This window comes from Lytechinus pictus, chromosome 4 (assembly GCF_037042905.1).
Source record: "Lytechinus pictus isolate F3 Inbred chromosome 4, Lp3.0, whole genome shotgun sequence".
In the NCBI taxonomy this organism is placed as follows: Eukaryota; Metazoa; Echinodermata; class Echinoidea; order Temnopleuroida; family Toxopneustidae; genus Lytechinus; species Lytechinus pictus.
The window spans coordinates 25,749,703-25,810,650 of NC_087248.1; the positions used below are offsets into that span (position 1 = coordinate 25,749,703).

Sequence of the window (60,948 nt, forward strand, 5' to 3'; positions counted from 1 at the left end):
TTCGGGGAATGGCGGAGATATCTTTGAAACTACCAAATGAGAAAGTCAAAAAGGGGCCTAAGCTTTCGATCCTAGCAGAATCTTCGTCGGAGGCAAAATGACAAACATATAAAGTGGAACAACCATAATATAGACCACAAACAAGCTACAGCAACACTAGAAACAAGGAGACAAAAGGGGCATTAGTGAGTAGAGAAGACCAATCAGGTTAGTGAAGGGGATGAAAGAAAAGGAGTAGGCAGACACAAAGGGAAGTTAGTGTAAGTAAGGCCCCCATCTCACTAGGAAGGCGATCGTGGCGACCATGGCGATCTGTGTAAATCCCGCAAATCGTAGCAGAATCTTCCTCGAATTCTATTTTTAGCCTGCGAGACGATTGCACTGCAACTTCTATGCGACCGACCTGCGCTGAAGGCGATGGTAATACGCTGAAAGTACGACGATGCCACTTTCTTGCGACGATTCGAGGCAGATGTGATGCGCTTCTTCTGCGATCAAAGCGATCGTACAACGAGGCTCATACGCTAATTAGGACCTCGGTACGGTGGTGCTACGAATGAAGCGATTATGTTACGTTCATGATGGGCTCTTGAAACGATTATAATCAATCGGCATACTAATCGCGGCACATGACAAATTTTTCAGTCGATTGCCAACCTCCGACCAACATGGATGTCCAGAATTTGGTTGGACTTATACATCTTGGCATTCTAAAAGAACATCAGTTAAAAGTTGAATGCGAGGACAGGAGAAGGAGGAGGCCAAAAAGGGTTCGATCCTGGCTGTCACCTAAGTCATAATATACAATATTTTTAAAATTTCATTCAAAAGATGTCGATGAGCCTAATAGTTAATATGAGGGATGCATCCAGAATTTCATAAAAGAGCATAAAAATCTTTGATATTCTGTTTATTTTCTTCCACAAAGTTTGTCACTCAAAAATATTTGGTAAATTCCTTTCAAATTTGCTGACAAGAAGTAGTCTACTGATGTGAGAGCACTCATAAAAAGGGAGGCACAATGCCAGAATCTCCCTAAAGATTGCCTTTCCCAATCAATACATTAGTGATCGAATCATTAACAAAATTTTATGTTGTCTACTGTCACTGTGGTTAGAATTCAATTTAATTTCAAAACATAATCAATTTATTTATTTCTGCAGAGGTAACCCATTTCGTCATCAAGACAAGTGAGCGTCTTTTTTCTCTTTCCAGCTGGCTCATCAGTAAGATTTTCATCCTCCTCCTGTACCCCCTCCTCTTCCTCCTCTACCTCCTCCTCCTCTACCACCACCATAACCCCTTGATCTTCCTCTTCGACCGCCGGCCTAAGAGGGGTAGCTTGGGCAGCTTTCCCTTTTCTGGTCCTTTTTCTGGGAGGTATGTTTGAAAACGCTGTGGTATCGCCTCGTAATCTGTTGCAAATATGATAATCCGCCACCATCGGCACGGCGTTTTATAGCAGCGCGGACGGTTGTTGCGCAATCGCCGCCCAGTCATCAGCGGCGCAGCAAAAGCACAACGCGAACGCCTGTAGCGGGCTGAGAACGTGTGCCACATGCCACCCAAAGAAGGAAGCGTCGTGGTGGAAGCTGTGTGAAGCGTGTCGAGCGCAAGGCAGTCGCCTTGTAAACGGAAGCAGCGTAGCAGAATTGTCTTGGGAACGGGCCTGAAAACCACGGGCGATCGGTGCCGCTTTTAATGCGCTTATACTACGCTTTATGCGTTGGGGCTCCGTTACAGCTACGAATATGTCGTTTGCAATACGCTCATGACTCGATTGTGATGCGCTTTAGCACCTCCGCGATCTCGCTACGTAAGTTTTGAACATGTTCAAAATTCTGTGGCGACCATAAAGATGGTGGCGATCCTTGCCGCTTCAGAAAAGATCAAGGTACGACGGAGAAGATTGACAAGATCAAGGCACGATCAAGCTACGTTATACCACGCTTTGTCGATTTTTGACGATCGCAGTGGAATCGCCATCTAGTGAGATGGGGGTATAAGGCCAGTAAAAGACCTCAAGCCAAGAGGGATTAAAATAATGAGGCAGGCAACATCAAACAGGATCTGGAACAAAACAGTGATAATGGGATGAAAAACAAGAGAATGAGTGAGAGGTGGGTCAAACAGGTTACAAAGAAAAGCTTAATAAACTGGTGCATAAGAGTGGGGGAAAAAGAAAAAGAATGGGGAACAACTGATAATGTGCAAAAGACATATAAGTATATATGATAAAGCATTAAACAAACTAAGAGAAGAAGGTAAGTGTAAATATGTATCTATAAGTGATATGTATATAAATATATCCAAAAAAGAAATGTATATGTAAAAATATATAAATACACATATGGTGCAAAAAAAAAAAAAAAAAAAAAAAAAAAAAAAAAAAAAACCTGTATATGTGAAAAAGAGGAAGCAAATTGCCTAAAAAGGTAAAAGCAAATATAGAAGAGAGGGGGTGTATTATGAAGAAACCATAGTATACATGTAAATAAGCAAATGTGGTAAATCTAAAAGAGGTGAGTGGAGAAAAAACAAATATATATATATAATAATTATTATATCGCCTGAATACGGAAGGAAAAATTGGAGCTGAGCTTGTATGAGATATGGGAGGAAAGTAGAGTAAGAAACTATAATGTAACTATTCAAAAGAGCTGAGGGGAAAAATTATATGTATAAATAAATTGAAAGTGGATAGGAAAGAAAAATCAGTCGTTCCCCTCTTGGATGTTCAGGCCATGAGGTTGGGTGGTGCGGAGTCGTCTCATCCAGAGCTTCTCCCTGCTAGTACGGACTGAGTCAGGACGGGTACCTAAAGATTCGATGCCCTGTAGCATCATGTCAGTGATGGAGTGGTTGGGGAGGTTAAAATGGCGGCCAACTGGAGTGTCCAGCTTTGCTGTGTTGACGGTGGATCTGTGCCCGTAGAATCGTTTCTTGAGTGTGGTCTTGGTTTCCCCTATGTATTGTACCCTACAAACTCTGCAAGTGATGAGATATACAACATTAGTGGTAGTGCATGTGATGTTGCCCTTGATTTGGTGAGACAGGCTGGTAGAGTTGCTGGTGAAAGTATCGCCCTCGTGAAGGTGTATTTCACATATGATGCACCTGTTGCTGGTGCATTTGAAGGTGCCATGCTGTATGGGAGAAGAATGGTTAGTGAGGGAGGGCACTTCAGCACGAACAATGAGGTCCCTGAGATTCGGTGGGCGTCGGTATGCTAGAAGGGGAGTATCGGGAACGGCCTGTTGGAGACGATCAGAAGTGTGTAAAATGTGGTGGTTATCAAACAGGATTTTGCGGAGAGGGGGTAGATTGGGATGGAAGGTGGTCACAAGCGGTATTCTGTCGGTGGTCTCCTTGTCACTTTTTGGTTTGAGAACTTCAGATCTGGGGAGAGAACGAACTTTGTTAATTGCCAGTTGGACTGCCCTGGCCCCGTGGCCCCTGGCACAGAGATGTTTCTGCAAATTCCTGGCATGGAAGGAAAAATCAGGGTCCTCGGAGCAGATACGGCGAAGTCTGAGGGCTTGACTGTAAGCGATGCCGGTTTTGCAGTGACGGGGGTGGCAGCTGGATGAGTGGAGGTACTGGTGGGTATCTGTGGGTTTAGAGTATAGGGTAGTGGTGATACCATTAGACTTTTTCTGGACTGTAACATCAAGGAAGTGGGTTTCCTGTTGGGAGAAATCAGAAGTGAATTTGATGGTCCTGTGGAAGGAATTGATGTGGTCAATGAATGTATGGAGGCTGTCTTCATCCCTGGTCCAGATGAAGAAAATGTCGTCTATGTAACGCCACCAAATCCATGGGCGACAGGGGGCTGAATCTAACATGTGTTGTTCCAGCTTCGTCATGAAGAGACAGGCGAATGAAGGAGCCATCCGGGTGCCCATTGCTGTATCGAATATCTGTAGGTAGTGCTTGCCCATGAATGTGAAGTTGTTTTTTGTTAGTACATGAGACATCAGAGATTTGATATCTCAAATGGCGTAATTTTGTATGGTACTGTCACCCAGAGGGTCCGATCAACTCGATTCCTAGGGCTAGTCATAGATGAGTAACTATTTTGGAAACCGCACGAATGACAATGTCTGCAAAATCATTGCTCGCAATACTGGCATCCTTGGTAAATTAAAACATTTGCTACCACTTTTATGCTATTCTTCTATTCTAAATTAATTCTTCTTTACTTTAATTACGGACTTATAGCTTGGGGGTAATGTAGCAAGTTTTCTAATTAATATACTATTTGTATTGTCCACCCCGCCCCCCCCCCCCCAAAAAAAAAAAAAAAAAACATTCGTATAACAAGTAATGCAGATTTCCGGGCACATACACGTACTCTGTTCTTAAAAATAAAATTCTGAAAATTAGAGAATTGTATACTCTTTCAACTTGGACGGTTTATGTTCAAGCTTAAGACTTAACAATTGCCTTTGCCTCTAACTGACATGTTTTTTAACGTAGTCACTTCACTCGCCAAGCAAGCTCTTTTCATTTACCACTGAATAGGACACCATTTGCTCAAAAGATATTTGTATGTATGGATCCTAAACTATGAATTTTTTTACAAATCATATTAAACAAAGCATTTCAATTTACATTTAAAAAAATAAAATAATTTCTCCGGAATGATTACTCGATTATTTGATTAGCTAATTATACATTACTGCGCTAATTAGGAATCCTTTACTTAATTGCGTACAATATGATTTTTATTGGTTGTTTCACATCAACGATTTGTATTAAAATGTACCATTGCTTAACTGTATGTATTTTTTTTTTAATAAAAACAACCATTCAACAATGCAAGCTTTGCATTTCAGTTGGTCCTAATATTTTGGTGTATATTTCAAATGTGATTATATGTTTGTAGCCCCTCTTATGGTGCTACATAATTGGAGAAATAGGTTAAAAGAGATTAGTCTCTATTAATTTTGTATTGTAGTATTTGTATCCATATTTATAAACATATAGATAGAGAACATGCAGAGAGTGAGTGAGGAGAGAGTGAGATGATTTGGATAACCTTTTGTACATACTGGGAGGGAGAGAGCGAAAGAGAGAGCCAATGGTCAGTTCTGGCTAGCGTGAGTAAGGGTCAGGTGGTCCTTATTCTCAGAAAATAATGACGTGAATGACATGAATGACGTAGTAGTATTTCGGGAAAACTTGATGGACTCTTCCATCTTTGCTACCCTAAAGGGGTAAGCAGTTCTTGTTTACTAGTTTTTGTTTGTTAAAAGAGATGACCAAGGATCAAAAAGTATTACTAGCTATAAATATACACAACCCTTCCCAAAAATAATAGTATTGTCAAAAATACCTATATATAGAGCTTCTGGAGGCATCCTCTTCACAACTTTTGAGATGGAGAGAGAGCACCTTCCTCCAGACATCACTTTTCAATAATTTCCGTATTTTCCTGATTCTCAGGTAAGGTCCGAAGTCATCCTTCCATATTTCAGTTTATAAGATTATTTAATAACTGATCTTATAGATTTATTTTTGAATATTAAGTTACTTTTCCAAAACTGTCTTTTACACATTTGGCTTATTTATCAATATTCGATTGAATAGTATTTTAAAGTTTAGTTTTATATATCTGATGATAGATACTATTCTATAATCTACATCTTATTGAATGTTTGATTTTTCTTATAATTGTTATTAACCATCTATGATTATTGTTCATGGTGAAGCACTTGTTATTCATGATTGTCTAGCAGCGCGAGCATGGTGCGAGTTTTATAGTTGAGCCTTTTGAACTTTGCGAAATACAAATTTTAAGCAAGTCGCGAATCCAAAACAACTGAACGGTATTATTCTGGTCAAGCAGATAGGCTGAGTTCCCTATCTTGCCGCGTTAATACCGTGCGGACTCCACTGTATCTGATTAAAGACTCTCTTGAATAACATTGTGCTAAACCATTCTATTTCATTAATGATTTGATGTATTATTGTTAAATGATTTACTAATCCTAGTTGATATAAGAATATTTGAGATGAAGTTTCATAATTGATATTTAATATAAGAAATAATTAATCATGCTTTGATTAAACTGTATACACAACTTTTGAGATGGAGAGAGAGCATCTTCCTCCAGACATCACTTTTCAATAATTTCCGTATTTTCCTGATTCTCAGGTCACTGGTCGTCTGACCATGAACGGCATCACTATTTTATTTCTTTCTGCACTGAGACCCTCAATGCCATTATGTTAGTCTTAAAGGAGAATGAAACTCTTGGAGCAAGTTAGCTTTTGTGAAAGCAGCAAAATCAAAGAATAAGATCAACAAAACTTTGAGTAAAATAGGACTAGCAATAAAAGAGTTATGAGCATTTGAATGTCGAGATCACTAATGCTATGGAGATCCTCCCATTGGCAATGCGACCAAGATCTGTGATGTCACACACGTACAACTCTCCCATTTGGACACTGAAAATATACCCCAAAACATCTCTTTTTGCTCATTCTAATCATATGACAAACGATTCATCAATGATATAATGTTGTGAAACCTCTGTACTTGTCATCTCATAAAGAAAACACCTCACCTTGTGATAGACTCTATAAAAGTGAGAATATAAGTGAAATAAGTACTAAAGTAATGAGGGAGTTGTACGTGTGTGATATCACAGATCTTGGTCGCATTGCCGTTGGGAGGATCTACATGGCACTAGTGATCTCAATATTCGAATGCTCATAACTTTCTTATTATTCATTCAATCTTCCTCAAACTTTCAACAATATGTTTCTTTGATTTTTCTCTTTGATATGGATTCAGCTGGTTTCAAGGGTTTCATTCTCCTTTAATGTATCAGTAGTTGTTTGACAACTGTTTTAAAGTTATGTCCAGTGAAGTAAATTCTAAGTATCATTTGAACTATATGTTCATACCTGTTCTGATAATTATGTAACTAGGAGTTACACCATTTTTTTTATAACTGTAAATATCATGTATATAATGATTATTTGTTAGATTAGAATTAAAGGAACATATATCCTTTATATAATGAGTATGTTAGTTTATTTTATCAAGTATTTACATTAGTTAATAGCATAGTGTGAATGTTGTTGATTGATGGTGTCTGATTCTGTGATGTGTGATTATTACATAGTAAAATAATTACAACCTAATAGTGTTTTATCTAAGTTCTATCTCTATAGACGGACAGGGTGGGGATTCTATGTATAAAAATCCTTCCGCTGCGCTGTTGTTTATTGTAAAGTAAAAGATCCTCCCCCATCCAAAACGGTCCCGTGCTACATGTTCATATGTCAATTATGAATATGAAAAATTGAAAGTGGAAAATGAAAACAATTGACATAAATTTAATGGATAATGGTCAATCCCACGTAATGGCATTTAGCCACTCTGGTATGCATAAACAGATAGCCTGACCCTGTAAAGATAGGGTGAGACACCACAGCCATATTTTTAATCCAAATGAAGAAGAATGGACGAAAATTTTGATGTACATATGATATGTGGTGTTTTATGTGCAATTGATGTTGCATTGGGTAACATCATGTACATCAGCTTAAAGGCAATCATGACAGATAATCTAATGCTAAACCTTAAGAGCTCACTTCTAACTTCTAATGACACTAGTTTATATACATATAACATACATTTTTTTTAAACAAGTTCACAACTAGTTACCATTAATGCATATAGCATTTCCATTTATTTGAAAGCAAGATAAAAGAGCATTGAAGTAGATGAAATGCCTTGCTCAAGGGCATAGCTGCCGCGGATCGAACCCCGGACTTTTTCATGTATAGCCAGGCGCCTTAGACCACTCGGCCACGGCACCTCCACTACATACACACACACACACACACACACACACACACATATATATATATATATATATATATATATATATATAGTAAAGAAATGAATGAAGAGAACAATGGTAGGCGTAGCTTAAATCAAGGTTCCCCAGAGCTATCTACCCTTTGGAAAAATTGGTGATGCCGAAAAAATGTCTCTGCCGGGAATCGAACCCGGGCCCCCAGCTTTGAACGCCGGTGCCTTAACCACTAGACCACAGAGACGGGTTAGTGGCTCGGGCGACCCCGATCCGATTTACCGTCAGATAGACAGATTTTCGACACTATACCAATTATAATTTCCTTTGTCGGGTGAAGGTGGGTTTTGAACAATGACAAGCCGCCATGCCTCAGCTGGATCAAAGCTATTGCTTTGATACAGTACACGTATGGGAAAGTATACAAATATGTGAAGTTATACATGTACAACAGCTTTGGCAACTCTTTTATTTTAAATATTGTAAAGAAATGAATGAAGAGAACAATGGTAGGCGTAGCTTAAATCAAGGTTCCCCAGAGCTATCTACCCTTTGGAAAAATTGGTGATGCCGAAAAAATGTCTCTGCCGGGAATCGAACCCGGGCCCCCAGCTTTGAGCGCCGGTGCCTTAACCACTAGACCACAGAGACGGGTTAGTGGCTCGGGCGACCCCGATCCGATTGACCGTCAGATAGACAGATTTTCGACACTATACCAATTATAATTTCCTTTGTCGGGTGAAGGTGGGTTTTGAACAATGACAAGCCGCCATGCCTCAGCTGGATCAAAGCTATTGCTTTGATACAGTACACGTATGGGAAAGTATACAAATATGTGAAGTTATACATGTACAACAGCTTTGGCAACTCTTTTATTTTAAATATTGTAAAGAAATGAATGAAGAGAACAATGGTAGGCGTAGCTTAAATCAAGGTTCCCCAGAGCTATCTACCCTTTGGAAAAATTGGTGATGCCGAAAAAATGTCTCTGCCGGGAATCGAACCCGGGCCCCCAGCTTTGAACGCCGGTGCCTTAACCACTAGACCACAGAGACGGGTTCGATTCACGGCAGAGACATTTTTTCGGCATCACCAATTTTTCCAAAGGGTAGATAGCTCTGGGGAACCTTGATTTAAGCTACGCCTACCATTGTTCTCTTCATTCATTTCTTTACAATATTTAAAATAAAAGAGTTGCCAAAGCTGTTGTACATGTATAACTTCACATATTTATATATATATATATATATATATATACATGTATATATATATCCAGTGAACCATACTTCGATTCAGACCTACTTTTTTAGTTAAAAAAAGGTTAAGAAACGTGAATTTTGTTTCTTTTAACTATACAAAATATGGTTTAAAAGTAATAATTTTGGAAAAGCAATTTGCCTTACCCCCAATCACATAAATAGACAGCAAAAGCAGAGAAAAGGGCAATCAAATAAAGCGGTTGTGGCCAAAAATGTTATTGTTTATTTTTCTTGGGGGTTGCGGCTATTTTTAATTTAGGCCCGGCACACTTTTTTCTCGAACGCGAGATAATTTTTTTTTATAATATTGTCATTTTATGTTAAAATGCATTCAAAGGAATTTAAAAAAGGGTTGGCGTATCGAAATGAAAAAAATAGGATGTTTGACCTAGGTCTAGCCTTCTCTTAATATTTTTTCACTATTTCATCTGCATTTTTAAAACAATTTTTTCGTTAGAGTGAATTTCCCCTTTAAGATTTGGATGTTGCTGTTCTTGTATGAATTGCTTTAGAAAATTTACTTACCACTTTGCGATGATTCATGATGAAGATATGTCCCGCTTCTGTGTGCGCCGGCATCTCTTCCCCGATCACAAGTGTCTTGCTGGATGAAGTCAATAGATGATCTGCCACAGCTTTAGCCACTGTTTGGTCTTGACTCTCATATGCTACATCAACAATGAAGTCATCATCAACATCTCCATATTCCATTGATAGTATTGACGCTATGAGACGAGTTATGATATCCAATCCGACCTCCTTCTGTTGGGCTGAGGTGAAGTACAGAAGCTCACGGAATTCACTTGCTCTTCCGATTATATCCATCATCAACCTGTCGTACTCGCTTCTGCCTGAATTGTGAAGAGATGACAGATACATTCCTGCTAGATACTCCTGAAACAGCTTATGAGGGAACTGGACAGATGAGACTGCAGAATGAGAATGGTGTCTTCTCTCTCTCGGAGAAGGACTTTGCGTTTGCTTAGTGAGTACCCCAACTTGGCAACCTGTATCCACAGAACCCGGTAAGCTATGGAACTCCTGTTCAGTGAACACTAGCTTTCTGTCATGAAGCCCCTGCAAGGCAATACAACCGATATCGGATAGATGACGTAGAATGTCCTTCCGTTTCCTATCCATTTTCCCACCAACATCAATTGCAGACGTATCGAGCTTGGAAAGATAATGGTCTACTAAAAAGTGGATCATCTCATCAAACAGTTGGGAAAACGTTTGCAACTTGGACATTGCACTTCGCCGTTCGCCGTCGAAGTCTTTCCACATGATGCACAGCATTACTGTGTATATTGGGAATGGGGCCATGTTCTCTCTGATCACATCGTTGTTTGATATGAATCGATTCAAATCTTCAGCCGGAGTTGTGTCTGGATGGAAGAACTTAGTGATGTAGGCAGACAGATTATTAGCAGAAAAACCTTCGACCGCAATGAAAGCATAGAGCTTTCTAAGCTCACTAATCTTCCGTATCTCATCTGATTTCCATCCTCTTGATGTAATTAGCACTCTCCCTGACTTGAACAGCCGATTTAAGATGATCAAGGCGATCTGGTGAGGGTTGTTTAGATCACCAGCTAACTCGTCTAGGCCGTCCAGAACAAGAAAGACGTCTTTCTGGTGGGAGAAGATATGCTTGTTTAGCTGCATGGCTGTAATCTCAATGTCGTCTGGGAGGTAAGACTTTATTATCTCTCCAATAGTCTTATCACTTACGTCACGAAGAAGGATGAGAAGTACCAGTTTGAACTTTTGGTAACCTGCTCCATGAATCCAGTCCCAAGCAATCTTTGCACAAAGAGTTGTCTTCCCCACACCTCCTTCACCTTCAACCAGCAAACGTTTAGGAAGGACTCCGTTGACTTTAGTCTTGAGCAGGTCAGCGTAGAGTAGCGATGCCTTACTTGTTGTCCTCTTATTTTCTTCCATCAACATTAAGTTGGTGAAGATCTCATCAAATTTAAATAAAACGCCGCTGTTCAGTGGATCTGCTTGAATCTGACAGTGGTGAAGTGCAGAATATTCTTTGACCGCTTTGATGACCTGCTGGAATTCCTCTTCTGTCATTGATGGTACATGATCATCAACCTTACCTGTGATTAGATAAAAAAAAATAATATGTGTCTATTGCAGAAGAATATAGTTCGACTGAATATGAATGCCCTTTCTGTGATGTTTTTCATTCAATGGACTTTTTGTTTTATTTTTATATTTTTTGTATAGTTGAAAAATACTTTATGCAAATGTTTCAAGGTATTTGATATTTCGCAGCACACCTTGACTAAGAAGAAATTACTTCAGTCTTGTGTGATCATTATTATGGTCATTATGCCTTAATTATCTTAAATGTTATCAAATCATAATTAGCATTTTTAGTATTATTTATTCTATACGGGTATTCAATTGTTTAATTACGAAGTAACATCCGTCAATAGGATCAGTTCTCTTTATTTATGAGATCAGTTAATTCCATCAACTGTTGCCTCATATTCGGATATGAACATCTGAAATGTTCTCATATTGTCTCACCTTTACCTGCTTTTTTTTAATGTCACGGACTTGCTGAAAAGCAGTCTGTCATGACTGAATATGAAAAGTTTAACCGTGATTAAATAAATACAATATGATACAATCATTTTGATAATGACTTCATCGCTATATTTTATTGTATATTATTATTATTAGTAGTAGTAGTAGTAGTATTGGTGTTATGATTTTCATTGTCATACTATAACCAATTGATCAAATATTGTCATTGTTATTATATTATAATCTTTATTATATTATCATTATTGCTATTTCTCTAAATATTAGAAGTATGAGGGTAATGTAAAACTGGCAGTGGCAATCACCTTTTTGTACAATCTCAGCCAGCTGTACCAGATTAATGTTGTGTAACTTGTTCGATAGTTCCTCCCTCGCTTCTTGATGTCCCACTGACTTTAGCCATTCGCAGAGCATCTTATAGGTAGCTCCCATTAGGATACCAGTATTATCTCTCTCAAACCAACTTAGTTTAGCCTCAGTGAATCCTAGAGCTAGTCCGACCTTCCTGAAGTCTGATGGATCAATAAAGTCAGCAAGGAGATGTAATTCACGCTCACTTAGATCCCCAGGCCTGAATTGTATACAAAGACATCAGATAAACACAATACGAATAATAAAGATGTTCAAACGTTGCTCTTCTATTTGTTCACTATGTTTTGGGGAAAGATCCTTAACATGAATAATCAAATAGAGTATTCCATGTAAATAAATTAAGTTTTACTCTTCTATTATAAAAACAATCAATGCAAAAAATCTATGCTCAAACTCGACTAAAACAAGCCTTTACAAGTGTTTACGTATATAGTTAAGCGCCCCCTTTGAATTCCGTCGAATATCATAGGACTATACACGAATGTGATCGTCCATGATTGAAATTAGTCAATTTTTAGTCACTGTCATAGTAATGACCTAAATTCAACCTGCTTACTTGGTAATTGGACCCGGGTTTGGCTCCAAGTCGCCCGACCTCGGTAGGAGCACGTTAGCCATATCGGAAGAGCAGTTCCTTTTCATGTCATATTCATCACGATGGGATAAAGTTATATGTCCTGTCCACTGTGTTCAGAGATCTGTATTCCACGATACTCTGCAACCTTTTGAATATAAAGAGAGGAAGAGATAGATGGAACAAAAAGAGAACGGTAATACACAATTTCCTCAGCAAAATGTATTATGTACTTGTATAAATTACACATGAAGAGCTCACTTGCAAAAGGAGTTAGGTCAATTTTTCATCAAATTTGATTTGTATGTCTTAATGTATAGATTTTTAGATTTTTAGTAGCTCTATAAGATGGTACCAAAGAAAAGTTAAAATTCCTATTAAAAAGTGAACTAAAATGGCAAAGAAAAATCACTTTTTTCAAAAGGGGTTAGGTCCAGTTTAGTTGCAAAAGGAGTTAGTTCCACTCAAATTTTTTTTTGGAAAAGAATATCTTAAGAAATGTGAAGACAGGTATAGTTTTCTTATACCCGATTTTATGTTCTCATGGTAGGGTATCATGAAAATTCAGTTTCGCATAAGGATATTGCAATATGGAAGAATTGAAAAAACAATTTTCTTGGAGTGGACCAAACCCCTTTTGCAACTAAACTCTTCTAAAGAAGTCATTTGTCAAAAGGGGTTAGATCAATTTTTCATAAATTCGATTGTTTTCTGTCTCTAAACCTCTAAATTTTTAGTCACTCTGATGATACCAAAGACAATTTGAAATTCAAATGAAAACGTGAATGAAAGTGGCAAAGAAAAATCACTTTTTTAATCAAAAGAGATTGGTTTCATTTTAGTTTACTTGTAAAAGAGGTTAGGTTCACAGTGATAATTCTTTTTTTAAATACACATATAGGAAAAAAATGAAGACAGGTAGATTTCTTTTATACCAAATTTTATTTTCACCTGATAGGGTAGTATATCATGACAATTTAGCTTATCATACGAATATTGCAAGTGAGAATAAAAAAACGTGTTTTTTTTCTCGGAAGGGTCCAAAGTGAACCTAACCCCTTTTGCAACTAAACTCTTCACATTTTCCCACTATTTTTTTTTGTTTCAGGAGATTAAACCTGATTACAGGACTTTACAAAGTACAATTTATATGAACCTGTGGGGTTTTTTAGTGGCTGTACCCAAATTACCAACTATATCTTAAATCATATTTAATATTAACTTTGATACAATGTCCAAAATATTGAATTGGTATAACCATTTTGTATTGTTCACCAATACTACCAGAAGTTATTATTATTGATGATAATAACCTATAACATTTATTAGGCGCTTACAACAGGCACTTCTTAGTGCACTGTATTCTGCTTTTATAATGGACTTTTATGGGGGGTGTAGGGGGGATGACACAAATGTTATGCTAATAGTCAATACTGGTGTATCTCTCCAATTGACCGCCCCACAACATTCAGCTTTAAAAATCATCAGACAATCCTTTTTTTATAGTTGCTTGAAAAACCTGTCATTTTATGCATGTTTTTTTTTTATATTTATCATATATTTTCTTATATACCAATGGCTTTGAATACAGTGATCTATCCGTAAAAGTATTCAATCTTAATATTTTGTTACATTATATTTCTACCCAAAATAGAACCGAAACCAAAATCTCGCAGTACAGTGCGCCCCACAAAAAGGACATTGAGATTTTCACTTATTCTTATTTTCGACAAATAGACCATGTGGTGAGTGGACGGAATGGCAGTCGACGAATTGGCGATTTACCCCTTAAAAGTAATATTTTGTCTTTGCCGATCTTTGTTCAGGCGAGATAAAAAAAATTCTAAAACCAAAAACTCTGTTTTTTAAGACTCTGTGTGAATGCAATCATTGATGTTAACATAGATACGAGATAAGAGCATGGATGATGGATGGAGTGTCCTGATTGCGTTGAGAGGTGATGTTGTCTATTATTACAGTACGTAGATATTATAAAAAATTATAATATTTATAATGGGTTAATGATGTGAATTTATAATAAAGTGTTTTTTACATCAAAATGTTATGACTTATTTTTTTAGATTAGATCGCAAAATGCATTCACTAAAAACAATTTTTTTAAGATACATTATTATCAATACATAAACATGTGTTCAACTTATTAGGACAGTTGCAAGCTAATTTAAGGGTTTTACCAATCCTTAGAAAATGCTTTAAAATCAGGTGCGTACGCCTATATGCCTAATCCTTAATTCTGTCGTGAAGAAGTGACATTTCATGTCATTTAAGTGAAAAAAACATCTCTTGATTTTTATGTGCATTCAATCTTTAATCATGTATTTTGTCAGTTACTTTATTTTTGTGAGATGCTGGTTTTGGACAGAAATCAATTTAGAACGCTAAGGATTATACTTTTTTCCCGAATATAAAGGCGTTTTTACAGATAATTTGCTAAGAATAAAGATGCGTCGGTTCAAAAGGTGTGTGGTTAAAAAATGATGAGGAAGAACGAAACGAACGGTAATATCGGTTCTAAAAAGCAAGTTAAGGCAAATTTTGAAACGTTAATGTGTATCATATTTTTTCCTTCCTGTAGCTAGCTATAGATCAAATAGTAACGATAGCTTGCCAGGTTGCCATGTTAGTTCATCTTATAGAATTGCAAACACACAGATTAACGAATAAAGTTTTATTGACAACAATTATCATTATAAATTATGAGCGGTAATATACAGTATAATCATTTTGTATAGTATATTTCTTTCTTGACACATGAAAAGCGCATCGCTAACTCCTTCCCCAAATTATCGAAACCCTTTAGATTACACAAATGTCTTTTTGTAAGTAGCCATTTATTTGGTCAATTGTTTCACCTTTTAGCTCATAGACCATGTAATAAAACTTGATATTCCATTAAATCGTAATATTCCAGTGATTATTAACCCGGTTGGCAAAGATAGTCAAACAATACACATCATTCTTTTCGATTTGCTTTTATCTAAGTAAACAATGGTAAACACGAACTTTGAATTGAGTGTAAATCAATAATCTGAAATATCTATCAGGCCTGGGGAAAAGTAAGTTTTTAATAAATATAACCAATCGGTATTCAAGGTGAAACTAAGAATATAACATCAAAAAGAGGTTTTAAAATCTGAATTAAAGATAACTATGAAATAGCACCCAAATGTTAGTATGTATAAATAAATTAAATATGTGCTAAATGGTTCTGGAAGAAAACGCGAATAGCTGAGAAATTAACAAAATAAGCACGGAATTCCATTAATGTCGGGTATTTTCCCAAGCAATACTAATACACTGTTTCACATTATGCTTTCTGCGTTAGGAATCATTATAATTATCGGTTGTGAGCTAAGCTTTCATGATTTCACAAAGATAAGTTTACAATAATAAATTGGTTACAATTAACTGATTTAAAAGACTTCCTCGTGAAATAACTGTTGCTTCAACCACTTTCTTTTGGGTTTACAGGGAAATTAAATTCATTTTTTTCTGAACGCCCAGTCGCCTGTCATCTACTGCTTGCCGGTTCGAATCCCACTGGTTCCATTTTTTTTAACTTATGATTTTCATTACAGATCGAGCATGCGATCTTAAACACATAGGAGTAATGCTGAAAATGTGTTCACAAATTATTATTACCTCCTATTAAAGCCTCTTTATTTACTATCTATTTTCCATGACGGACGGCATTTGCATATTAATGAGTCAGAAAGAAGAGGATCAAGGGTCTTTGTTATTCCAGTTCATCGTGACATAGCCGTGAACCAGAATAGCCTGGTGGTTGAGTCGCTGCCCGGCAAGCAGTAGATGGCAGGTTCGAATCCCACTGGTTCCAGTTTTTTCTGACTTATGATTTTCATTACAGATCGAGCAGGCGATCCTAACCACGTAGGAGCAATGACGAAAACTTGTTCACAAATTGATTTAATCGAATGATCAAAATTCGCAATCGAATCAATTGAATAGCGATCCAATATATTCTATTTTCACACTGATGTAATATGAAATACTCCTAAATTTTTAAAGTAAAGGCATTTACACGATGTCGAGTTTTAAAAATGTAGAGATAAAATTGCAGGGACATGAATGGCAGATCAAAAAATGGCAAAAAATTCAAAATACAGAGGTGGTAGGGCGAAACTTGCAGGTCTTAGATTCAGAATGCATAGTAAAACCTTTTCCATATTTTGGGGCATTCCTGGGTAAATAGTTGAAAATAAAAGGGGATTTTTCAAATGATTATATCTGACAGTCTGAAGGGGTTTAAGATGATATTGTCTGTACCGTTTTGGATATGGATTAATACTGTATGTTCTGAATTGATAAGTTTCGCAACACGACATAATTCCACTGGCACATGTTTTGTATGACATTTTCCCGCCGTAACAAGCTGCGCAACAGTCTGAAAAATGCCATTCTTAAATAGGCTGGTATGTATGATCACGGAAAACAAACAGAAACTAGACTTTTCCAAACTTTTAACAGTAAGTGTATTTTAATCTCACCCAATAAACGATCAAATAACTAATTTGACAATTTGATAAATCGCATACGGTCTCATGTAAATGACGGAAACAGCAATTGATCGGCTTGCTGTGAAAAAAATATTGAGCAGCTAGTATAGGTGGATGCCAATTGATTGCATAGCGGCAAAGCTACGTTTTTCTACCAACGTAATTTCTACCTCTCCCATAATCGTTTACATTTACCATTGTCATTTTTGTCTCTGTCATTTTGACCTCTGCTATTTTAACATCTTTTGTGCAAAATCTGACACCACAAATTGTCACCCTTGCAAAATTTGTCGCCTAATTAAGGCGGCAATTTGTAGAGGAGGGGACATGAAAAATTGTCGCCCCGTTTCACATAACACTTTACTTACTTACTTACTCAATGAACACAAACACACACAAACAAAAATGGCCAAATAGAGTTCGTAAGAAAATGTTTATGTTTCTCTGGGTGTGTGTGTGTGTGTATGTGTGTTGATGTGTGAACACTTTGAGTGAGACTGATGGTGGTATCTCAGTTTTGAGACGGATTTTGGACTACTCATATCAGTTTTGAGACGATTTTAAAACTTGTCGCAGAGACGTCTTCTGGGGCCCCACGACGTTTCATTGGTCTCGATAATCTCAAAACCGTCTCAAAATAGTCTCAAATCTGTCTCAGAGACGTCTCCAATCCCTTTTTTCCCCAACAGGGATACGATACTTTTCGTTTCCGTCCCAGAGACGTTTCCAACATATTTTTTTTCGTCGCAAAAACGTCTTGGAGACGGATTAGGGACTACTTTTAGACGGTTTTGAGACGATTTTGGAACATGTCGCGGATATGTCTCCCAAATCCACACGACGTATTACAAAGTCGTCTCAAAATTGTCTTTAATCCGTCTCAGAGACGTCTCCAATTTTTTGTTTCGTCTTTTTTTTATCGGGGATACATTTTTTTCCGTCGCAGAGACTTATTTTGGATTCAGGAAACGTCTCGGGGGGTACATAAATGCGTAATGTTTACAAAGGCTCTGCCACCATATTTAGTTTCTTTGTCTTAAAGAATGGCGAACATATTCTGGAATATGTAGAACCTGGAGATGGAAATGGTTGTAGTGCAATATAAAACAACAACTAGAAATTTGACTTCTCAAAAGGACACAGATGCCCCCCGCTTAACGCGATCATAAATTAATTCAATATGACTGAACTTAATATCGTGCAGAAAACAATATGCATATTATATAATGAACAAATTCAGGCTCTCAAACCAACTCGCATATAAAATGAGCTGTGACATTTTACCAAATAATAATACACAAAAATACACACACACGCATACCCACACACACACACACACCCACATACCAGCACCCAAATACACTACACACCAGACTGGTGCTTGAAGACAGTTTGTGTAATGGGCGACAATTTGTGGTTCTAGGTTTCTTTTTGCCGACACAGAATGGCACAATATGCTTAAAGATTGAGTCCGGCGCGTGCAGCAAAAATTGTCGTGATGAGGCGACAATTTGTGCAGGGGTGAAAATTCGTGGTGTCAGTTTTTGCACAAATTGTCGCGGTATGACAATATGTCGTGCAACATATTTCCAGCTTAACACCGAATCGTTTACCCGATGGTCAGATTATTCACTTTTTAAGGTCGAGTAAAAGTAATTTTGCTATTGGCATGCAATATGTTGCAAGTTTATTAGGCCATAGTGGAAATTTCACGTTCACACGTACAATGCTATACTACTCCGTTTAATTATTAACATGTAACTGTCTTATCACTCATTTTTATGATATTGAAAGGTTTTAAAGATAATATTTTTTATATAAATATGAACTTTGGTATTTGTACGAACTGCTGCTAATCACAATAACCCCTGATATGGTATCTCACAACCATGGTTAATAAAGCCAAGAATTGTCTTTCGCCCTCTAAGGCCCCATGATAAGGGTAATGCTAAAACAAAAATAATTAGACCTACATTCAAAGATTGTTTGATTTAAATGCAAAACAAAATATGAATTTAACTAATCAATAATTAAAGGGGTGTGTATGAGTGAAATTTAAAAGCATTACAACAGAATAAAGGGTTTTTATATTCAAATTTGCCCATTATTCTTTTATTTTGATCCAACCAAAATGAATATAAAACTGAGTCAAAAATAAATTTGCAGGTCTTCTCATTTTTAAGTGAATTTTTCAAGTGTAGATGGACCCCATATTTTTAACTTCCTTACACCTTCAATATGCATTCCTCTACAATTTAGCCGAATTCGATGAAAATGACATGGATTTTGAAAAAAAAAAGTGCAGCTTACAAAATACTTTTAATTTTTGAATAGATTCACGTCTTTGAGGATTTGTTTTTTCCGAGTTTTTGCCAAATGAGGGCGCTGCTGACTCCAAATAGATATAGTTTTACCAATTAAAAGACTTTCTCTTACTTTGGTATCTACTTAAAAATGCACATTCGGGAAGTTTGATGAGTTATCCACTGAGTAAAGATGACCTAAACTCATTTGGTGAATTCGTGAGATCTAAGAGAGGCATAATTCTCTTGATTGCGCAACATTTCATATCATTCTAAAACGGCGACTTTGAAGTCCCGTAGAAAAAAATAAGCACATGAACCTATATTATTTTTTGCATTTTCATAATGCATAGATACCAAAGTAACTCTCTGCAAAATTTGGTGAAAATGACATGGACTTCATTTTAACTGTGGAACGTCCTTAATATGTTATAATGTACATAATTATCACATCCGACAATCGCAAATCATTTACATAGTCTTTCACATATTCCAATAACATCCCTCCTATAACGCGACTCAATCAAGCTCCGGCACCCCGATACAGACGTGGTCGCACGCAATGCGTGATAACCATAGTTTACACACTACTCGATAGCAGGGAGGGACATATGGGATGGGTCTGACTGGACTTGAAACTTCCAGGTTTTATGTCGAATCAAGTGTGCGCGCCCGACTGCCCATGTTATTACAAGTCAGACAATTAAAATTTTAAATTTCACAGTTTTTTTTCACCCTGCTCCATGGCCCTGGGAAGCGGGGGTGCTGGGGGTGAAGCAACACCAAAATGTTGGGGTGCCGCATGCGTCATTTTTCATAGGCGGCACCTCCTGGAAAGCTAGTGGTAGGTATGATAAATGACAGAGATGTAATGAAAATGAACGACGTTTTGTAGAACCTTCCCCCCCCCCTTCAGAATTTTCCGACACAGTACTTAAAATAGTGTTTAAATTCATCTTTGTTTCAGATCGGAATATCAAATATTTTCTGCTCGCGCTTCGCACTCGCATTATTGACTTTTAAATGTAAAGTTATTTTAACCTTAACAAAATTTGACAAGCCCCCCCCCCCAAAAAAAAAAAAAAAAAAAAAGAAAAGGTTTCACCAAAAATGTAAGGTTCTTTAGTCCAAAATACATGTATCATTTCGATTGTGAAGTGATGTATTTTTCTCCATCACGAAAGACCAAAAATAGAAGTGGGACATTTCATATTGTGCCCCCCTACTATTTTTAATAGGGGGAACACGTCCCCGCTGTCCCCTCTGGAATTTCCGCCCATGTGGGTTGAAGATGTCACATTCCCACTATCCTGTTTCTTGTGTCATTACATGGAAACAAAATTGTTTCATTTTTTTCATATTAGTGTCAATGATATGCCCCCCTTATAATGAAATAAGTTGTAGCAATGAATATCTAATATCATCTGATATCTAAATCAGTTGTCAATTTAACTCTTTTTTGTTCTTGAAGGGAAAATATTGAATAAACCTAATTCTATATAATGAAATACAAGTGGGGATATGACATCATCAGTTTGCTCATTGAATATTAATGAAGACATGCTTAAGACGGTTTCACCGGAATAATGCTAATCTTTAAAATGCAATAACTTCGATTTCCTTGTCAGATTTTGATCAAATCTTTATCCTTATGTTCGTCTGATTTTTCTTTATCTGTTCACTCGCGTCGTGTCGTGTTAAAAAAAATTCGTGAAAAAAATTGGCAGATCAAAAAAAAAAAAAAAGGGAGAATTAAGAAAAGAAAAAAGAAAAAAAGAAAGACAGAAAAAAAAGAAGAAGAGGAAAATGAGAGGAAAACGAGTGAGTGAAATAATGTGAGGGGAAGACTTGCAAAAAAATCGTTCATGTTACCATATAAAATCTTTGCTTGCGCTTCGCGCCAGAATTGCCTACGTGTATGCCATAGTGTTCAGAATGCCCAGATTCGAGGTCTAAATCTAAAACATGCGCCATAGTTTGCATGTTCTTTATTTAAAATGAACTTAAATTATCCAGTTTCACATCAGAATACCAATAATTGTCTGCTCACTCTTCACGATCGCATTATTAATGATACCCAATTAACTATATCCTATTTATGATTTACAAAATAGGAATAGAGTGTCCCGCTTTTAGGTCTAAAATCTCAATTGTCTTCCTCTCGCGCTTCGCGCTTGCATCAATTCTTTAGTTACATACCTGTCCCATTTATTCATACAAAAAGTGCTTAGAATGACAATTTTTAGGTCGGAATGTCAAAAAAAAAATGCTCGCGCTTCGCGCTCTAATTATTGAAATATATACCGTCTTCGTGGGTAACTGTAAGCAGTCCCTAACAGGTCCCTTTTCGATAATGCTTGGCGTTCGCAGTAGCCATCTAGTTACAAACGAATCTTGTTCAGGATCACACATAATATTGCCTAGAATATTAATTTTCAGGACAAAATACATGACAGCAAAATAAATCGCTCGCACTTTTTAAAAGGCTTATGAGATTATGTCATGTTTATGTTGTTTTATAAGAATAAAACTAAGTGACTGATCTGGGAAAATATAGGTGATATAATTTCGGGCACCGTCCCCTATTGGCGAAAGTCGGATCCGCCCACTGCCCTCACTCCCCCCCCCCCCTCTCTCTCTCTCTCTCTTTCTCTCTCTCTGTGAGTCATCAACATTTGGTTCTCTTTGTTGATAATTAAATTTCGATAAGAAGGACCTGTGTTTTATGCAGCACAATAAGTATTGAATTACACAACCCCAAGAATATGAGTTTATGTTAATAATCTAACCTGCAATGTTAAGAAAACACACTATATTTTCATCAGTAAAACACTGTAGATGAAATATATGTTAATATTAATGATATTAAAGTAAAGAGGGTAGAAACAGGCACTTATTTATTTCCTTGTGATGTGTAGAAAGTTCGTGTTAACTAAATAAACTATAATTTCTAGAAATATTGGTATCGTAAAAAAATGCCAGAGTAGAATGGGAATTACATTATTACTTCTTTTATATTCCTTACTTTGACGGGTTAAGATAACATTAAGATAAAATAGGGAAAAAACGTGATATTTATTTCTTTTTCGGCAGTGAAAGATGGTGAAATTAGATTAGTGTTGGAAATTTTGGATTAATTTTCTAGAATAAAGGGTCTTTTTTAGTTTTTCACATGTTTTGAGGTTGTTAAAGTGTATGTTATCAATGTTGGAAAAAAAGAGGTTTGATTTTATAGTGTGAAAGAGGTCTTGTCTGTAGAATCATTGATAAAAGAGCTAATTGAAATACATACCTTATTTTACTTTTGTATTGGGGATTTAAGAACAGGTAAAAAGGTGTACTGGGGCAAACTTAGCAAGGAAGCTATAGAGAAGAAGGACATGTCATGGCAAGGACGTGGGTTCTCAGTAGATCATTCTTTTCTTTATCACAACTCTAGATTTATCTAGCTTTGAATCAGTAATGGCTCTCAAGTTTAAGGGTAGAAGGACTTGTTTTCTGACATAATATTTCAATTTGTGGAAAGGACTTTTTGTAATTCGGCACCACCGGTGAGTTAATTATTGATTTTTTATTCGTTTTTCAAAGTAACAGAAAGAACGTACATGTATGTAAATTAAACAATTATGTATAAACATGGATACTTTATTACAATGAAAAATGACTTTGTAAGGCCAAATTTCAAAAATTTGTCTTTAAATTCTTTAAAATGTCATTATTTGATAAAACTAATGTATCTTTCGCCGCATTTCAAGAGGCTCTGTGTTGAGCTGGGTTCTGACTCAGCTTTCTCACGCATCCTACAATAGCACCAAGTCCGAATACCGTAGGACTACTTGAATTTATTCATTGAATCTTTTTTTTTCTAAAATGCACCATGATTCATAAAATGTTTTTTTCATTAGATCGAACTTTTGAATATCCCGCATAACAAATAAAATTATTTAATAATAATAATAATAATAATAATAGCGGTATATTTACCCAGGGTAGCCGCTTCAGTTCCGAAAACTGTTCTCCCAGCGGGCCCTGCTATTATTACCCCGGCTTTAGCTGGGCTGCCTAGGCGCTCAAGCATTCAAGGAATTAATCCTGCCGGGTACCCATTTACCTCACCTGGGTCGAGTGCAGCACAATGTGGATAAATTTCTTGCCGAAGGAAACTACGCCATGGCTGGGATTCGAACCCACGACCCTCTGTTTCAAAGTCCGAAGACTAATCCACTGGGCCACAACGCTCCACACCATTTGAAAATTTACGAACATAAAAATATGTAGTTTTTGTTCTTGTCAACCCAACTCGGTGTTGAAGCTCAGTTCACCAGCTTGTTCACGCCCTCAGCACAAACATTGTATTTAAAATTACCGTTTGAATCCGGCATTTGAACATTATTTTTTTTTTTCGTATAGATGGTATGGTACGACTTAATTAATCATAATACATCCCGCATAAAAAAAAATTAAATCACTTTAAAATATAAGAAAAATTTTCATTATTTGAAGTTCACATCCCCCGACATAATTATGAAACAGCTTGTCATTTAGGGCGTCTCAAACTCAAAATTTTAAGAAAAAGTATCCTTTTACCAAATTATCATCAGGGCGAATTTCCTTATGAGATTGTGCACTGTAATCTGGATATCTTAAAACATTACTTAAAACTTTCAAAAAATAATTCAGAATGATATCTTACACTGGTTTCACACATTGCTTTCCCTTTTTCTAATAAGTTTCAAATAAGTTTATGAACATATCCATTAATAAACCAAACCTTCGTATGCACAGTCAATTTAAACTTTGTAGCATTTAGCTTGTCTCATATAAAAAACTTAAAAGTAGTATATCTCTTTTTAATGAGTTTTAAAACTTCCCTTTAAACAGTGAGATTAAAGCCAGGGGATCGTTTTGTCATTCTGTTTCCAAATATGTATCATTCAGAACCTTAGATATTATCAGAATGATATATCATGCTGGTTTCACACACTCTTCATTCTTTCTTATATGCTTCAAATAATATTGTGATCATAACCTAAGTATACTTATGCTATATACGTAACATATCGTCCATTAAATTTTGATTCTTCATTTAAGAAGAAAAATCTTATATTGATCGTGTTTTTACCAATTTTATCTGATTATCGTGTTGCATGCATTTTGAAATAAAATAATAATAGCAATATTACATACCGCAAATTCGCAAATTGCCTCTAAGCGGTTAAGAGAAAAGAAATATGAAGTATATTAAAAGGAAATAGAAATAGAAATACTTTACACAACAAAATGTATCATAACTAAAATTACAATTTTTAGAGTGCAATGGCTCTATTTTCTGGAAGAATCTTTTTGAAAACATACACAATTCATATTCTCTTTAACCTTGTTTAAAAAAATAAAAATAACTCCCTATTCCTTACATCACTTGACGAAAAGGGTCAATCTCCATTTTAACATAATATTTTAAAATGATGTATATTCCCTGAATATTATCATTTTTAAAAATGGAAATCTTTCGAAAATTGAGAACATTGAGGGACCTTACCTGATTGTTACGATGAATTACAGCATAAATCAGGATAGCGTATAACAAAAATGACAAATATCTGTCTGAAAAGTTAAAGACTCAAACCCCTACATGAGAAATGGTAAAAGAATGTTTGGTAGAAAGGAAGGGTCATCACTGGAGTTCCTGATTCCTCTAGTTCATGATTGAATGTACAAAGAGTTCCAAGGGGGAGCAACAGACGACAATAACCCGCCAAGAATGCCTCAAACTTATTTGCCTAACAGTTCCACGAGCGAGCTATAGAGGAAAATGGACCGATTCCAAACCCGCCAAGACTATATATGGTTGAAATACGTTATAGGCGTGTACAGAGAATAAGTAAACATAGGACTCCCTACTCAACACTTTTGAAGTGCATTCATTTTTACTGTTTATTTAACTCTTTAAGAGCCATTGGCAGCTATGCGTGCCCTTAGCCCTCTAGTGCCATTGGCACGTATACGTGCCCAAATATTTTTTTTTTGTTTAACCAATTTTACAGCCAGAAAATCAACACCAAATTCTGTGTTTTTAATGTTGTTATACTGGCAATTAATTCACAATTCATTTTATCATATAAAAAATAGTGGTTTACATAGACATTTTTTGAGTAAAATTGTATTTTTGCATCATTATTTTGAAGAGTTGATTTTGGATATTGCCGCGATCTGAATCAAGATTTCCCCTATAGACACGTGTGATATAACGGTTGTGTGTAGCAATACACATACTTCTATGGGCAGAGCAAAGGCGAATGTGCGAAGGCATTCAGCTCGGAATTGACCAATGACAGAGCGGTACGATGTTCCTCACCCAACACTACTCGCCCATTCGCTATTGTTACATGAATATTCATGAGCTATCGATCGGGTCTTCTGCAGGCCCGTATGGTAGTATTCTTGTGTCAAGGCTTTTTCTGCCTGCAAATGTGCACGGTTTGGGAGATTTTTTTTTTTTTTTTGGGGGGGGGGTGGGGGAGGGGGCGGGGGAAAGGTCTTATACTTTGTTTTTAGCATTCTCACAAAAATGTTCTCGTTATAAATATATGAGTAAAGAAGGCTGTCATTTCCAACTCTCGTCTGCGCACTGCAATAATCACACTCATTATTTATTTATTCATTTATTATTGTTATCATTATTATCATTATTACTATTACTTTTATCATAATCATTATTATCATTATTTTTATTGTTATTATTATCATTATTCTTCTCCTTCACCTTCTTTTTATTATTATTAATGTTATTGCCATCAGAATTATCATCATCATCATCATGATTATTATTCAAAAATAATTGTTGTAATCATATCAATTGCATTCCTTCTGCAGCCAAACTCTCTCTTCATAAACTTAAGATTAGGTAAATAACGGTTCATATTCGTTTGTGTTTTTATAGCCCAAATCATTAAAAAAATGATTGTTATGCTTATCAATATCATATTCAAACTTCTCAAAAAAAGATGAATCGTTCAATATTTTCTTCGAATTAAATAGGAAGAAGCAGAAAAATAAATGTAATAATTAAAACGGCCGATAATACCGCTTTATTCGTCTCAAGATTTTTTTTTTTCAAGGTGGATGTTTTTCCTTTGCTAAATCAAACCATTGGTCAGAGAAAAAGTAAACGGAGTTTATAAAGTGATATCAGATGTTTTTAGGAAAAGAAAGAAAGGGATACATTACCAAACCGATTAGACCGACCTGTTAGTTGCTGCATCATTGACGTCACTATCAAGGGGATTTTAAATCGACTTTAGAGAGTAGAAATGGAAATGATAATGATGATAACGGGTTGAATATTACAATTCTTTATACCACGCATATTATTGTACACTATGTTATCTGAACAAATTATTTCTTTTACCATGGATAGTGCTACGAGCTGGGGAGGCCCTGGCCCCTGGGCGGATGCAGGATTTTTCTGTAGGGGGCAAATTGTTTTCTCTTTACCTGGGTCACCCATAAGAAATCAATACCGGAACCTTTGAAAGCATTCAAAAGTCAAATCAAAAGACACGCGTGAGCCCTGATTTCCATGAACATCCTGTGCTAAATTACTCTTCTTTTAGATAATAGGTCAGGAGGGAGCGCGGATTAGAGATTCCTCATGAAAGAGAGTCTGGGCATCTATTGTTCATGACTTGGTGGCATGAACAAAAGAATGTACTCACGTAGAATGTTAACAGGTGGCTACTTTGGTCAGACCAGTAATACAGAACAAATAGGCCTATTTTATTTTTGAAAATTTGTATTGATTTTTTTGTTTGTAACTGATCTGCATTCCCTCTTCTTTGATTCACAAAAAAAATTAAACTTTTTTTTTCTTACTTCTGTGCACTTTGCCAAGAACGCCCATATTATTTTGTGGGATTTTATACCCCAAACCTTATAAGTATTGAATCTGTCCGACCCCTCTTTATCTATATTTCAATATATCATTTTAGTTCTTTTATATTTTGTCTCCTTCTGACTGGCAATAACTTTGTTTTTTACACTACGAATAAAAAAAATTACAGAGTCTTATTTTGAAGACTACACAATGAAAGGGTATGGTTGGCCGCACTTTGAAGATACATGGCACTAATATATTATTGTGTGTGTTTGCGTGGGGATCGCAGCTGTGCTGTGATTGGTCACTTGATCGAAGACAATGCCTTTATACATACTCTCTCGTACTTCAGAGGAAATAACCTGAATAGCAAAATAGTATTTCATTCAAAAGAGCATACTTTTTCGTTATTTCTGTTTGTTCAATTTCATAAATAGATACGTCATTTGAAAGGTTAAACATTGAACTTTCATTTTATCTTCGTAATTTCTTGGTATCTCTACAATTCCTCAGATTATTTACTCTTTGAAATGTTCATGAAATCATTATTTTCTAGGTTTTACTTATTGAAAAAAAACGATGTAAAATATTACATATTTTCTCAATTTTTCCAAACGCGAATATGAAAGATAATAACACGATTATAAAGCCCATGAACCATGCATCATTTCATGTGTAGAAAGTTTTATTATACAACGTACGGGTAAAAAAATTATGACCGTTTTAAAATCAGTCGCTGCTCACGTTTCGGTCAATTTAGGATTCCATCGAATACCCCTGGCAGTCAAGGGGTATTCGTATTGGCACAGTAAGAGTTAACGTCTGCAGTTATCACTTTATTTTTTCAGAAATAACTCATTTTGTAACCTGAAAATAGTTTTAGACATCAGGACAAAGTCGGGAGTACGACAGAGGAGTAGATGTGGACCTTTTATTGTATTTTATTGAATGAATCACATTCATTTATTTCATTCAAATGTTTGAAAGGGATGGAATAATAAAACATTTCCCAGCAAATATGAAGATATCCCCCCATCCCCACGGAAAACCCTCGGTGCACATGTGCTCTTTCGTAGGCCTACTTTGATATTCGCGTGAAGCATTAATTTCAGCCATTGTATAAAAACAATAGACCCTGTATGAATCGGTCTGTACTTCCAAAATTAATATTGTGTTGAGTTTTCGAACGCAATTTGGATATTTGGATATTCAAATTTATGATAGTAGGATATATTTTGTGAAAAACGATTGCATCATTTGTCAAATTTGAGATCATTTCTATTTGTCCTGGCTCACTCTAAGATTTCTTGGCAAATAAATACTCCGAGTTACAGGTAGGGTCCTATATCTACTTTGCTTGGTCTTGGCTTCAACTTCCCTGTCTAGTTATGGTTTCGTTTGTCAAAACCTAGTCTGGACTGGTCTACAACCCTGGGGGGGGGGGGGGGCAGTCAAATATCTTACTGTACACGTACGTGACCCCAAAAACGCGTTTAAAGGGGTGTGTGTTTTTTTTTTCAGTTTTGGACGCGGGCCGCGCGTGCACTCATTAAGGGTATACAAAAGCACTGATTTTCAAGAAAAAGGAAGGTTTTGAAAGTTTGGTCATTGGTCAAACGTATTTAGGGTATATTTATTTCCATTTTTTTTTAAAGACTAGCCAAACGTGTTTAAGGTATGTTTCTTTCCCCGGGGTCATATTCAGGCGACAACTTGTCTAGGGGCCAAAATGTGTAAATAAAGCCCGCGAAAAACTAGTTTAGAGGGTTATTTTGCACACAGAGAAAAAACTTGTTTAGGGGGTGTTTGGAAATAATCTGGTCACGCATGTATACAGCAATACATTTGAGTGCCCCCCCCCCCCAGGGGGGTCTACAACCCTCTCGTGTTAGCGGTCACAAGACAGAAGGTTTAAAAGTCACAAAAGCCATAATGGGATTGTGTGTTTAAGGAGTAGAGCAACATTTATTTTTGGAGTCTTTTATTGATCTTATATTGCTTTATGATCCATCAAACCATGTGCACATGACTCTGTACAAACACGAAAATTATGCCATAAGTTGAGGGAGCACAGTTTTGAGTGGAGTGGCGTTGTATGGAATCTTTTAAACGGGAACACCTCTAACAATAATTTCGAAACCACGCTCTGACTTTACGTGTTAAAATGGAAAGTAACACCGCTCCATTTTTTGTCGGTACCCTATCTTCCACCTGGAAATCGTCACTGATTTTTACCCCCCCCCCAAAAAATAAATAATAATAATAATAATAATAATAATGATAATAATGATAATAATGATAATAATGATAATAATGATAATAATGATAATAATGATAAATAATGAAATAATAATATTAATCGTCATTTCAGATTCCTAAAATGCCAGACACCCTTTATTTTTTCGGGTTTCAAATGCACTCTCTCAACCATAAAAGTGTAAAACGTACTGAGCGTGTGAGCGTATGGTGATTAAATGAAGGATGCAAACAAAAAACATCAATAAACAAACACTTGAGACAAAGTTCGCCCCCAATTTTCGTTTTACAACCGCTCATAATGAGACTGGTGAGTTGATAATCGATTCGTGCGTGCATGTGGGTATAAGGGTGTGTGTGCGGGTATCAGTGGGTGTGTCGTTGCGTGCGTACTTCTTTAGACAGTTCCTCATAACATTAACATTTGTTCCGGCGAAAATTGCTCAGCTCTAACTTTCACACTAACCAAATAACCAGGTGGGTGTTTCATAAAGCTGTTCGTAAGTTAAGAGCGAGTTTAAGAACGACTGGTGAACCTTTCTTGTGGTAAATGATATATTCATTGGCGATGGTTAAGTGCGTAAGAAAGGATCACCAGTCGTTCTTAAAGTCGCTCTTAACTTACAAACAGCTTTATAAAACGGCCTCCTGATTCAACCCTTGGATACCCTAACCCTAACACAAAATCTTATTGCAATCCTAGCACTACATCTTAGACGAAATGAAGCCTGGAGCAATTGTCGCAGGGGCAAATGTCGTGTCACCCTTAAAACTTGTACTCACTCATCAACACATTTAACGGACACAATAAAGAAGAAAAGAAAGAACGTTGTTTAAGCCAGTCACTCTAACAACAAATTGTTTGAACTTTTTGAAATTGCTTGAACCCCCTTATTTAACAACTTGTTTAAAACTAATAAACAACTTGTTAAAAACTTAAAACAATAGTTGTTAGAGTGACTTGCTTCAACAACTCGCTTAAAATGTTAAACAGCATTTTGACAGTGGATGGACTTTATATTTTGTTCAGAATTTCGTTATCAGGTTATTATATTACTGCCACGTGGTATTTGACCAGACAGTGCAGTTTTGAAATAAAGCTTCCCCCATAATGAATAGGGGGTTACTCACCCTTGTATGATCCGAGATTGTACACAGTGGTAATTCGAGGGGAAATTAGAAGTTATTCTAAATTGAAATTAGGCCGTGTTTTATTTTTGTTAATTACTTTCTTGGGATTTTTCAGGAAATTTGGCGCACGGCTTCAGATTTACATGGACTAACAAGTGTACAATACACCTAGATAACAAGTATTTTGATACGGTACAGGGTTGGGCCAATGACAATCCTTCTCCTTCATTGCTTATAATGACGATCCTTCCCCTGCAAACTGTAAATGTTTAATTTTCTTTCTTGGTAGTAGATCATATTTGTTTAGAATGACTTTCTTTATTTTGTTTTTGTTTTCTTTTTGATTCATACCAAAATCAATTACCAATATGTTATGTTTGTTACGTAATGAAAACTGTATTGTAAACAAATGTTATGAATGCAGATAAACTATGAATCACATCAAATAAAAAAATAAAACCCTCGTCTCATCTGCACTCTTCCAGAATATTGTATACACACTGACGCATAGTCACCAGAATTTCATGATACTCAATTCAAATGAAATAAGCAAGGTCTGTGTCAGATATTCAAAATAAGCAATTGAATTTTACTCCCCCCCCCCCAAAAAAAAAAAAAAAAAAAAAAAAAAAATATTTTCCAGGTTCCACGTGGCTTAGGATACGTAAAGTAAATGCCATCATTGGCAAAATGATATTTGCCCAGGAAAATATATTGCTCAAACTAAAAAGATACTTACCTCCGACATTCTACATTGGCATTTTTGTTCTCATCAATTGTTCATTGAACTTTGAAATGATGAATTTAGTTGAAGATCATCTTTTTTAAAGTAAATGTCATGTTTCATAATTTAAACGTGTAAAAGGCATTTTTTTTTTTAATTAAGACATTTTTCGGTCACGTGTGTGACATGTATTGTCACGTGTGTGCCTAACAATGCTTTCGCCTGAAAACAAACATGCTAATGAAGGATTTGTTGGTGGCTTGACTCTTTAGCACTCCCTAGCTTATCAAGGCCATGTTTGATTAATTTTTATAATCACAAAAATGAATCACAAATCAAAACGCAAAGCGTTTCATCTGGAGGGGCTCTCAACATCAAATCTTCACCAAGGTTATGCTTTTGAAATCATAGCCTAAGATTCCTAAGATTTTGGTTCATGAAACTTGGACATCAGAGTAATCAAGTTTTAATTAACAAAAGTTTCAGGCCATAATATATTATCAAGGCCAACTTTGACCTTGTGAATTGTGATTTCAATATATACACAACAAAAAAAGTAAGTCCCCTCTTAAACAAGCATCAATAATTTCCGAACCAATGCGAGTTTTTAATATATTTTTACATGAGCGTGTAGGTAATTTTATAAGCTACCCTCTGAGTAAACGTTATGGACCTATTTCACTTCATGCTTCAGTAGGCACCGTCAGAAGGCAAAAATGTCACTTTTCAAAAGTCACAAGCCAAATATCATGACTTTGATTCCATTTTATTGGAACCAATTCAACATTCTCATCATAAAAAATTGTCAGAAGGCTTGTAAAATGTACTCTCTAAAAGACGATACAACTTTTTTGGCTAAATTTCACGGTTGAATAAACACAAGTCCAAATTTGCTATAATTGGATTTTTTACACATTTATATCAATAAAAATGATAGAATATGATGACAGTTATTTTTGGAAGAGTTTCTTCAACAATATTCATCGTTTCACGGTTCAATGAACATTTATTGAAAAAAAAATACGATTTTCAAATATCTTAGGCAAGTATTGGTTCATTTTGGGAACTGAAAATGATCTTTTCTCAACTTTTTCGTTATGTTCACGACCAATTAACATGCTTCAATGATTCAAAGGCGTTTAATTAAATATCCACGCTTGAATGAACATGTGGAATGCGATTAGCTCTTTTTTACGTTATTGGAAAAAATGCAATTTGCTACAATGGATATCTGTCACAAACCTCCTTGCATAGTTCATTTGATTTGATTTTTATGAAAATCCCGATGTTTAATGCATCAGTGAGCACACAATATTCGAAAATTATGCAAATGAGAAGAAAGTTCAAGGCCTTGGCCCCACTCTGTGTCGTATCGAATGGTTATTTTGGTGTGCGCGCCTTTTGGATAGTGTTACTCTGAAGCCATGTACGAAGTTTCATAAAATAACTATTGGCAGAAGTAACAAAAACCGTCCATGAAACAAACCCTCATTTCATATTTGTTAAAATTATGACTTCGTTTCTCATAGACCTGTGTACATTATGGGTGCACATGTTAAAGAATAAGTAACCCCTTATTCAATATGGTGGAACTTTTTTTCACGGCTGTCTTTAGCAATGTCATTTGGCAGTAATGTTAATCAACCTATGGGCAGAATTCTGTGCAAAAATGAAATCGATTTGTCTGTTTATGGATGAGTGAGCACGCATCAAAGTGGAAAAATTTGTATTTTCAATGTCACAGACTCATTTTAAAGGGTAATAAAGTGAATATTAGGGGCATATTCGGTTTCAAATAAGACTTCAATTCCTATTGTTTTTATCATCCATCATTTCTATCACCACACACTTTCCGAACTTTAAACATTTTCATAGTTGAGCGAGCACATTCGAAAACTTAGGAATAAATACTCTTTATACTGCATAAATGTATTCTTTTCCTAACAATTTCTCATGATCAGTTTAATTTATGGACAAATCAGTGATGGGTCCAGAATTTTAAAATGGGGGAGGGGCCTATAATCGGGGGAGCCACCAACATTTTCAAATTTTAACATGATCTAACAAGTTGTAGAAGATACAACCATAAACCCCTATGATGATACGTTACAATACAGGGGCCGGGGAAGGGTTTTCAAAGGGGGGGGGGGGGGGCTGACCATGCAAAAAATCACAATCGTATGGTCATTTTTACATTTTTGTACATGCTTTTGGAAAAAAGTGGGGGGATGAAGCTCCCCGCCCAGCCCCCCCCCCCCGCTTCTGAGGCCCCTGCAATATATTGTGCTCACTCAACCATGAATATATGATATCAAAATTGTGTGTGGAGTGGCTAAATGATGGATAGTAAAACAGCATAACACCATAAAATTCACCTAAAGACAACATTTGCCCAACTTTGTATTTGCACAATCTGAAAAACGACTCTTGTGACTTTCAAATTCAAAAATGGTCATTTTTAATTCAATCTTTAATTACTCATGCATGACTCAACCGATCAATCTCATTTTTCTCCAGGAGTTGCTTAATGAGTGTAGAAAACTACCTACGGAATATCATATCTCAAAATAATTCCGATCAAAAGTTACAGCAATTTGATTTAGGGGGGACTTACTTTTTTTGTTGTGTATATATTCAAAACTTAACAAAAATTAAGATTTTTAAATTTCCAAGATAATTTTGAGAGTTTAAGTCCCTATTCCATGAAACTATAATGATTATAAAGTTTAGAAAAATGGATGAATGTAATTTCTGGTCACTATGTCAGGGTGAGAGGCCATCAGAGTGTCAATACAATGGAATCAACTGACAAAGGTTATTCAAAGGTTAAAGATACACTCTGATCTGCTACTGGTAGCAATCAAAACAAAACAAAATCCCAGGATTGATGAAAATAATTAGACACAGTATTATGTAAAAGGTAAATGATACTTACCAAACAATTTTTCAATAAAAATGCATAATTACAGAGTAATGAGCTTCATGACGATCAGAAAAAAAATTACTTTTTAAAAGCCCAACCGTTTATGGTGTGGTCCCACCCACATGTTCTGTCTTGTGTTAGCTGTACTAGGAAAAACATTGGTAATGAAATGAATATAATTTCGAGCAAGCCTGAATTATTTACTTAAACTTTGCCATATGATAACCTTTTCAGGATTGATTCCAACAATTGAGATTTCTATATCACAACTCAAACTTAGCGTTGAGACGTGAAAGTAAGAAATTTCAAGAGTTTTGGGATTATTTAAAGCCTTCATCATTCTGTCCCTTTAAAGGCTGATAAGACGGAATGTGAAGCCAGTTAACAGAGCATCTTATACGTTGGCCCTTTCCTGCCTTGGCTTATATTTGGAAAGGGTATTGTTAAATGTATGATATTGCTATGTTGCAAAGTTAACACTGCTGCAGTATTGAACTGTGTGATGCAAGCAATAATGCATAGTCAAAATATTTTGTCATATAAGTATTTTATACGCCTCATGTCCCTGAAAATAAAGACACAAAATAAAGGGAGTAAGCTAGCCTTTGAGCGTGCAGATGACTCTGTGAATATATCCTAGAATATCTTGAAGTGTAAACATGGTAAATAAGGAAATTTACATCCAATCTAGATTATGTATGAATTTAATTTATTAGAACGTCACTGGCATTCGCCAATATTTTGTTCAAAACAAGAAGTACAAAATAATACAAAACAAATATATACAATTCAAAGAATGTTTGTGTGTATGTATATATACTTTGAGTAGCTGATACTTTGTAATTGAACAGTTCGAGTTGGGCTTTACCATTATCCACTCATAAATGATGGCTGTAAAGTGGACGATAAGATGGGGGAAGTAAAATAAATTTTGCATCATAAAAGAGTATGGAGATGCGGATTTATGATTGCAGGTCCAGCTCCTTTATCATGCAATATTGCACTCTCAACATTTTATCTTTGGCATGTAACTGGCAAGCATGTCAAGACTGGCTGACTAGCCCCAATAGGGTTATGTTGCCTTATTGATGAACATTACAGTGTAAATGTTGATGTTTGTTCTGCCCAGGAGCATTTTTTTTTCAGATGTTGACTTTTAACAAATTGAATGCCAATGGTAGTCTCACCTGCATCTTGGATTCTATATAGCAACAGTGCTGACTTTAAAAACAACTTTTGGATAATTATTCACAAAAAACACCATTGACATGATAATAAACTATAAGTTCATTGATCCTATAAATGAACTTTGACCTTCATCATGTGACCTAACACTTTTGTAAGACGATCACTTGATACTTGATTACCCTATATATGTCCATGTTTCATGAACTAGATCCATAAACTGTCAAAGGATGGCAGGATGTTCAGAGATACACCGTTATAGCCTTGATGATCACTTGATACTTGATTACTCTCAGTATGTCCAAGTTTCATGAACTAGATCTATCTACTTTTAGTTATGACGGCATTTCAAAAACTTAACCTTGGTTGTACCTGTGTGTTTCACGCACGTGACTAACTCAAATGCCACACACGTGACCTGACATCATGATATAAAACAACAGATTATAAAACAAAATACAGCGATTATTCCTATTCAGTGGTATTTCCTAATAACAGATTCATGATGCATACCTCATAAGCAGCAATAACAGGAATTTCAAAATGAAATTAAACTTTCAAAATCATGCTTCTGTGTAAAGTCACATCACGCGTGACCCACTCCTTTTGAACTCTGACCTTGAACCTGCATATTTCAGACAACAAAAAATATTTCCAAATGATAGCTGACTAAACATGTTACTGTGTTATAACCTTTGAATGACTAAATCTCTGATTTTGTTTTTTATTTATAAGCAATTAAATTCAAGATTTTTCGTAAATTCGGTCACCCACGTGACTAAGAATGGCCATTTAGTGGATGTTTATTAGCCATATTCTCACTTCTAAGTATCCCTGTTTGTCCGTTTTCCAAAGTGAAAATTTTGTAGACCTGAGTTTGGTGATCTAAACATTCATTATTACGTGTTCTTTGTATCGTTTAGTGAAAACATACGATAAAGCAGTTGTAAATACAGAAAAATCTTTAAACAAACGTATCCAATCCATCATACACAGGCATTAAACTTTTCTAACGGTAGATGATCTACTGATGCACGTTCATTTTTTATTCATTTTTTTTTTTGTATTGGGATTTCCTTTGACTTCACTTCTTTTTTCGTAATCCAAATTATTTCACTTTTTGTGAAATTCAGTGGGTTCCACGTTTTTTCCAAATGTCGTAATGTTTATGCGTCTCCGTACTGCGGAAAATTATATTTTTATATAATAAAAATATCGCAAATGCGTGCGTTTACAATGTTTAGAAAGATAGACAAAGCGATTTATCTTCGATGGAGTCGTCAGAAAATTTCCGCTTGTTTACTCGGTTAAGGCAACATAACAGTTTGCGAACTCGGACTTGATAGGTGTCTCTGCTGTAATAGAATATCGACGCATTCCACCAAACCCAATTCATGTACAAAAAGTGGAATGTAATACAGAGTTAATAATTTTCGAGGTATCCTGTTATTTGCATGGCTTTGTAGACGGCTTCTGGCAAGAATCCGAGAAAGAACGCACGACGGCATGCCTTCCTCTCGGTGTGTTGACGCTGAGGAACTGTCTTCACGGTTCCTTGGAATGGTTCAAAGTCTGCTTTCGGAAGATTGGAGAACTCCAATTGTCACCATTAATTACAATTGGAGTGGAGTGAACTTTTTGGTTGTTTAATCAATAACAATATTAATAACAATCTGCTTTGGCCGCTTAATACATTGGAACGACGTGTCTAAAGTGCTTACCAAGTTCACAGATATGTTATTACCCCGGTCATCTGATTCAATCATTCATTACCGCACATAATGTGCGCACATCCCCCACTTCCGGTCGGTCGCCGGTGAGGCGCATACAGTACTGGACAAGCTAAAATGACTTTCACAGTCTACCGTGTACCCATTTAGCCACTGGGTCGAGAGTGGCAAAGTGTGGATTAATGCCTTGCCAAAGGATGCCAGACCGCGGTGGGATTCGAACTCAAGACCCTCTGTTTACGAGGCGAGAGTCAGAGCCACTACACCACCACTCCTTAATCAATAGTGATTTGCATGTTGGTACATTACTTTAATAAAGGTTTATACTTTACTGTGGTGTCCTGAACAGGACTGTTTGGACAGTGGAATGGGTAATAACAATGAAGTTTATGGAAACGCAAGTAAGTGGTAAACAAATCCTCTATACTGTCTCACTTTCAATCTTCCATATGTCCAATATTCACTGAATAAATCTGGAGACCTGATTATGTAAATCATGATATACTCTTACTGTACTCATCTCAATCAAATTTCTTCAAAGTTAAATAAATTACTGTTGTCCTAATAAATTTGAATTAGGCCGAGTTATATTTTTTAATCATGATGGTCATTGCTGCACATGGAATCAAATTGCATGTGAAAATCGTTTTGTATACTCGCACTGAAATACCCTTTTTTAAGAACTGGCAGTCAAACTGCTTTTATAGAGAATTATGATTATAATATATATATGCAATAGATGGGCATATGTGCGCTTTTGATGCGTTTTGTACTAAGTTTAAATCATAATGTATTTTTTTCCCATGAGGCGTTTCATTTTATTTTATTGGTGATTTTTAGCTTAATTGTGGACTGGGGACTTTGGTATTACACAAAATGTCCAGTTGTAGAAACTTTTAGAATTGTTGAATATGCTAAATGTAATAGAAGAGAGTGCACTAAGCAAGAAGATGGCATGTGCATTCTGTGATTTTCAGTTTAACCTCCCATCTCCCCCCCCCCCCCACCTTTACTTTGAAGATTAACCAGAACTATTTGTTTTCTGTTATATTTCAACATGCATTATATGTAGGGAGAGGGAAAATATTTACTTACTTTCCTGAAATATAATCATGATTGCAATTTATATCATTTTCTCCTATATTTCATTTCATTCTAAGTAAGTAAATATAAATTTTATTTAAAATACAATATGTATTCTTTTTAAGTTGGAAGTCATTATGTTTTGATTAATTCCGTAGGTAGATCGGAAAATGATTTGCTACAAGCGTTTTTAAACCGCATTTGTTGTATGAAGAACTTTGTACCAATCAGAGTAGTAAAGGTAGTATTTTTAAACATATTAAAATTACAAGAAATTGTATTAATAATTATTGCCGCGTACCCATGAATCTAAAATCTTTTTATAGGGACTATTATCTGCAATACAGTGGTCACTATTAATTGTACTGCTGTACTTAAACACATGTAGTGTATTTATTTGTGTTTTTAGATGATCTACGCTTGACAGGGTTCCGTTAGGGTATTCTGCTTCTTTGTTGTCTTCAAATTTGTGCTGAAAATTAAACCACTTTTGAGTATTCATCTTTCCTTTCAAGCCTGCTTTCCTGAAAAAATTCATTTATTTGCCCTCCGTCTGTTACAATGAACTTGATGTCGACGAGAATAATAAGCAGCAAAAAAAAAAAATTTAGGATGGAGGGAGAGAGAGGGAGAGAGAGAGAGAGAGAGAGGAGTGATCAAGATAGGTGGATAAAGAGGGATTGAATATACATATAGAGAAGGGGTGGAGAGAGGGAATGCAAATGACAAACCCAAAGACTGCATGAGAAGGAAAAGAGAAAAAAGGGAGAGAAAAAACCTGTGGTGGAGGGTGATTAGCAACATGAATGGATTGGCATTGCGCCACATTGATGGCAAGTGGTGCCAAAATATAACTGAATAATGGTTAACTTGCGCAACGGCAACATCATCAAAACGAAGTTCATTTTAAGCTTCAGCCAACCTTAAAAATGATTTAGGCGAGCTTTTAAAGAACAGGTCCACCCAAAACATGCTGATTTGAATAGAAAGAGAACAATCAAACGAGCATAACACTGAAAATTTCATCAAAATCGGATGTAAAATAAGAAAGTTACAACATTTTTAAGTTTCGCTTGATTTCGCAAAACAGTTATATGCTTATCCTGTTCGGTATGCAAGTGATTGACCCGATGACATCACCCACTCACTATTTCTTTTGTATTTTATTATATTAAATATGAAATATTTTTATTTTTTCCCCGTCATCATCATGTAAAACAAAGTTCCATTCCTCCCTGAGCACGTGGAATTCCATTATTTTAACATTTTGTGGTTCAAGTTTAAAGTTTATCTGTCATCCCCAAGTAATTTAAGTTTTTTGTATTATCTTTTTTTTTTTTTGGAAAATGATGCTCTGTTATATTTTGCATTTTATCTGTTCGATTTTCTTTGAACATCATCATTCATGGATAGATGGCCAAAGCACGTATGCGATGGGATGTAACGGTTTTAGCTGGAAGTACAAGCGAGATTTTAAAAGTCGTAATATTACCCACTAGGTGGTTTCAAACCGCCTCGATCTCAAGAATCCCCGTTAAATTACGAGAACATTTTTAGGCTAAAAATACCCATTAATTATTCCTGCATTCACACCGCCCCGAAACATATCCTTCGGGATAAATTCCTGAAGTTAGGAGCATGCGCAGTATGGTCTAATAAGCAGGCAAGGCGCGAGATTCAAAACCACTAGCCCAGCAGCCAACCACGGCGCCCTCGCCCAACGACACGCTGGGCTAAAAGTTCCCGTAAATTGCTTTCACAATGACATTGCCAAAATACCTGCGACCTTGGAAAAATCCCCGCGAAAGTTGTCGTAATTTCGCCAAGTACCTACTATTGCAAGCATTTGTAATTTGCATTAATAATTTATTATATTGCATTGTTTATGTAGATTTTACTTGAGTAATACATGTAACAGGGACGGATGGCGCAATGCAACGCCTTAACATGTGCTTGGTCATAGATGGTTTTGCTTGAAAATGCGAACAAGTTTATTTAAACCAGGGAAGTGTTATAACACTTCCCTGTTTAAACAACCATAACATTAGCATCCGTATTAAATAGCCCAGAAGGAAAAACCAGTTCCACTGGACCTGTGGACCAGTTGGACCAGTAGAATTTTACTGGTAACTCTGGAAATTGGAACATCGGTTTACTGGTCTAACTGGTCCAGTTAAAATTGTACTGGTCCAGTTAAAAATTAAACTGGTCTTGAATTGTAACTGGAATTTTATACTAGTCTTGTTTCTGGAGTTTGTTACTGGTCTCACTGATCTTCAAACTGGTATCCATCTCAAGCCGGTAATACTGGTATTTCCTACTGGTCTGACTGGTCCTCCAACTGGTCGAACTGGATCAATTTACTATATGCATTTATTTTGCTATATACCATGGTCAGTGAAATGTGGTGGAAAAGACGGTTAGTAAATTAATCTTTCTGCTGTAATTTTAAATGTGTTATGTGAAATTACACATTTTAATTGTGAAATAGTTCACACAATTATTTAGAAAGTTTTTTAACAACAATGAGTGCCATTGCAATGATATTCTTTTCTAAATCCTGATTTTTCTTAAAAAAATAGGAAATATGCAAATGAGGTAGACCACGTGATCAGCATCATCAGAATTACTGGTATTACTGGTCTTGACCAGTAATTCAATTTCAAACAATAAATGGAATTACTTTGACCAGTTGACTATATCAGAGGAATATATTTTTGATCTTGATAATAAAAGGAAATAATTATTATAATGATATTAATACTAATGATGATTATAATAATCATAATAATAACAATAATAATAATAATAATAATAACAATACAATAAGAATGATTACATTAATAAGAATGATAAAAACAATGATCATGATATAATCATCATCATCATATTAATGATAATAATAATAATAACAATATTAATAATAAGAAGAAGAAAAAGAAGAATGAAAATGAATTTAACTTGAAATACAGTCATTATTTTTATTGGACCAGTTACACCAGTTTGATGAAAAACAAATTAACTGGTATTAGTACTTTGCTTTAACTGGATTACAATTGTTGGAACTGGTCTCCAGTTGATTTTTACTGGTCCATTTAAAAATCAACTGGCCCAGTAAAATCTACTGGAAACCATTAAAAATCTATTGGAAACCATTTATCGGACCAGTTACACCAGTTTGATGAAAAACAATTTAACTGGTATTACTACTTTACTTCAATTGGAATACAATTGTTTGAACTGGTCTCCAGTTGATTTTTACTGGTCCAGTTAAAAATCAACTGGCCCAGTAAAAATCTACTGGAAACCAGTAAAAATCTACTGGAAACCAGTAAAAAAATTTACTGGTCTTACTGGTTTTTCCTTCTGGGAGGGTGATTTACATTTCGGATCTAAGAGTAACTGGTCACTAAAAACTGATGCAGTGTTCAACCGATTTGAAATTTGGCGTCAACACTTGCTTGTGTGTTTGGGCCGTGGACTGTAATGTGGTTAAAAAGTGATTTAGAACTTACATTAACGAGTGGATACCATGCGCGACCAAGAAAACACGTAAAAAGGATGTCTTTTTCAAGATAGGGCACGTTATGTACGTAACGTGATAAGGGTGTCAAAAACACTAAAATAATGAAAAAAGGGTATCTATTTTGCTAGAAAGCTACGTGTCTAGGGTTAAAATTAGAATGTACGTGTTGTGTGTAAAGGTAAAACCGACGACCGACGGACCCGCGACATAACAATAAAATATCGCTGTGTACTTGTTTAGGGGTTCATTTCAGGGAAATCTTGCCAAGAGTATCGTTTTGTTTCCAATACTTGTTAAGGGTAGGGTTTCACACGCCAATACTTGTTAAGGGGTGCATTTTCAGAATATTGAAAATACGTGTTTAGGGTGCTTTTTGAGAACCCATGGTCGCGCATGGTATCCACTCGTCAAAAGAAGTGCCCCCCCTCCCCCCGGGAGAATGCCTCACAATCACATTTGAAATATTCCATAAACACGTATCTCAAGTGCAGCATACAAAATGTTAGATAATGATTTAAAATACTGCTACATTTCGCTGAAAATTGAGTTTGCATTTGCCTCTTCAGATTCCTGTTTTGCGTAAATCCGTGCTTAAATAAATAAACCTCTTTTGCTGCTATACTGTAACAGTATACACGCCCATCGTACCCCCCCCCCTTACTGATACTGTAGCTATTAATCACCAATAAAGCGCCTTTGACGTTTCTCGTCATGTTGACAAATACGTCGAATTTGGGAGATATCTCGCCATGTTTTATTATAATCATGCTGACTTAGAAGGAAGGCGAGATATTTAGTCCATCCTAATTCTCAAGTCAACTTTTAACCCTATCTACGTCGACACACATTTTTTACCGCGCCGCTCGCTAAATTTTTACTTTCAAGTCTTGCGCAACTTTTGAGACCAATATTTTGCGTCACCCGGGTACGTGGTTCCGAAATTACGCAACATTATGTAAGTGCATGTCAGACCAAAAATTGCTCAACAACGTGATTTTGTTTACGAAGTCAATGCAAATTGTGTTTCCAACCAAAAATCATAAATGCACGATTATTTTTTAGTTTTGTTGGTCTAAATGTATTTATTTTATGCTTTTGATGATCTCAGAAGAGTCCCTAACAAATTTTACTGCAAAAACATTGAAAATATTAACAAAAGGTTAAAAAAAGGAATACACAAGAAATTGCAAAAAAAACTATAAGACATAAGAAAAATATTTAATATCGCAATTTTGTTCATGTGCACTTGCTAAGAACACCAAAAAAGAGTTTCTATACCAAACATTAGAACATCTGGAGCTTTATTTAGGGAGTTATAGAGGAAAAATTATGATTTCGCACAATTACGCATTAATTAGCATAATCACTTAATAGCAATTCGCATGAAATACATTACTATACAATTTTGTAGATTATGTCCTACACAATTTAACCCGCGTGCCAATTTTCGGCGCGAGCACGCGGTCAATGGCCGAGATCTCAGAGGGGGGGGGGGGGGGGGGGGGCTGGGAGGCCCCAAAATGAAATCCCAAAATACACCGGCCTAGATAGGGTTAAAACTTGCGTGCAAACTGAGGAGAGTAACGTTATCTCGGGATGCCCACATGATAAGGATATCAAGTCGGCATGGCAAGATAACGTCTTGGCAGGTCAGCGTACAACCATTTATGAGTCGATACGGCAAGATAAGCACTTCTTGTCGCGGAGGTGGAACGTTATGATAATTGCGTACAAATTTAGATGGGCTAATAAAGCTTATTTCTCCCCGAAAAATCGGCGGGGCTAATGTGACATCATTAGGCAAAATTTGAAATCACAACATTCTTTCTTGTATTAATGGTGGCTCTGAAAAGAGCCGTTTTTCTCAGACACAGAGAAGTAATTAATATCTGCATGCAGGAGTACTATAGCTGATCTGCAACGGCTTCGATGCATTCTTGAGATGAACTGGCACCGTTGTTGCTTGGGTATTGGTTTGTTGGATTTCTCCTTGATCACCACTTGGAGGTTTAGCAATGGGTGCACTGCCCATCCCCGGGATGGTGGATGGGTTCGCTTGCTTCTTTGCTTCGGTTCTTCGAGCTAGCACGATACGACGAGCCATCTTGATCGCAAGTTCACGAGTTGGTTTGGGTGTCGTCAGGCGAGAGTGAGATTGAACGGTGAAGAAAAGTTGACTGAGAATTTTCGACGGTTGCTCTTGCTATTTATTGGGCGCAGGCCATTCGCTGATCTGCCATTTAACCATGTCTAAACCAGATGACCATTATTGATTGGTCAATTGTTATTTTTGTTTCCTTAACGCTACGCGTATTATACGTTCAGAACAACTGCCTTTGTTTAATAATCGACTGCTCGGATCACCTCCGTTTTTCATTTAGTAGTAAGTAAATCCTTTGATAGTGAAGTGGAGAGGGTCATAGCGTTCCCGGATACTAATTAAGCTTCCCGGATTTAAATGGCCTGGTGTTAAAACGAATTAAACCTAGTTAATTTGGCCAGCCCCCCCCCCCCATCTTTACCCAATCGTCCCCTTCTTTCTCTTGTTTGTCTTTTAATGATAAACCAAGATCTCGTTTAGTTTTTATTGGTATTTGAACATGGATACATTGACAACTGAGCAAAACTTGTGGTTGGTGGTTTCCTGATAAATATGGATTTAATCCGAGAAAAATTAATAAAGACACATGAAAAGGGAAGAGGGGGGGGGGGGGCAATTTTCTTTAAAATTCTGTATGGGTTTTCTTGATATACAAAGATAAACAAAAAATAACGCGTACATCATAATGATATACGTACAGTCCAAAGTTTTATATATCTAGTATTTGACCATTGAACATAAACATGATTATTGAGGAATAAATATTTATACAAGCCTCCCTACATGTATGTTGACAATGTATGTATCCCTGAATATAGGCCTATAGTGCTAAATCATTTGTTCATCCATGCAAAATCTATTTTTTTTCAATTAAAAGTGTTCATAAACTTTTAAGATCATGGCGGACAAGCAAGTCAAAGTAGCTTTGTGGGGAGTGCCTCGAACGATGTCGACGGTTTTTACAAAATGCATCAGTGCCATTGACGGGATTGAAGTCTATCTAGAGCTTTATTCCTATTCTAAAGCAGCTAATGGCATTTTCAAATCAGCGACCGGGCGTGACCTGCCGAAGAAACTTGAAGGGAACGAGGCGGTGTACGCAGAAGTCGTAGAGGTGTTTAAGAAGGAAACCAATAGCACTTTGATACCAAAAAGAATTTCGTGAGTATTGCGTTGAGGAATTAGGATGCCTTAATACGACTCCTTATAGTTATCCTTTTCGATCTTGCTAATGTTTCGGGGGAAAAAAATTATATACGGCGTATTAAAATCGAGATACCTATCAGATATTATTAAAGGATACTCCAGGTTGAAGACATTTGTATCTAAATAAATAAAGGAAAATTCACAAAGCAAAACGCTGGAAATTTCATCAAAATTTGATAACAACTAACAAATGATATCTTCCGAAGATGTCGTGGGAGTAAAGCATAATTTCAATAATTTTCTCTGACAACACTGACATTTGTGTTCTATCAGACCGTTCTCATTTTAGGGTTTACAAGTCTTCTGCATACTGATGTAAAAGTGATCGATATAAAAGTTTTGGTATTATAACTAAGAAAAAAAAAATCTGACTGTCCACAGACAATATTTAGGTTGGGATAACATATTGTGTCAATCTGGCAAGGAAAAGACTTCCACTCTGAACTTGCTTAATCCTCTTCCAGACTGATTTGCCCCTCTTCAATCTCGATTGCATGTTCATTAATAATTGTGTTTAGAATGGCACAATACGATACACCAAAGTGACAAACGCTAGCCCTAGAATATGCACGGTGGCCCCGATATTAATCCACATGGAACAAGTTCTGACAATTTCATGATGGGAGTATCCACTGTGCTATGAACAGGTACAGGAATGCCCTTCTAACTTAATATGCTTCCAATCCATAAATAAAATGTTAGTTGCAGGCAGGGGCGGAAATCTCTCCCAAAAGGTAGGGGGGACACAGGGGCGGATCCAGCCTTCGCCAATAGGGGGGGGGGGGGATTTGTTTCAGCCATATTTTCCCCGATCGGCAGCTCGAAGATGATTTTTGTTTGTTTCTTTGAAGGGGTAGTCCTCATTAATTCTTAGCTTTATTCTTATAAATTAATATATAATATCATAATCCTTATTTATATGATGCGAGCGCGAGCTAATTTTTTTGGAAATTTTATGTATTTTTTCCTAAAATTTGAACTGATTCTGGGCAATGTTTGTTATCCTGAAAAAGATGTGTATGCAACTGAATAATTACTACGAAGGCAAAGCGCAAGCAGAAATAAACTGATGAAAAAGATACCTGTTAAAATATCATTTAACAATCAAATGCGAGCGCAAAGCGCGAGCTAAATTTTTTGACATTTTCACCTAAAGAAATAGAAATTCTAAGCAATTTTTGTAACTCAAGCAGAATAGGTATATGAAAAAACAATTAATGCGAGCGCGAAGCGCGAGCGGAAAATTTCTAGATTTAGTCCTATAATATTTACTGAACGAGACACTCTATTCATGTTTTGTAAATCCTGAAAAGGATGAGTATTGATAATGCGAGCGCAAAGCTCGAGCAGAAAATTTGTATATACGTTTTGAACTGGTACCTGTTGAAAAGGTACCTGTTAAAGACTGCTTGCACTTAGCCATGAAGGCGTTACATATTTCAACAATCAAAAAATGCGAGCGCGAAGTGCGAGCTGAAAAATTTTGAACTTTCTAAAGAAAGAATGGAAAATTTTAATCAGTTTTTGTAATCGTGAACAGGATAGCTATATAATTTAACGATTGATGCGATCGCGAAGCGCGAGCAGAAAAAAAAATCGAGATATAGACCTAAATGTGGACCACTCTGTTAATGTTTTGTAAATCACTATCAAAAGGATGAGTAATATGGGGTCTTCCTACAATAATAATGCGAGCACAAAGCGCGAGCAGAAAAATGTTGATATTGTGATCTGAAACTGGATAATGATTTAAATTAGAGAACAAGTTGAGTATCTGAATAAACATGCGTGAGCGTGTTTCATATTTAGACCTATAATCTAGGCATTCTAAATACAACTTTAATCATGAAAATCATTAAACTTTGATATTCCGATCTGAAAAAAGAGTAAATTTCAGCTTTATATTTTAAGCACTTTGTAGAAAAATTGTAAGGTGGATATGGATCGCACTTAAAAAAGAGCTGATATTATTATTACTTTGAGTTTTGACATAGGACCGGGACATCCTTACGACATGCCATCAAATGAAAATGATGACTATCTTCCTATTCCTCTTGCTAAGCGCGAGATGAAACAAAAGGGACAATTTAATTATTAAATTGATATCACATTTATTAATTCCTAATGAGGGCGCGAAATCTGATGATATTATAGCCTTAAAAACTGGACGTTTCACTTTTGTGATTATGAATAGGATGCATCAGTTAATATATTTTTAATCATTAATGCGAGCGCAAATCGCGAGCTGTAATTTTTGATAAACAGTCATGAAAAGGGGATTTTAAGTAGTTTGTTGTATAATCAATATCGAAACATTTATATAACTCGCCAATCAAAATGCGAGCGTGCAGCGCGCTAGCTGATACGTCGGTCTTGACAATCAGACCTAAAAAGGGATATTTTGAAAACTTTATGGAATACACGAAAATAATGGGTACCTGATAAATCAAAATTTGCGAGCGCGCAGCGCAAGCAGCAAATGTTAACATTCAGACCATAAAACTGACATTTTTACAGAGCACTTTTTAAAAACCAATTTGTAAATTACACAAAATAATGAAAGTTCGATTTCCCAGGTGAAATATGTTTTGTATATTGACTTCTAAACTTGATATTCGAACTCTATATTGAACAATATATATAAATCACCTAACAGGCAATGCGAGCGCGAAGCGCGAGCGAAAATTTGATATAGTGGCACGAAATATTCTTTTTTATTTTCCAAGTCTTCCCCTCATCTTATTTTATGCACTCGTCGTCCTTCTCTTCTTTTTCTCCTCTCTTTTCCCTCCTTTTTCCCTTCTTTCTTTCCCTTTTTTTCTTTTTTTTCTCCGCCAAGAGGATCCGCCTATGGGGACAAAGGGCGGGAAAATTTGACAAGCAAAAAAAAAAGGTTATCATCGCCAAAGTAAGGTCATCTCGTCCCAAAATACATGTTTTATTTCGATTTAGGATGATGTATTATGTACCATCATAAAATACCAACATTAGTAGGGGGGACATTTGATATTGTGCCCCCCTACTATTTTTAGTAGGGAGGACACGTCCCCCCTGGGATTTCCGCCCATGGTTGAGGGGAATTTTCCGGAAATGATTTTCTCCGGATGAAGATCCTGGAGAAGAGCACATTTGACATGCTCTTTTGCTGACTTTTCAGTTGGGGTAGGCTCTCAATCTTTACATTTATTATTTGTTAAGAAAGAGATAAAGTTTGAATACTACAGCTTTAATTGATCCTGATTCATGTCCACTTCTTTTACATCAGGCTCTGTAGAGTATAAGCAGTAAGTTCAGAGTGAAAGTATTTCCCTTGCCAAATAATACAACATGGTATCCCACCCTAATGAAAGGAATTGTGCACAGCCAGCTTTTTTCTCCTAGATTCAATACCATACATATCGATTACCTTTCCATCAGAATGCAAAAGGCTTGTAAACCCTAAAAGCAGAACAGTCTGGTAGAACAGAAAAATCAGTGTCGTCAGAGAAAAATTATATATGCTTCTACTCCCATGACATCTTCAGAAGATAACTGATAGTATGTGGAACAGGACATTAGGCCTACCCGCACTTGGTTATGACACAAAGTGTTTTATTTCTGTATAAAAAGTACATTCCATTTTCCACAAACTTTCATTTGATACCAAACATGATGTGTTTATTCCATACACTAGATCATAGATAAGTCATAATTAAGAGGTTGTCCTATGTGAAAAGGATGGTGTGGTTTATGACGTCAGAAAAATGACGTTGCCCCAAGGCTACCAAAGTAGCCCCTGTCAGATTCTGAAAATACAGATCCTCAACATAACCTAAAGCCCAAAATACATATGATACCCAGCTTGTTTGTATTCAATTCATGAGATAGTCCGCATTATATGTTACAAAACTCAAATACACATTATGTTGCAATGCTTAAATTTGTGACCCAATTTGACCTTTCATGACCTTAAATGACCTTTAATTGCCGTGAATGCGTTCTAAATGCCTTGTGATTCAAATATGTGAATTTGATTTTGCATTTGTACTAATTAGATATCACACATGATATGTTTATTCCGCTCAATAGAAAAGTAGTAATTTACAGGAATGTAAGAAAGTTTGTGTTGTTTATGACGCCAGAAAAGTAAAATTCCTTAAGATGCCAAGTTCGCATCCATCGGATTCTTAATATGTGCACCCTCAACTTAACTTTCTGTACAAAATGCACATAATTCCTAACTTATTTGAATTTAAAACATTACATTTTTCGCCTTATATGTATTACTTACATTTTTAATGCAATTTGACCTTTTATGACCTTAAATGACCCTTAACTGACATTGGTGTTATCAAAATGCTCAGTGATCCATATTTTTGTCATTAGCTTTAATTTGATACCAAGCATGACGTGTTTTTTAACGTGAAATATGAAAGTCATATGTAAGAGGTATGTAAAAAAGTGGGCGTGGCCTATGACGTAAATTAAAAACAAATGCCCAAGGGTGCCCAAGTGGCACCCGTCGGATTCTTGAAGTAGACACCCCACACTACAACTTTCAGCAAAAAAAAAATTGCATATATACCCAACTTGACGGTCATGCAATAATTCTGATCATATCTACCCGACTATACAACCTAAGGAAAAAAAACAAACATTTGCATTGGATTTGTACATGAAGTGCCATATTTCCCGGGATTTACGTCAATCCGAACTGTTCGCATTTACTACGGGGAAACTCTCCAAATCGCATCAATTCCTTTGAAAATACAAAAAAATCACAATGGACAGCTGAGAGGGTTATGACCCTGGACATATTTGCAATTGTTCGTTTGGTGCAAATCTTTGGATGATGATCTGTTGTCCCAGTCCACAAACTTTTGAATAAGGCCTCTCGGCTCTCCAATGTGAATTTTATTGCATTTTCAAAATATAGAATTCGATGTGTTGTATAGATTTTCCCGTAGTTAATGCGAAAACTCCCCAGAGAGTCATACTAGACCAACATGTTCTGTTTTCTCAATATATGAAAATTGGAGGCCGATTCTCATTACCACAAGCTTTATGTTTTTCAGATGTTGTGAAATCAAACGTGATTTGGAGACCACCAAGAGTAGGTTCGTCTTTATAAAGGAGATGGCCTTTACCGATTACATCCTAGAGTACCTTCCTGAAGGCTTCAAGCACGTCTTCCTTATTAGAGAACCAACGAAGGTCTACACGTCTTTCCGGAAAGGACTGATGGCATTGGGAATGTTTAATATTAATGAAGATGATGTCGACGTCATACGCGACGATAAAGCACAAATACAGCCGATGTCGTGGTACAAGGAACAGCATCGGTTTTGGAATTATGTTAAAGAAAATCTCGACCCCAACCCAATCATCATTGACGCTTACGATCTAGCCAGGAACCCGCAAGGGATCTTGAAACGATTCTGTGAAGCTGTTGGATTCCCCTACAGTGATGACCTTCTGCTGTGGTCGCCGAGTCACGAGTTCCCGGAGAACTTCGTGACGGCTGGCGAAAACCTCTTCAAGTTGTTCTCTGTGATGTATAAGACGGCATTCAGCAGCACACATTTCATGGCGCCTTCCGAAAAGGGACCATTACCACGTGATCAGCTGACAGATGACGTCATCCAATGTGTGGAGTATTCCAATCCATTTTACCATGAGATGTACAGGGAGAGAATGCAAGTCTCTTGAAAATGCCTTGTTCCTGCTCTATACAAATTAAGAGAGCTAGTGCATGCGGCAACATTTACTCGTTTTCTTTCTTCCTTTGTTAATTTGCAGCGTCCCCAATGAGGAGTAGGTCTACACTATCAAAAATATCACAATGATGTAATTAAGATGGTTTGAAAGATAATGGGATGGTCCCCTATACATATTGCACTAGGTGAAACCAGTTATCCAATGTTGGCCTACATGGTTTCACGTCCTACCCAATGCACTATTTACTTTATTATGTGTGTTGGCAATTTTTGTTTAATTGTTTGCCTATTTTCTTTTGATATTTTTTTGGGGCTAAATGTTGCATTTTCGGCACGATTTAATCGTTAAAAAATGAAAACTGTTACCAAAAATTACATAAAAAAGACACTGAATCATGCTCTAAAATGTGATAACTGAATGTGTTTTACCATATATTGTTATGCTTTCAGGTCACATTTCCTTTTTTTTTGGGGGGGGGGGTATATCAGAGTACTACGAAACTGAGGTTTACTTAACAGATCTGTTTTCTTATTTTTGAATCTTGTAACCGCAGATCACCTGTAAAAATTGATTTTCAACATTTCTTAAAAGGTGACTATTATATTGATTATCAGTCTCATTTGAAATTGTACATTTTTGTAGTCTAATAGAAAATTCGTACAATCTCTTACAGGTTGTATGATAAGCACAGTTTTGTATTTTCGCCAACAGATGACCTTACAAAATATTAAGCGTATAGATAATGAACGCTTTAATCGGTGAACAGCAAGAAAATAATAAATAAAAACAGACCATACTTGAATATGGCAAGGTGTTTTTCTTTGTATTAAAGTTGCAAGACTTATATTTGTGAATTTATTTTGGAATGAGAATGATAAAATAATGTATAGAATACTCAGCAAGGGTGATTTTAAGAGGAGGTGGAAGGGATCGTTTTAATGGTCCAGTGACGGTTTATTTTTTAATTGGTGTAGTGCCATTTCGTCCATTACCAACTCGTCTACTATCTTTTGCATACGTAAATTGGAAGTAACCTGTGTGATGTCGATCGGAAGAAAAGAAATGATTACTTGAATTGAGTAAAATTTGGTATACCATCAATTCGTCAACTCACCACATGGTCTAAGTGCCATTTCGTCCACTCACAATTTCATCTAATAACTAGTTGGTCCAATAGCCATTTTGTCTAATACAGTTCGTTCTATATTTGGACTTAGTGAAAAAATTTGAAAAAAAGATAGAGGGCGGGAAATAAGAAAATTATAGAAAGATAAAGGATGGGAAGGAAGAAATTGATAGAAATATATACAGGGTGGGAAGGAAGAAATTGATAGAAAGATGGAGGACGGGAAGTTAGAAAAGGATAGAAAGATAGAGGGGGAAGGATGAAATTGATAGAAAGATAGAGGGTGCGGGAAGAAAGAAATTGAAAGAAAGATAGAGGGCGGGAAATAAGAAAGTTATGTAAAGATAAAGAGGGAAAGGAAGAAATGGATAGAAATATATAGAGGGCGGGAAGGAAGAAATTGATAGAAAGATGAAGGACGGGAAGTAAGAAAATGATAGAAAGATAAAGAGGGGAAGGAAGAAATTGATATAAATATATAGAGGGTGGGAAGGAAGAAATTGATAGAAAGATATAGGGCGGGATGGAAGAAATTGATAGAAAAATAGAGGGCGGGAAGGAAGAAATTGATAGAAAGATAGAGGGCGGGAAGGAAGAAATTGATAGAAAAATATAGGGCGGGAAGGAAGAAATTGATTGAAAGATAGAGGGTGTGGGAAGGAAGAAATTGATAGAAAGATAGAGGGCGGGAAGGAAGAAATTGATAGAAAGAGAGAGGGTGCGGGAAGGAAGAAAATGAAATTCCTATTTTTAATCATAACATTTACGGTGTTTTTCCCCATCATTACGCCTTGTTATCCTATCTATCAATGAATACCAAAGTTTTTTTTTTCTCTTACATTAGCATGATCTGACGCTTTCTACGCTTATATTGGCAAAAAACGTGGTATAATAAGATAAGAGATTTGGGATAACGACAATACAGATAGCAAACAGTAATATGCAATTATATCATTGAAGATACATTTGCAAGAATATTTCTCTCTCTCCTCATAATATTTTTCCACATTCTTTCAATTGCATACTCAGGCTCTTCAATCAATGTTAGAAACTTTCTCAAAATAAAACAAACTGACGACACTGAATGTTTTATATTCCAATATTTATCATTTATTTGAAAACCTTTTGGTTATATTCAAATAATTTCAAATAAATCATTTTTTTTCAGGGGAAATGAGTAAACAGATGGAGTCTACACTGTAAAAAGTTTACTGTAGATTTTACAGTAAATTACTGGCAACTCTGCTGCACGGTAATTTACTGTAATTTTTATTTTACAGTAAGCTACTGTAGTTTCGTCCTACAGTAAATTACTGTAAATTTGAACTAGCTACAGGAAAATACCGTGAAAAGTGCTGTAGCTTACTGTAAAATTTACCAAATTTTTGAATTGTTGCTACTGTAAATTTGGTTAAATTACAGTAAACTACTGTAAATTTCCCTTGCATTACAGTGAGGTACTGTACACTTCCTACAGTAAAATGCTGTACACCTTCCCAATTTACCCCCAGTACTGTACACTCCCTACAGTAATTTACTGTAAATTGACCCCATTTACAGTATGTTTTACTGTAATTGGCACAACTTCCAATGACAAAAATACACTTGAGTAAAACTTTTGAATGAAACTTTGAAAAGTCTTTATTGCATTAACATGCAGTAGAACTGACAATGCCATATTTCACAAACAGTACAATTTTTGTAAGGATCATGGGCAAAATGCTGGCAAGTAGAATGTGTTGCATAATCAAATTTCAAAGATGACAATTATACAGAAACTATGTACACAGAAATGTCCTAAGAATGCTGATGTTCATTACAGACCTGTTCACTAATGTAGTCAAATTTCATGAATACTTTGTTCCTCTGGATTTGGTAATAGGTAATTACCATGTACTGAATGGTATTACAATAAGTGGCATCCTTTTTGCATGCATAAACTCTTTATGTATTTGTTGGACCTGTCAGAGCAAGCAACAAAGGTTGTAAGAAGAACCATAAAATTTGGTTGGTGTTACTTTATCTGCTGTTTGCAATTCAGTTGACTTAAAAATTTTGTAAATAAATCTATTCAACAAGTAAAATTCACCTTGCATGCATTAAAGTAGTTGTAATTGCTAACCTTACACAAACTTTCAGGCCACTGTATATTAAATGAGAGTACATTAATGAACAGGTGTGTTTTAAAGCAATCCATTTACATGAAGGGTACCATAATCATTCAAATATTCAGTCATAACCCATTAGAATCAATTACAAGTGAAAGCAATTTTTCACTTATGCAACTACTGCCTGAAATAATGGCAAACTTTCAATTTCTTTAAGAAAACAAATCTGACTAAAGTGAACTTCCTTCTAGGAGGGCTTGTCTCAGCTGACCTTGGATGAACACTGGATGAACATACACACGCACACACGCACACACACACAGACTCTCTATCTCTTACATCCACATATCCGTAGTAACACGCAAAATGCTTACTCCATGGTAACCTGACGACAATGCTTCTACCAGAAGAAAACTGAATTTTTAAGTGAAACTTCTCACTTATGAGTAATTTTACATGTATACTATTAATTGATAAAAAATTAAGTGTATGTCAACTTCTTATATATACATATTCCCAAAAATCTTATTAAGACAGAAAACCTTATTCAATCCTATATCAAAATAATGAATAGTCCTAAACACACACTGAACCAATAATTTATATTACAAGCATACAAATACATTAACTGCCATGAATACATTAAATTGTGACAATAATATTACATTGCATACAATATTCCTCACAAATAAAGTTTCTTATAACAGTACTATCAATTTGATATTGAAACTGGCAAGAAAGAACCCGAATGAGAGTATTGCTACCATTGCAAATACTTAATATTTACATGAATATTTGACGAACAAACATGTACAAATATGACCTCCAATTTTGCCAAAGTAATGTTTGTACTGTGACACTTGAACAGCTGCGAAAGTGAAAGTATGAAAATTTTATAATTCTGTGAACAACAAAATACAATGTAGTAAATCCTCAGTAATCATAATGAAGAAAAATGTCAATCTGTGAGAAGTATCTACAATTTTCAAATTTTTCTGTACTACATCATGCAAATCTGCTATTTTGAGAAACTCTTGAAATGTAATCAAAATGTCACATGCTTTTTCATTTGAGGAATTTCTGATACATTTAATATCCTTTTCTGACTATAAGAAAACAAAAAATTGCTACATCACCTTAAGATTTCCTGAATTTCTTGATATAATTTGGTCCTCTTTACAAAAATGGCTAACAGTCAGCCATGCATGATATGCAATAATGGAGATCACTGTGTCATTCATGTAATAATAATATAATAATAATCTCACTCCACCTTGGTAGGCTGTGTTAAAGCCACATACATTACAGAAGTTTACATCGTTCTCAGTAAACAGCTTATTGCAATATTTGTCAACATCTTGATGACCAAGCGCTTACTACGCAGTATATATATATACATATATATATAATGTAGCACAATGTTGAAATCGAAAATGATTTACAGCAATGTTAATCCTAACTAAAGATGAATTTTCGACAACGAATGTTGGAAATAGATGCCTCCGCTACTGCCATACCAGAAATATATTTCCTAGTTTTTATTTCCATAAAGAAAAAAAAAACCCTCAAGACCTTTGATCTTGTGACTTCAAAATCTAGTCAGATAACTGTTTCTCAAAAAAGCAAATATATGCATTTGATTGAATCCAGAGAGCTTGAGATTTGACTTTCAGACCCAAAATCTTAATAGATCATTGTCACTTGTATATGCACAAATGAGCGAAGTTTGAAGTTGATTCGTCAAATGGTTTGGAGTTATTGCGAGAACGGTATATGTTATATGTACTTTATTGTATTCAATGACCTTGACTTTTGACCTTGAGACCCCAAAATCTGAACAGATCATTGTTACTTTAACATATACACACGAGACAAGTTTGAAGTTGATCTATCAAAGGGTTTTGGAGTTATTGTAAGAATGGTCTATTTCTTATGTATTTTAGTGAATTCTATGACCTTTGACCTTTGGACCCAAACACTTATCAGCTCATTGTCGCCCAGATATGTATCCTCAAGTCAAAAAGTATGAAGTTGACCTGTTGACCGGTTTTTAAGTTATCGCGAGAACGAAAGTGGGACAGACGGACCGACGGACAACACAAAAACATAATGCCTCCGACACCACCTTTGGTGGGCGGAGGCATACAAACAGTGTGTAGTGCCATATATCTATGTTTTTGTATGGTTCAAATTCGGTTGTAAGGAGATATTCTTAACTTTATTTTTCCAAGTATGAAACCCCTTTACATTTACAATTTCTATATGAATTTTACCCCTCCCCCACTCTTACTTGACCTGGATTTGAGAAACGGCTAAAATAAAGTTGTGGGCAATGTCAACTTAATAGCATATTCAAATGAATGTTCTCTCATAACTAGCATGTCGACAATCTATTTCAGCAAGTTTCTCATGTTATGCAATATTGGGCATAAACTCTGTAGTTGCTTGGTCAGACAAAGCTCAACCAATTATTCAAGATGATGGTGACCAAGCGAACATAGTATTATTGGGTGATATATAAAATCACATGTTTTTAGATGATGGGGTAAAATGTACAAATCAGGAAATTAAAGCCACTGGAAATCAGCAAACCGACGCACAAATGACACTACTTTCGCGTTGCAGTGACTCTTCGACGCATGGCACTTCGACCCATCAGGGCTTATTCCGAGGAGACATCTGAGAGACAGGGAGAAAAAGATATTACAGAAAAAAAATAAATAAAAACAATCAAATGAAAACTGAGGGAGTCAAAATAAATTGACAAACCTAAAATGAAATTTATCAAACAGTAATTATAGATGGCTCCATCAAGCCAGCTTTACTTAAAAAAGAATACTTTTTAAATCACTTTTTTCTATTGTTAGTACAGAGACACACTCTTCTCTACTCAAGTACGTAATCATTAACCTGCACCAAAATACACCAGATGTTAGTGTGCTAGTCGCTAATAAGTTCTTGAAATTTTGGAGTTCCCCACAGTACTGCTGGGTTTGCTTACTTTCAAAACGTGACACTTGCAATGGAAATCATATTTGGCTCCCAAATAAATGCAGAAGTACTGTGAAGAATGTCTTTGTTTTCTAAGGCAAGGCAACAGTCGGATGTTGCTCGCTCCATCAAGTCGCAAAGCAGTAGCACATTAATAAAAAGCCTATTTATCAGATAAGAAAGTATGTTCTAGAATCAAAATGCTTAAATTTATGAGCTGCTCGGATGTGACGTCACAACATCATAACTTGAAATATTCACAACTCTAACAAAAAATTTTGACGGATTTTCTTCAAACCTTCACCAATATTTTTCTTTATTTTTCCACATTTTTTAAAATCAAGTTATTTTTCAGACTGAAATTCCATTTAGCTAGGATGTCCATGAAATTGGACTTATGTCAGTTCCAGAAAATGGTCCGATATTTTGCATGCCATATTGTACCTCTGAATGAACTCCAGTGTTGCTGCAGCCGTGCTTGGATATTCCAAATTGAGGTTGTAATAGGTGGCAAAAAGGTATGCCACCCCACAAAGAAAGCCTTCAGTTGTTGATGATGAATGGCCAATAACTCTGCTTTCAACCATGACCATCCACTGGGACTTGGCCGAGTCAAATGGATCTCCTATCAAACAAAATAATGTTAAGATTTAATCGTTATGAGCTTCATTTTCTATAATTTGTCTTAACACTAGCTGATGGGAAAATCTCTGGTACAAATTCACTAGAGTAAAATTCAGTTATTTATTTCCAATTGTCCTGATTCCCCCCCCCCCCCTTATGGACGCGTTACAAAGTGAAAAACTATAATTTATGTTTTTTGCCCAGTTTTAAAGGCTGGGATCATGCAGTATTCACATGTCTCTTTTGTTAATGACTGCATATAATTACAAGCATGGCAAATCTGAAATGCTGAAAGTGAAAGATGTACATATGAAATACAAGTCTGTTTAAGAAAATTGACACAAAATAAACGTACATGTCTGTACAGATTTAGTCTAAACCTAAATCTGAGAATGTTTTAAATGTCTGTATTATATTATTCTAAGAGGTTTGATTAAAAACACTGGAAGTTGTCATGCACCTTGGATTATGAGTTTGGGTGAATCAGATGCATCTCCCTCTTTCTCCATGTCCTCAGCAGTATCTGTAACCTGAAAAGATATGATAATCCCATGTTTCCATTACCATTACACACAAGATTCAACTCTTCAGTGTCATTTAATTGATTTTAATTTTCATACAGCATGCAGTCCCCAAGAGTGAAGGTCCAATACAATCTAGAAATAATCATCAATTAAGTTTCAATTATGTACCACCTCGAAGGGGGAAGGGCAAGTGATCTCTCTCATTTCTTTTTTCAAATGGGGGCGTGCCTTAGCAACAAAACACCCCCCCCCCCACAACAAAAAATTAAAAATTGAAGAAAAAAAAAGAAAAAAAAAACAGATCTAAGGAAAGGTTCCACAAAGGGTCTTGAAAAGTCCAGAGTCATCGATACAAAAGCAATTATTAAATACTAACTTTTTCACTCAGGACTAATAGCGCAAAACATTTTTCAGGAGAGTAATTATTAAATCTTACATCACGGATGAGGAAAAGGGAGTCATTCCCTTCTTTAAACAGGCTCTGCAACCCTCTCAGCACACCAGATGCTACATCATGCAGGTTTGCATCATCTTTTGCAGCCGCAGCTTCCACGAGAAGTACTGGAGGAAGAGAGAGGGGGAAAAAATAGAAAAAAATAATAAGTTGAATGAGTAGGGTCCTGGGCAGGAGGGGAGGGAGATAGGGGACAAGAAGATAGACATGGAATGAGTAAGAAGCAAAATGAGAAAGAGTTTGACAAGATGGAAGAGATATGAGAAGTAGGAGAAGCCAAAAGAAGAGATAAGAATTAATTAGAATATTAAAAGAGGAAATGAAAAAAAAAGAAAAGGAAAGGGGAGGTGGCAAGAAGGAAGGCAAAGGAGAAGAAATTGGTGAAGAAAGAAGACAAAGGAGGTGAATAATTAGAAGCAGCGGGAAGAAAAGGACAAAACAAAAAAGTGGAGAACCGAGAAGTAGAAATATAGAGTTGGAAAAAAAAATTGTTTGTGTGTTATTTGTGATCAACTTTAAAAATATTTACAAATGGATAAGTCTATATTTTCAAGAAAAGTTTACCATTATCAAAGTGTAAAAACTGCAATAGCAAAGGAAATATATATGTGTTACATTGTGAAAAAGACACAAATGAATTCATGGGAGTATCCCCCTTCCCCATCCTTGGCTAATTATATGCACGCGCACGCTTTCAAACAGTGATGACGTCACAATGCAAAAGACCAGACTGTAACAGACGATTGCCCACGGTCGGCCGGAACTCCTTGCCATATCGCTAGCGCTAGCGCGCGCTGCATGCATGCGCTGGCGCTGGCTAGCTAGCTCGCACCATACAGCACTGCACTAGCACTGCATGCTGCGCTGCATGATATGACTGTACTGTACGAGTATGGCCAGGGTTGCATGGCTAAACTGCGTGCAGACATCGGAATCCGATGCAATCTATCTAGCTGATCTAGCAAAAAGTAGCGTAATGAAATTTAGTCGATATGATGGAATTGCTAAGAGGCATTTTAATGATAATTTCAACACATACCAAATTTCTATGCATAGGTCTTTACTATTTTTTAGCAAGTTAAAAACAGTCAAAATTTGAGTCAACACCCCGCACAACTCTAATACCCTTTTTACACAGGCTAAAATTTCCTTAACCCCGTACTATAGGTGGGGCTAAATGGCAATTTAGCCCCACCTATAGTACGGGGTTAAGCTTAGCCCACTTTCTTTTTACACAGCATTTTTGCAAAGTGGGCTAACCCCACCTTTAGTACGGGATTATTTGGCCCTGCAAAAAAGCAGGGTTATCCCAGCAATTGCGGTGCTAAGAGCGATAGTACGGGGTTAAGATCGCTAGTGTAAAACGAAAGTGGGCTAAGCTTAACCCCGCACTATATAGTACGGGGTTAAGGAAATTTTAGCGTGTGTAAAAAGGTACGAGTGAAGTACTTGTACTACGAATGATCGACAAAAACCACTAGTCCGGGGTTAGCGAGTTTCGTGTGTGAAAAGCAAGCATTCCTTATCCGGGGTTAGCGATAACAATTTGGCATGTGTGAAAAGGAAAAAAAATAGTACGGGGTTAAGGATAGTACGGGGTTAGCGATAGTCCGGGGTTAAGAAAATCCTGTGTAAAAAGGGTATAAGTCTAAATCTACACAGTACACATCTTCCGTAGACAACATCCGCACAACACACATTAACACATACATCTTCATAGACAACAGAGAGAGAGCGCGAAAAGTGAGGATGGTGACTGTCAGAGTTCCATGAAAGATTACATTATATGTAAAACAGTTCAACAAAACATTTCTACATGTGAAGGATCTACAGGATGAAAATATCACTACTTACCAGGGAATGTGTACTTGACCGGAGACGTAAAGTTGAATTCAAAACAACAGCAGTTCCGACGGCACTTCTTATCGATCTGACACTCGAAATTTTGCAAGAATTTATGCTCCGCGCCGAGTAAGAGGCGCATGCGCGTGTGACGTGTTGTATCCCAGAATGCATTTCGTGTGCTCAATTACAGTAAATTACTGTAAAGTTGATCTCCCAAAAAAAGAACTCGAATGATTGCTGTAAATTACCGTGAACCGCCTGAATAATACGGCAAATTACTGTAAAATCATCATTACAGTATCTTACTGTTAAAATTTACATCAATTTACCGTACAAATTACAGCAATTTTTTACAGTGTAACAGTAATCATTATGTATAACGAAAATATCAATTATATAAT

General features: G+C 36.1%; 4 protein-coding genes across 4 annotated transcripts in view; 1 reads left to right on the forward strand and 3 right to left on the reverse strand.

Annotated features, from left to right (window-relative positions):
* The window catches only part of LOC135153833 (uncharacterized), a 22,599-nt gene extending 20,596 nt beyond the window's left edge, over positions 1-2,003 (reverse strand). The window contains exon 1 of the mRNA XM_064098003.1: positions 1-2,003. This exon is cut by the window's left edge and continues 555 nt beyond it. The gene's annotated coding sequence lies outside the window, so the exon portion shown is untranslated.
* A 7,321-nt stretch (positions 2,004-9,324) lies between these two features.
* On the reverse strand, positions 9,325-13,800 carry LOC135153992 (uncharacterized). The gene is made up of 3 exons (XM_064099004.1): positions 12,582-13,800; positions 11,959-12,224; positions 9,325-11,199 (listed from the first exon to the last, which is right to left on the reverse strand). Exons 1-3 carry the CDS (start codon positions 12,665-12,667, stop codon positions 9,563-9,565), a joined length of 1,989 nt encoding a protein of 662 aa, XP_063955074.1. The 5' UTR covers positions 12,668-13,800; the 3' UTR covers positions 9,325-9,562.
* Positions 13,801-44,753: 30,953 nt separating this feature from the next.
* Positions 44,754-52,428, forward strand: LOC129258265 (uncharacterized). Its single transcript, XM_064099005.1, has 2 exons — positions 44,754-45,133; positions 50,233-52,428. The coding sequence occupies exons 1-2, from the start codon at positions 44,871-44,873 to the stop codon at positions 50,864-50,866; spliced, it is 897 nt and encodes a 298-aa protein (XP_063955075.1). The 5' UTR covers positions 44,754-44,870; the 3' UTR covers positions 50,867-52,428.
* A 1,189-nt stretch (positions 52,429-53,617) lies between these two features.
* Positions 53,618-60,686, reverse strand: LOC135153904 (uncharacterized). The gene is made up of 5 exons (XM_064098723.1): positions 60,557-60,686; positions 58,685-58,809; positions 58,185-58,254; positions 57,545-57,725; positions 53,618-56,788 (listed from the first exon to the last, which is right to left on the reverse strand). Exons 1-5 carry the CDS (start codon positions 60,684-60,686, stop codon positions 56,677-56,679), a joined length of 618 nt encoding a protein of 205 aa, XP_063954793.1. The 3' UTR covers positions 53,618-56,676.
* Between the last annotated feature and the right edge of the window lie 262 nt (positions 60,687-60,948).

Coding starts and splice junctions, on each gene's coding strand:
- LOC135153992 (XM_064099004.1), bottom strand. CDS start 12,667: ATGAAAAGGAACTGCTCTTCCGATATGGCTAACGTGCTCCTACCGAGG. Junction 12,225..12,581: donor AACCCGGGTCCAATTACCAA/GTAAGCAGGTTG, acceptor TATACAATTCAG/GCCTGGGGATCTAAGTGAGC. Junction 11,200..11,958: donor GGCTGAGATTGTACAAAAAG/GTGATTGCCACT, acceptor ATCTAATCACAG/GTAAGGTTGATGATCATGTA.
- LOC129258265 (XM_064099005.1), top strand. CDS start 44,871: ATGGCGGACAAGCAAGTCAAAGTAGCTTTGTGGGGAGTGCCTCGAACG. Junction 45,134..50,232: donor TTGATACCAAAAAGAATTTC/GTGAGTATTGCG, acceptor TATGTTTTTCAG/ATGTTGTGAAATCAAACGTG.
- LOC135153904 (XM_064098723.1), bottom strand. CDS start 60,686: ATGCGCCTCTTACTCGGCGCGGAGCATAAATTCTTGCAAAATTTCGAG. Junction 58,810..60,556: donor GGTCAAGTACACATTCCCTG/GTAAGTAGTGAT, acceptor CTCTTCCTCCAG/TACTTCTCGTGGAAGCTGCG. Junction 56,789..57,544: donor ACACTGGAGTTCATTCAGAG/GTACAATATGGC, acceptor CCTGTCTCTCAG/ATGTCTCCTCGGAATAAGCC.